Source organism: Haliaeetus leucocephalus, unplaced genomic scaffold (genome assembly GCF_000737465.1).
Source record: "Haliaeetus leucocephalus isolate CR32 unplaced genomic scaffold, Haliaeetus_leucocephalus-4.0 Scaffold262, whole genome shotgun sequence".
Lineage (NCBI taxonomy): Eukaryota > Metazoa > Chordata > Aves > Accipitriformes > Accipitridae > Haliaeetus > Haliaeetus leucocephalus.
The window spans coordinates 11,005,788-11,076,297 of record NW_010972698.1 but is presented as its reverse complement, the minus strand read 5'-3'; the positions used below and the strand labels follow the sequence as shown (position 1 = coordinate 11,076,297).

The 70,510-nt window shown below is 48.0% G+C and overlaps 2 protein-coding genes across 2 annotated transcripts; one reads left to right on the top strand and one right to left on the bottom strand.

The window, feature by feature from the left end:
* The first annotated feature begins 3,316 nt into the window (after nt 1–3,316).
* On the top strand, nt 3,317–9,423 carry LOC104832735 (cis-aconitate decarboxylase-like). Its single transcript, XM_010569082.1, has 6 exons — nt 3,317–3,392; nt 3,977–4,031; nt 6,808–6,995; nt 7,175–7,267; nt 7,562–7,767; nt 8,505–9,423. The coding sequence occupies exons 1-6, from the start codon at nt 3,372–3,374 to the stop codon at nt 9,421–9,423; spliced, it is 1,482 nt and encodes a 493-aa protein (XP_010567384.1). The 5' UTR covers nt 3,317–3,371.
* Nucleotides 9,424–17,825: 8,402 nt separating this feature from the next.
* Nucleotides 17,826–46,266, bottom strand: LOC104832734 (exocyst complex component 1-like). Its single transcript, XM_010569081.1, has 17 exons — nt 46,143–46,266; nt 44,647–44,774; nt 40,388–40,547; nt 39,401–39,594; nt 34,757–34,984; nt 33,390–33,522; nt 32,115–32,224; nt 30,808–30,957; nt 30,419–30,512; nt 24,459–24,577; nt 24,118–24,228; nt 23,700–23,770; nt 22,841–23,081; nt 21,829–22,012; nt 20,393–20,592; nt 18,088–18,282; nt 17,826–17,981 (listed from the first exon to the last, which is right to left on the bottom strand). Exons 1-17 carry the CDS (start codon nt 46,264–46,266, stop codon nt 17,826–17,828), a joined length of 2,598 nt encoding a protein of 865 aa, XP_010567383.1.
* Nucleotides 46,267–70,510: the final 24,244 nt, after the last annotated feature.

The window sequence follows — 70,510 nt, the reverse complement described above, 5'->3', positions numbered from 1 at the left end:
TACATGTTTTGCAAACATCAATGGCCTCTGGACTCTTCTATTCCACTAAAACCCCCGTGTTTTCTTTCTCTCCATTTATTCTGAAGGATGTAGTTTTCACAAAAATGAAGATTGAAGGATAGATTGACTCCTAACAACTCTGAACTGATTCAGCAACTTAAACTCTCATGAAATGTGGAAAGGGTAAGAACTTTCAAGTGAACCTTGGGGGACAATTAATTCATTAATGATTTGGTTGTGCAAAAGGTCAGACTTTTTGGGTTGGAAAGACAGATGCACAAAATCACAGTTCTGCGGGAGGAACACTCTTTTAACGTTAAGCATCTGTATAAACTACTAACTTGAAGGAGGCCCTGAGAAACGATGCACCCTTAGGAAGAGCTGAGCAGCTTCCTCTGGAGTCCATGATGTTGTCTTTTTTTTTTTTTTTTTTAAATGACATTCAGATATAAATAAGTGGTTTGCTTTAAATGGTTATACTTGGAGGCAGGCCACAATATTAAGTTCCTCCAGATGTTTCACTCTGAAATAGCTCAGACAGTGGCTTTCTAGGCATGCTGCAACAAGCCCCTGTTTTGAGTTGGTTTCTGGAGGAGGACGAGATGGGTTTTCTAGAGGAAGATGGGCTGGCCAGGTGACTGCTTGGCTCACAGAAGTGGTTTTCAATTTGCCAAGGCTCACTTTGTTGGTGGTTACTGCATAACTAGCTGTGCAAGCAGTTTTAGAGCCTGCGATATACACCTTGGTTTTGTGAAGGATGTAGAGACAAAACTAATAGGGCTGGTTCCCTCTGCTTGCAGTGAAATCCATCATAGGACCTCTGAGAAGGAGGGAAGAGATATACCAGAATATGCCATATCAGGCTACAGAGGTGTACAGGGAAAGGATGTGAGAGGATTTAGATCAAGATATGGAAAAGGAGGAGGATGAAGGAGCTTCCCTTGGGAGGAGAGGGTTTTGGGGTTGGAAACAGCTGCAGACGTGCTCCGCTCACACCTACCCACAATATTCCCCCATGCACTGCAAACACAGACTTGTGGTCCCTGTCCGAAGACCATTTCAGCATTTGTGCATTGCCTCCCGTCCTCTATTTCATGCAACATAAGGACACATCAAATAATTAATCTCCTCCTGTTCTTCTCAAGAGTAGCAGCACTAGTAACGCTGTGGGCTGCACCAAGATGTGGAGTAACGAGGGTCTGCATGGAAACACTTGGAGGTGTTTTCTGTTCAAAGTATGCCCAAGCCTTGTTTGCCTCTAGGATAAAACCACTCATTGCTGCTGCCACTCTCCGTTTCGTACAGCTGCTGCCTCTGGCACTTTGTAAGGACCTGTTCCTCTGCATGCACTACAGAAAACTGATAACGTGACACCTCTGCTCCCCACTCCGTGCAACGCAGCAAGGAGGGATCTCCCACCACACCTTTCCTTTGCGCTGAAGTCTGCAAGCTGGGCGTCCTCAGCTGGGACTGATGCAACGTAGCTTTTTGGGTAGAGGTTATGCAGGCAGCACAGGGCAGTGCGGAGGCAGAGGAGCAAAGGGAAAGTCCCTTTCTACCGTGTGGGGTTAGCAGCTCTCTGTCCACATGGGGTACAAGCCAGCACAGCCACTGTCCAGGAAACCGCGAGGATGGAGATGTCCCCACAGTGGGGAGGTACCTGGAGACCTGGGGCACTGCCAGGCTTTTCAGAGAGCTGGCTCTACTGAACGGATGGGGCAGCCCGGGGGGAGCCTTCCCTTGCACAAATCCCTCGTGCAGCGAAGGCAGAGCCAGAGCCATCCCCTCACCCACCCCACCTCCTCTGTCTTCTTTGCTTTTCCTGTCCCCCCCCCGACATTCTTCAGTCTGGGGTTTGCAGAAATGGCTTGGGATGTCCTCCCCCCCGTCGTGGCTCTTCTCCCCTCAGCATGACCTCTGAGCCATGCCCACGTGGCCAGTGTGCCAGCCGGGCTGCAGCCTCTGAAAACCTTTTCCTTTACTTGCCACCTCACTCACGGTAAATTCCCTTCACCCTCTCCAGAAAAGATAATTTCCCCCTGCACCCCCTTTCCATCTTGCTGTTATACCCGGGCTTTGCAGACATCACTGTGTGCATCCACTTTGCACTGACGTCTGCTGCCTGGGCTTCCTCACCTTGACTAATATTAATGGGAATATGCTGGTGTATGGACTTTGCCTCCACAGGAGGTTGGAGCAAGGTTTAGCATGCTATGGGACACATATAAAGATACCCAAAAAGTTAAATTTTCAGACACTTATTCCCCAGTGGCATTTTGCGATTAGTTTTCCATCCCACCTTATTAATGATAACAAATGTTTATATAGCTCTGAGAAAACACTTCGTCTCTCAAGATAAACATGTTAAGAAAATGAAATGCAATTCTTTTTGGATAAGCACGCAGCAAGGTTAACAGTGCACGACAAGACTACGCAGCTGGATTAAATATCACAACCCTGACTCTCCTCTGGTGAAAAACAGCACGAAGTTGCCTGAGATGCATTGCTACATTCACAGTGATCATGGGTCTGCCTAGTATTTAGTAGAAAATTCAGGCTGGTTTTAAATGCAAGGTGTATCACACCAGGCTGTTATTCTGTACCAAATAATATGCAGCATGTTAAATGTCCCCAGTTTTCACTAATGGACAAAGCAAAGAGCCATGGCATTCCCCCAAAGTCCAAACATTCATTTGGGAACGAAGGGTCCTGATGTCTCCTGGAAGCTACAGCGTTCATGTCTGCACTAACATTTCAATGAACCGGCAGCACATGGCAGGCAACATCGCAGAGCTGAGTATTTAGAAGAAGGAGAGCTATGAAAAGATTCAGCCAAATGACAAAACACTGAATGTATTCAAGAAAAGCATCAAAGAAAAACACCAATGCCACGCTTCTCCCTCTGCAGCTTGGATTACCTGGTTTGGTGACACTTCAGCTCAATGGGAGGATGCTCTTGTCCCTCTCATTTCCTGGTAAGTACCAGTTTTATAGTCCTCCTCTGTAGGAGGAGCCTGGGGCCAGTTGCTTCACACATTGGCACCTATGGCATTTTGGAGACAGGAATTTCCTTGAACTTTGTCAGTTATTGTCTTAAATCTTTTTTTTTATTTCCTGAAACCAGGGGGGGGGGTCCCCTTCTGTTCAGCAGAAAAAAGCCACCCCTCCTCATCTATTCCCCCCACCCTCTCAGTCCCCAGAGGCTGATGTCATCACACTTGAAATTCAGTTGCAAAAAAACAAAAAGCAAATTGCCTTTCAGAAGCATATATAAACCCTGACACCAAAGCACCTTTCAGACAGACACCTCTCCCATCCCTCGAATAGAGCAGTGCAGAGCTGGGGATTAAGCAGTGGTAACAGCCACCAGCATGCTCTACTTAACCTTACAGGTAACTACTATTTCATGTACAAAACCTATCCATCTCCGATCTTTCCTTTTTCACTTTAAGGAGGTAATGTCGTTTTCCGGGCGGTTCCTCAACTGGTCAAAATTGTCGTGACATTAAGTGGGAACCTGCCCCAATACTAACAAAAGCAGATGGTTTTCACAGACACTTTTTTTCATAGTTACTAACCTGTTCCTTCCATGCCTGTTCCTTTTACGTGTCCCAAATGTGTTTTGTATGGTGCCATGGCGGGAGGGTTGTTGTTGTTGGGATGTACTGTGTGGTTTTTCTCCTCGTGTCCACGCTGAGCTGGTTCTGCTCACAGCCGTAAGAGGATTTCATGGTAGGTCTGAAAATGCTGTGCTGCCCCTTCTCCTGTACTGCTTTATTTCCCTGGCTATTCTTGGCACCCCTGCTGGACTGAGCTTTGGAAAATATTTTTTTTCTCCTTTAAATATGTAGTTCGTTTTATCCGCTCGTTTGATCTGTGAGTGTCTTACAATGCCATGTTAGAGGCACAACCGGTAAAACGGCTGTGAAAAAGTTCAAGCAGCTTAGGTGACAAATGCTCTTTGTCTTTACTCTAGAAATCCCAGAAGTTCTTGGCAAGCTCCCGGCAAGTTCACAAAACTGCTGCTCACGGTTTGTATCTCTCCGCAGAATAGCATTCCCTATCCTTTTTTAAAGAGCATCCCAAAATAATCATGTCATGACTTTTTTAAAAAAAAAAGTGCTGGGCTAAGCGTACTGAGATAAACCGCTCAAATTCTTGGAAGACAAACCATGCTTGGGGGGTCTTGTGGTGGTTATTGCCCTCGGTTGCTAAAGAACAAGGAGAAAAGTATCAAGTGGCAGAAATGTTGTTTGCTAGTCCAGCGCTAAACCTGAAACTTTAACTGATTTAGAACCAGACTTTCCAAATTCTTACTCTTTGACCATAAATGTAAGATACTTAAATTGTAGCTGTCATCGGATTGCTCTGATCCTTAACTCCTCCATTTGTCATTAGTTCTTTATTACATCTGATCTTGCTATTAGCATTGCTTGCAGTGATTCACGGACCGTTCTCTGTGTCTCATAGCCAGTGTGCTGTCTTCTCCAGCACTGCAAGTCTACAGCTTCTCTGCTCAGAAAAATTAAGCAGAACTTTGTGGTGTAGCCACTTGGTCTATTATAAGTTTGTCTATTAACTTATTTTAAAATGTGTTTTTAGTACAATAAATGCAACGAAAGTTACTTAATGAACACTTGAGAACACAAGAAATAATAATAATCCATGCAGATCTATTTGGTCTTGGACAGAATTTTTTTTTTTTTTTTGTTAAGTTCTGCAGCACAGCTGCCATACCAGGACAAAACCACTGGAGTCATGAAATGCTTTTAACTGAAGGGTTAAAAAATATCACTGTCTACTGAAGGGACAAAGAGCATTTGATGACAGGAAGGAAGCAATCATGATTTTATGGGTGCAGTGTGATTCGAGCAGATTTTCCTCCAGCCTCTCCAATCTAGTTTGACTTCACTGTTTCCTTCTCCTTGAGGGTGTTGGTGCTTTCGTTTGTGCTATACTGAAGATGCTCTCAGAGTACACAGAGAGGACGCGGATTTTTGTCAGCAGAAGGTTTCCAAACTGCTGAGTGTTACAGATTCCTATATCAATATATTTCATAGAGCCGCTGCAAGGAGTGAATTTTATTTCAGTGAGTCACAGCAATGATGACATTCTCAGCTGTGTTTACAAGTGGTTTTTAGACTCCCAGGCTCTAGGTGAGTCCAAATACATTTGCAAGCAAACTGTGAGTCAGTAGGCATGACATTTAAGAATGAATACAAGCTAGTGAAATTAGGGAATAGTAATTTTTTTTTAATTGGGATATTTTCTGTTTAAAAAATAAAGTGTCATATGTACCTGCTGATTTTGATGAGGTTTCCTGTAAGATGTTGAAGCAAAGTATTTTTATTTTCTTGCTTCACTCATCTTGACTTTTTCATGTGATTAGTTTCATTTGGACATTAATGCCATCTTTTATCTGTGTGCATATGTGTGTGTATCCCCCACATACATATATATGTGTGTATATAAATATGGATTTGCAATCATGCAAATGTTAGCTATATTGAATTTTATAGTTTTCCTACTCTCACGTGCACTCTCAAAATTATATTTTAAATTATAATGGGTCATAATAATTATAATTCTATGAATTATAAATTCATCAAAACAAAGCAATTTGTCACTGACGTCCAATTCCACAAAATTTTAACACCTCAAAGATTTGGAAATGGTGACTTCCAAGTCCAAAAGTGCCAGTACCTTGTGCTGTCTGCCCAGCTCTACCTTACAGGTCATAAATATGGGCACCGATTTTGCCTTGGGAAGTTCGATGTGTTGCTTCTTGTCTACCAGCAAAGGTGTTTTCAGACACAGGAAAAACTTTCCTTCAAACACGAAGCTCAGGAGGTCTTCTGGTTTAATCCCCTTCTGAAGCACAGGCTGAATCCTCTGATATGCTGAGCTCAACTATGAAAGAACACACAAAGGACTTTTTTTTCAGCACTAGTATCTTTTTGAGTGCATAGGGCTTAAGAGCTTTGCTGGCTAAGTCAAGACACCTCGGTGCCTTGTAGGACCAAACTTCTGGATAAATCCAGGCTTTGGGTCTAGTCCCGCTTGCCAAAAAATAATGGAAACTATAGGAAGTTTGGGGTTTATGTGATCCACTCCCAACACAGCACTGCTGGGAATGTAGCGGGGCGCCTGCTCTGCCTTTTCTCCAGATAAAGGGACATAATTTGTATTGACTCCCCAAAAGATGGTTGCTTGAAACCCAGGGTAGGGGGATGTGGCTGAGCCCTGAAACTGCTTCACTTGAACCTTCCTGAAGCCACGCTGGGAGGTGCACAGAGCAGCGCTTATGGAACGTGAAGGCAGTAGCAGACAGGACGTGCTGTGGACCCTTGAAAACCCATGGAGAGGGACAGGATTCACACCAGCCTGCTTGCCTTGGGCTCCTTGTGCCGGCGGTGGGGGAGAAGTGGCACCTCCCCTTGGAGAAGATGCCAGTCCCAGGTCCAGGAGCATCTCTCCACTGTCTATAGAGGGAGCCTGGAGCCATGGTGCTCCTCTCTGAGACTCCGCCAAGTGCCTGAAGCCACAGGAGGTGTCTCTGGGCCCAAATGGCATTCTCGAGGTGAGGCTTACAGCCTGGGACAGCACAGGGAAGCCATGAGTCACCTCCCAGATCTGTAGGGCTGTATGCAGCCTTATGACCCAAGGGACGTGTTGGGCAGATCCTGCACTCTCCAGCTGCCTTTGCCCTTCAATAAATTCAGTGAGACCAGAGAGTGAAGACCTGTGAGCTGTCAGCACATGGCCCACATGTGTCTTTACCCCCTCCCTTCTCTCTTGGTGCTGCAGTGGTGGCCAGGAGTGCTCCAGAGGAGACTGTGACCAGCAGCTTTGCCTCCTTCATCCATGCAGTACGACCTGAGCACTTGTCCAAGACTGTCCGTCAGAGAAGCAAGAGGATGATCCTTGACAGCATTGGGGTTGGCCTTGTGGGCAGCACGACACACGTGTTCGATATCGCTCTGCGGTACTGCCGGGTAGGAGAAGCCCCATATTACCTTGTAGTTATGTGGTCCCCACCTTGACACTACCACCACAACCAAAGCCTTATTTCAAGCTGACGTAGGACTCCTGCCTTGCAGTAGAAGGGTGTTCTGGCATCACACAATCACTGCTTCACTCGAGGTCCTCACCTGAATGTCCTTCCCTTTCACAGGAGCTGTACTCTTCAGTCGCTGTGAGCTCTGTCTATGGCAAGCCAGGCGTAAAGCTCTCCCCCACGCTGGCTGCGTTCACCAATGGAGTTGCGGTAAGGCAGGCTCCTCCAGGAGAAGCTCTGCTTTGTGGTGCCTTCAAAGACACTAGCTAGTATTACAGAAAGCAAACTGGTGACTGGGAGGGGTAATGGGGGACAAGAAGTCATGGGCTCCTCTCCAGTCTTGCACACTGCTTTTAGAGGGACCAAACAGCCACCGTGGGGACCACCAGGTGACTGGGTGAATGTTGTTACAGACGTAGGCTCAGCAATATCAGCAAGGACCCCTAGCTCCCTCAGCTTCCAGCCCCCCACACCAGCATGTCCTTATCTCCATTTCTCTGGCAGACTCATTCCATGGACTTTGACGACACCTGGCACCCTGCTACTCACCCATCGGGGGCTGTTCTGCCAGCTCTTCTAGCAGCTTCCCAGATGCTACCTCCAAGCACCAAACCCAATGGCATGGATTTCCTGCTGGCATTTAATGTGGGCCTGGAAGTGCAAGGAAGGCTCATGCATTTCTCCACTGAGGCTCACGACATTCCAAAAAGGTAAATCTCCTTTTCTTCCCCGAGTAGGAAGAGGGTTGGTGAGTCTGTTGACAGGCCTGCTCAGGGTTTCAAAATGTTTGTTTAAGTCTGGCTGAACTCAGGATCAGGGTAAACCCCTACTGAGAGCAAAATGCCAGTTCTGCCAGAGCTGATGAGGCACCACATATTCATTTGGTGACCTCCAGTGATCTTGCCTCAAAAATAACCACCAAGAGGACTACCACTGAGTCTGCAGTGTCATCATCTAAACTAACCAGGGCAAGAGCACAGGACAGGCAGTGGCCCACAGCCATGCAGACAGCTTAATTGTGGGCACAGTCCTTGGCACAATTTCTGCCTGTGCCAACTGCCATTCACCAGGCAGTGCCCTGGTGTGGTCCAAGGAATAGCATCGACCAGGAACTGTTACTCTTGGGCACGTTGCACGAGACCACCTTATTTGTCTGGGCAGGGGGAAGTTTGGCTGTATGGACACAAGCCATGCCACCTCCTATTTGCTTTCTGGAGATGCTGAGCTCACCCTCTTGTCTCCAATGAGGTTTCAAGTAGATGCGTAGTTTCCGGATGGCTAAATTTTGAGTTAGGTGAATCCCACCTGCACCAGAGCCGTGAAGGATTTCCACTGGCTGACTTGGCAGTTCATTTCCAGTTGCATAGGCAGGCCTGGTAGGTGAGGTGCTTGGGTTCTCCCTGCGCCAAGCAGGCAGGGATGCTCACATCTGCAATTTCCCCTTTAGGTTCCACCCTCCCTCGGTGGTTGGTACCATGGGCAGTGCTGCAGCCACCGCAAAACTGCTGTCTCTCAGCACGGCCCAGTGCGGGCACGCTCTGGGCATTGCCGCATCGCTTGCAGGGGCACCCATGGCAAACGCTGCCACCCAAGCCAAACCATTGCATATCGGAAACGCTACCCGCCTGGGCTTTGAAGCAGCACTGCTGGCCGCCCGAGGAATGGAGGCTAACCCCTTAATTCTGGATGATATCCCTGGTTGCTCTGGATTCAGTGCTTTCTACAGTGTCTATCAACCCAAACCACTGTCCACACCAAGTGACCATCATGAATTCCTCTTGGAGAAGCAGGATATTGCTTTCAAGCGATTCCCAGCCCACCTGGGGATGCACTGGGTGGTGGATGCTGCCTTGTCTGTCCGGAACCTCTTCATCAACTACGCAGGGTCCTTCTCTCCCTCTTTGATCCGCACCATTGTGCTGAAGATCCCAGTGTCGAAGTACATCAATCGGCCTTTCCCCAGCTCTGAACACCAGGCTAGACACTCCTTCCAATTCAATGCCTGTACTGCCCTGTTGGATGGTGAAGTGGGCCTCAGCTCCTTCACGGAGAGCAGCATCCACCGGCAGGAGGTGAGGGAGCTACTGGACAAAGTGGTGGTGGAGCACCCCGAAGATAATGTGGCCAACTTTGACAAGATGTACGGAGAGGTGGCACTGCTCCTGCACAGCGGGGATGTCCTGACGGGCAAATGTGACACTTTCTATGGGCACTGGAGGAAGCCTCTGAGCAAAGAATCGCTCCTGAAGAAGTTTCGATCCAATGCCTCTCATGTGCTTCCAGAAGAAAAAATAGAAGCCATCATCACTATGGTGGACAACCTGGAGAATCTGTCAGATAGTTCCCAGCTGGCCTGCAGCCTCTGAGGGAACAGCAAGTGGGTTTTTGATAAGGGACGTGCCCTGGTGAAACTCTGATTCCTTTCTTCATTGGTGCTTTACTATTGATTTCCAATAACAGGAAAGTTCCCACCCCTTGAAGTCAAAACAGGTGCTTTAATACCAAAGGAGCCCATGAGGCAGGAGGTGTGTCTGTGTCAGTAATTAGTACACAGATTAAATTTCAACTCATGATTGGTGCTGTCTGAGTAGCTGAAAGGCCACCACAAATACAAAAAAAATCCCATGGGAATCTATGAGAATCCTGGGGTATCATTTGGAAGCTGGTTCCCCAGAAGGAACTGTGTCTAGATATTTTTTAAAGCTGCATTCAAAGTTTTTCTGTGCAGAATGCCTAACTGCTGAGTCTGGGAAGAAGAGGAAGTTCAACTGCAAAATGTGTGCTTTTCTTAGTGCTCTTCTGGGCACTTTTTGGGTCATGGTTAGTTAGTCATGCTGGCCAGATGAAAAATCTATCAGTTACTGTAAACAGCACTGCCTGCAAAACTCTCAGAGAGGGATTTTTTTTTCTTTTCCAGTAAAAGCCTCCCATTTCTCCAGCACTTGGGAAGAGTTTGTCACTTCTCTGTGTGCAAGGGATGGTTCAAGTGCCCTTAAAACCTCTGTGTCTTTTCTGAATGAAAGGCAATTGGTAGGTGAGGAACCCTACATCAGTCCCATACCCACCTCCTACACCTCCTGTGAGGTGATCCCTGCCAATCCTAGGGCTGTACCACATCATCCCTCCTGGCTTTGTGCAGGTCACCCAGGCATCATTCAGAGCTGGCTCACCAGAGACGGGCTTTATAGTCCGTGCAGAGATGGGGACCTCTGGATGGTGACTTGGGCACATACACACTGTGACTCACATTGGGAAATTCCTGTTTCTCTCCCCTGAGAGGAGGGAAAGCTTACTGAGACTCAGTTCTTAACTCATCTTTCCAGCCAGGATGAAATCTGTACTTGTGCTCCTGAGTAGCCATTCACTGAAAGGCTTTCTTACCTGCATCCTTTCTGAACAGTGAGATGGAGAGCTATGCGATATTCCTCTGTACCTTAAACAAATACTGTGATTGTTGATCCAAACGACTTGTTTCCAATATGATCATGATATAGATACAGAATCCGTTGCAGAAGTGAGGGTTGCCTTCTGCAAGGGTGATAGAGATGGGACTAGACAGGCAAGAAGGAATGTGGGCCAGTTCCTTTTTAGCTTGCTGGTAGTGGTCTGTGCAGAGAACTTCCCAGCCACAGCAAAACTGTTTGCCCACCTGTTAATCTACTCTCTCATACTGTCTAGCATATTCACACTGAATCTTTCTGAATAAAGAACTGAAGTAAATTCATTTTCTGCATAAAGATTTAATGCTACATTTTGTAGACCATCCGGTTTTCAGTTTTAATCTGAGCACATGCAATACAGAGGCTTTTCCAATAGATGGGGAACCCAGCAGAGGCTAGGACAGGGCCAGCTAGAAGGCTGGCCCATGGCCAGTGATTTCTCCAGGGTCATACATTTACATTGAACCTCGCAGGCTGTTTTTCCCGGTGAGAACAATAGCTATTAGCCAGCAAGGTCTGGGTGTGGTTAAACGCAATCTCTCAAAGAAGAGAAGTTACCCAGTGTTTCTCCATTAAGCTACAGATGTCAAATACTTGCTAAGTTTCCATGACAAACCTCTAGTTTCCCTTGGTTTGAATCAGGTATGAGATCACCAAAAAAGTCATTCTGTGTTTCAGAGCCCAAAGAGCTGGAAACCCACAGAGCCAGTGCCTTCCAAGTCAGCCGTTAGCTTCACATTCGTCAAGAGAATAAAAATGTGTGACAGAACCAAGACGGGCTGCAGTGGAAGGAACAATGCACCTCAGTGGATTATCAGTGGTTTCAGTGTCCTAACATTTTTCCAATGTTCTCATTTCCACGCCTTCTGCACCATGCTGCAGAAGCGATGCCGTGTAGCAGTGAAGCTGAGCAGGAGACGAGGGAACTTGCACCGTTTACCTGTTGGTGCTGGAGCAGAAAAAAGAGCTTTTCAGTTGGGTTTTAGGCTACATTTTGTCCCTGAGATCCAGAAACCCTTCTAAACCTCATTCATGTCTTGGCTGTCCCATCAGATACAATCCTGACACCTTTCAGCAGACGATGTGTAAAATTAGGAAGGGAAGGCACAGGAAGGCTGGTAGGGTCCAACTTTCCTTTTATTGGGCCCCTTATCAGTTGAAGCACTAAGTTGCTTTTCCAGAGCATCCAGGAGCTAAAGGCATACCTGAGATTTTTTTCATTCATGATATTTCCTCTAAAAGCCTGGGACCCTGAAAATGCCTCCAGTATCCCAGCCCAGGAAAGTGTGTCACTCATTATTTCCAGTTTCAAACAGCAAATGTTTCATATCCTTAACAAATTAGGAGGCCAAACCCCTGGCAAGGGAAGCGAGGCCTTAAAAGAGCCAAGGAAAAAAACGGCCTGTGAAAATTATAGACCAGCTTGTGTGACACTGAGGGCATTCAGCGATTAATACGGTGCCACCAAAGTCCCTAACCTCTCCTCTCAGGCTGAATAAGAAAAGACCCACTGTCCTTCTTTCTACTGCCGTTCCAAGATAAACGACACTTAAAATGAAGAAAAGGTAACATTTCTCCACAAACATATTTACGGTAGCAAGCTCCGTGAATGAAGGGACACTTGCAGTGCGGAGCCAGGCAGGATCCGTGTTAGCGATCGATCGATAACTACAATCCCACGGCAGAAATCAACGGGGCGCAAGCACTTGGCCGGAGAGAAGCCCTGACCAGTAGAGAACGGGGCAAAGCTGAGGCAGGATGCCGCTGTCAGCCCTCTCCCGTGGGTGTCGGTCCCCTCCCGTGGGCATCGATCCCCTCCCGTGGGCATCGGCCCTTTCCCGTGGGCAGGACCCACCCGTGGGGTCCCAGGGGCAGGGCCGGACACCCCCGCGGGCCATCAGCACCCTGGACAGCTGCCGCCGGTCGGGGCGGCGGGGGGCTCCGCTCCCCGGGGCGGGCCCCCCCCCCTCGGGGGTCCCTCCCTGGGGGCCCCCTCCCGGGTAAAGGGGATGAACTGGCCGTGGCTTTCTCCCACGGCAGCTCTTGTCTTTAGCTCCCGCCAACAGGTTGACCGGAGCCCAACGCGGCTTTCGTCCCTGCGGCCAGGGGATGACATTTTTTAGGGCTTCGCATTTTTTTCGCACCGTGGAGAGGTTTGGATTTCCCACGAAATTCCAGCAGGAAAAAAAAATTTAGTACAGTTCAGGGATTATTTCAATTTTAGAGAGGATTTTGACTGTAGAGGTCAGAAGAGTCCTCTCTGCCTTCCAGCACTGTTTCCGTGATGATAACATTGCTACCGCAGTGTGGCCAGCTGGGGAACTGCTCTCCTTGAAAAACCCTAAGTCCTTCTTTATTGTTTTATGCTTTTTAAATAATTGAGGAATTGCTTTTTAAATAATTAAAGAAAGAAGAAAACTTAGGACAGTCCCACAAGTAACTGAGTGCCATCGGTCCGGGTTGGAGTGGACTCTGCTGCAGTAGACCCCTGCCCCAGCTCTGCTGACACATTTTCCTCCTCACAGGGATGATCCCTGCCTCCCTCCATGCCATGCAGGCAGCTTCATGCCAAAGCTCCTGGAGCAATTCTGGATGCCTCTTCTGAACAGAGGAAGGCAAGAGTGTTGGCCTTCCTCTCCCTGGTCCAGAGTCTCTCCCAAGCTCTGGACGTGTTGCCATGGGGGGGTGTCAAGTTTTGCAAGGAGGCTGCTGTTCCAAAAATGAACAGCTGAGAGAAACAGTCGACAGGGAAGTGTCATGCATGGGGATGGAAAGGAGGAGCAAATCCCTCCCAGCTGCAGTACAAGGTTGCATCCTTCCCTTGGCAGCTGGGATGTGCAGGCCAGACACAGGGAGCTGGTGCAAAGCCCTGTTGCTGCCTTACTGGGAATCTCTTCTGGTGCCTATATAATGTAGATGTAAAGCACGGACAATAAGATACGGACTGGGAACTTGCCACCAACATGAGTGCACTGTAGGACTGAGCCCAAGGGGCAAATGGCTGAGGGCTCTGGGACTGTGACATGGTGGCTTGGCAGGGGGAAATCAGTTTTAGGAAAATTAAGAGTTCTGTAAATATTTCAGTGATCTACTTGCCACGTCTCTGCTTTACTTCAGCCCCATCTGCAGCAGAGCAGGATCCCTGATGATCCTGATCTGATGACTCCGATGACCCTCTGATAATCCCTGAACCCCTGATCATCAACACACATTTAAAGCAGGCTCAGGCTGCTTAACTCAGTGGCAGCAGATCTTCCTGCTGTTCCCCAGATCCTGGGAGCACCTTTGCACCAAGCTGTGAAAAGGAAATGGATTTGGCCCTGGTGGCCTGGATGATATTTTTGAGAGGCTGTGAAGTTTTCATTTCATTTTGGGTTTGGTTGGTTTTACCTTCAGAAAACCTGGCTGAGGAAACTAGGAGGGCTGTGACAAGCCCCCCAGTGACAAATGGAGTCAAGTTTCCTTCAAATCAGTAGCAGCTCTCTACTTAGATACATTTACTTCTCGCTCTTAAAAAGCCCCAAATCCTGCTTCAAATTACAACTCACTTTTCTGAGACCCTCAACAGTTTCTCCACCAACACCTCTGTGCAAGGGAAGCTCGACACTCCTGCTGCCTCTCTGAAAAAAAAACCAAACAGGTGGAAAATAAACCCTCTCAACACTAATGCAGCACAAAGTGGCACAAATCAGGAAAACAGCCCACAATGCCAACCCCTTTTTGCCTTGTCATGTGCCTTCAAACTGCTAGACATCATGAGCAGGCAGAGGGTAAGGCTGATGCCAGAGGTTCAAGGAGGTGCAGCATGAGGGTATGGGGACTCAAGAGCCTGGGTTTACAGTGGTTATTGGTGTTTTATCTTATGTTGGGTTCATATCCTCTGGCATTGCCCTTCCGCAGCAGAGTGCATGGGAAATGGCTGGCAAGGAGAGATCTCAAAGCCCTGGTGACACAGGAGCAAGCTCAGCATAAAACCAGGCACCGTTTCACCGGGGCATCTGCTCACCACAGTCAGAGGAGCTTGCTTGGAGCAGGACCCTGTTGTCCCCAAGCTGGGACTGCAGCATGGCCTGGATTGTGCCCAGTGATTGCACCAGTTATGGGGGGAAGCTTTTAACAGAGGCAGTGGAAAGTCACTGCTCCTCCTCGCTGCAGATGGCGTTTGGTGTTTCACAACCTCACTTCTGAGCAACCTGCGCTCAGGCCCTCTGCAAAGTCCTTGCACCCAGAAAGTCTTCCCGGGTGCTCCCAAGTTGCAGGGTCCTCATGTCACAGCCTGCAGCTCCCACCTCTTGCCTGGCAAACCTTGCCAATACAGCCCTCCCCTCCCATACGAGCCCCCCAGCAAACAACTGCAAGGAAATCAGACTGCAAAAATAGGCTGAGTGCCTGCGACAGAGGACAAACAGCTGGGCAAGATGGTGCCAGACAATTCCTTTATGACTGTCCTCTTCCTGCTGCCCAGAGCTGAGCTGTGCAAGCGGCAACATCACAGGAGAACGGGAGGTAAAAAACCAACGAGATTAGAAACAGGAGCTCTGAGCACTGCTCCCTGCAGAGGTGTACCTTGACCCAAAGGACCTGAAAGTCCAACTACATAGAGTTGTTTGAAAAATCCCAGGAGAAGAGTCTGGATATTTTAGCCACATATCTTTCCCTTTGCAAGGGAAAGATGTGTTAAAGTGCTATATCAAAGCACACAGCTGAGCTTGGTGCTCAGACTGGGGTGACTTATTGTTAAGAAGGAGCAAGGATATGCCTGGAGAAGAGGAGCTGTGGCAAGCAGCTGCAGCAGCCTCCCCACCTCCCTGGCAGCAGGCAATGTGCCTGTTCACCTCTTTGCCTCCAAGATTATTTTCTACCATGCAGCGTGCTGAGGTCTTATTGCCCCACAAGGCACTTGCTGTCCCTGCGAGCACTGCAAGCTCCCACTCGTAAAAGATGTATGAGCTGTAGGTGCCGTGCTAACAGCCAATATGTAGCAAGGAGCAATAGAAAAGGAGGCTCAGGGTGATGTGCACAGCTTTGGGCACTTTTTCGGACTCCCCTTCCTGAAACCAAACATGTCCAAAGGGGTTCTCTGTGGCCTGAGGCAGAGTTAGAGATTTTCTTTTTCTTCCTCTGCTAAACCCAAATCTGTCAAAAATAAAATGGAGTTTTGAAAGGTCTGAAGCTCTCAGGGCAGTTGGCTCCAAAGGTCCAGGCTGTGGAAAAGCTGCCAGGCAAGTGGTTCAAGGCACAGGACATTCTGTGTTAGAATTACTCTGCCTAGACCTTCTCCACCCAAACTGCCCATGCATCACTGTGTACAGCAACATGTGAAATAAAACCAGAATTTCTGATATGTGGAAATAGTTGAAAATGGTTTTTTTGCCTCAGGTCAAGGGAAAGGACATCTGTAGCTTGCTGCAGGAGGGAGCAGTCAAAGTGCCTGTATCCTTTTTGTACAGCCTTTTTGGACTTTTCTCCCCTAATTGCCCAAGCTGGCCCACAGAATTTCCCCCACAGCCAATGGGTTATCATCTACTGTCAATTAGCAATGGTGAGGCTGAGTAGGTTGGACAAGCTAATCCCAGGACATGCACCACCACCCTCGTGCCTTCCTTATCTTGAAGGTCACTGTGGATTTACTCACACTGAAGAAAGCAGAGCTGAGGTGGAAATCCCATGGCCAGAGCTCAGCAAAAGGCTGTTCCTCCCCAGCACGGTGGTGTCCCTTAAAGAGTCCTCCAGTGGAGGGATGGCCACCAGGCTCAACACAAAACAACAGAAAGGAAGAGGATGCCAATGCTCTGAATGGGGAAAGAGGCTCATAAATCTGCCCTGAAGGTAATTATGGAAAACAAACCACATTTATTTTCGAAACACGGGTGACAGCCCACTCCTGTCCTTGTGCCTGCTGGCCCAGAGTGGGGCGAGCAGGACAGAAAGCCACTCTGCTCGCGCTGTAGCCTCACTTGAAGGAGGCTGTCGACACCTCTTCCCTCTGTCAGCCCCCGATTTTCACAAGACATGCAGGAGCTGACTGTCTCGGTGATTTCTGCTGTCCTGTCCACTGCAGGTCAAGAGGTTCAATAGCTACACAGTGGGGCTGGCAGTCAGAGGGACAAGCAGCAGGTGGACCTCCCAAACCTCATTTTCTTGGGAAAAATCCTAATATCTTTTCTTTACTAAAACTCCCAAAATTGTTCCCACAGGTGCTAGTAACAAGATCATTGACATTGATGCCTGACAGGGCTTTGAAGGCACTAATTGACCTTAATAGCCCTGACCAGCCTCACCTGAGGGCTTCCACCCCCACGCATAGGCCCTGGAGCATATTTAAGCTCTTCTCAGGGCCTTTGCTCCATACCTGAGTTTTGGTGTAGGAGTGCTGTTCTTCAGTTTAGCTTCAGATGTGCCTTTACCTGGTCAATGGCCCTGATGGTCTGGACTTTGGCTTATAGACTGATATCCTGGTCCTTGACTCTGTGCAATCCCTATGGACCTGATATTTTGTACTGAACCAAAGGATTCAGGATCTTCAGGTTTTTTAGAGAGAAGGTTATAATGGACAGCATTTTAGCCCCATGATGATCATCACAAGATACAGAGGCCATATTTTCAACAACAAAAATATATTGGTGAGTTGTGATGTTGCTATAAGATGCTTCATAAGAAAATGGGGTAAGAACAGGCAACTCCCTGAGAGACCAGTTTGGATCTCAGAACTGTAGCATTTGCTCCAGTCCAGTTTACATTCAGTTTACATTCCAGTTTAAGTCCTTTCTTAGCTAAAAGCAATAAAACTTTTTATATTAATAATGCTGAACTTTCATCTGTCTCTACTGAAGAGCTGGTAGCGCAATGGTGCATGTTCTGATATCTGGCTATAGTAATACTACATGCATCCAGGTGTCTCAGTGTGTTGTAACCCTCTTGTTTTGGCACAGGTTCACTGTGAAATCTAACAGTAGCTAAAAAGGAGAGAGTTCCTGGAGAGAAGATGCCTTTTGCTGTTCAGCTGCACTGGGAAGTGGCCTGCTGAAGAGGTACAGCACTGGCACTCACTTTGGCAGAAATCTGAGGTTTGGGATTTTTTTTTTAACTAGTTGCATAATGGTTTCTTGGAGCAGGGAAGCTGCGGTTTGGGTCTGAGAACTCTACTTCCCCAAGGGAGATCTAGCCAAAGACCAACAAGTCAGAGGCACTTTGGCATTAAGTTCAGGATGGGACCCCCATATGCCAAACTTCAGCTTGGGAAGTGTTTTGAGTTTAGCTCCTTAAAGGTGTAGCTGCAGACAAGGATTCCTGAGCTGTTCCCAACAGACATCCAGAGAGGGTTGCCTCTACATGTTGGACAGAGTGATGGAGTTGAAGTAGCTCAGCAAGTCCTCCATGGTGAAGTCCATGGCAATCCCTGACCCTGCATAACAGCGCTGGATCAGATCCTCAAACTCTTGGTACTGACGTAGGAACTCCTGCTCCATAGCATGCCACACCACCTAGGGAAAAACAGACCCTTAATCAGCCCATGACAGCTATACATGCTTTGTAGTCCTGAATCCCCCAAAACATCACAGTGTTACACCCAGATCACACTCCAATTACCGGCAAAAGATTTTCCTCTGGGGAGAGATACTTGTGGATTTTCCTGTAGAGGGTCTCAAGGGCTCTTTTAACTTCCTTGCCAGGGTATTTTTCAATGACCTTCCTCAGCTCTTGCTTGCTATAAGCCAGCTGGAAGCTGACCTCTTCTTCTTTCACCCCTTGGGCCACACGGGCTTTCACTCCTTCAAAGAAGTGCTGGAAAGGCAAGGAGACATTCACTGATGAGCTGCCCTAAGGTGGACTCCTGCATCAGGGCTGAAACCTGACCGCTTTCCTCAGTTCCCTTCCATGTCTAAGTGGAAATGAAGTATTGGAGATTGTTTATCCTCCAGGAAAGCAGAGCATAGAGAATTTCATCAGTTCCCTTCCTGCTCGGCAAGCAGCATCTCTAAGGGTTGCAGTACATGGAGCAATGGGACTGCTGGAAAAATCACTCGTGTTCCTTGGTGCCTCATACAGCTTTGCTTGCTGCAGAGGGTTTGGAGCCAGGGGTGGGGTTGGGGGATCCCAGCATCTGCAGAAGTGTAAAGCAAAACTTAAGTTTTCCCAGTTCTTCCAGGATATTGTATGAAAGCAGGGAAGGCTGCTCTGTAGTTTCAAAAGGAACACATGTCCCACCCCAAGCATGGCTGTAGCCTGAGGGCCCAGGGCTATGCCAGCCTCAAGGGATGCAGACCTCAGCTAGCTTTCAGAAAAGTACTAGGAGCAGCGTAGCTCCGCAAAAAGCTCAATGCTGAGAATTTTTTTTTTCTGAATGTGCTTTTCAGACACAGAATCTCTCGGGCTGGAAGGGACCTCAGGAGGTCTCTAGTTCAACCTCTTGCTCAAAGCAGGTTCAACACTGAATTCAAAAGAGAGTACTTGGGGCATTGCTCAAGGTAGGTCTTGGAAACCTTCAAGGACAGAGACTGAGCAACCTCTCTGGACAGATTGTTTCAAAGCTTTATTATCCTTATAGTAATTTTTTCCTTCAATCCAGCTGGAACCTTCCTTTTTACTTTTTCTGACTTGTCTCTCATCATCCTGCTGTGCACCTCAATAATCTTCTACTGAAGTACCCCTGAAATTTTCTTCTCCAGGCTGACTAAGTCCAGCTCCTTCAGCCTCTCCTCACCATGTTGGTGGCCCTCCACTGGCCTTGCTCCAGTTTAGCAACACCAAGACACTGGTCACAGGTGGATATGACATACATCTCTATCTCTGCCACAGCTGGACATGATATTCCACATCTGGTCTAATGAAGGCTGAAAAAGGGGAATAATCACTTTCTTCAACCTACTGTCTAGCCTCCTGTTCATACAGACCAATAATCGGTTTGTTGTCTTGGGTATTTCCACTGCAATTTTGCTGTGGAGAAATACCCTAAATCCTAAGCATTTTCAGATGGAAACAGGTTCTTAAATGTACAAGCTGTTTTCAAAAACAGAAATGGGCTCCTACATTACTTAGGCCCCTTTACAACTTCTCTAGATGTTAGTGAATTGTGCTCAAACCTGAAGAGCTGTGTGCTCTGCTAGAGAAAGCCACGTCAGGACTCCAGAAGTCCCTGAGGAGAATGCAATCCAAGTAACCTCATATGCTACTTGCTTTGCTTCATTGTGAGCAATGAAATGATACTTTTCCTCACAGAGGAAGGATTTGAAGCCATTAACGTAGCAGGGCTGCAGGTAGCATGAGACACCAAACTGATCTTCCAGTCAAACCTACATGATGTTTGACAGCAAAGACTGGAAACAAACTGTAAGTAACAGGCCCTATAAATAATTCAAGCCGATCTCAGTCTGTGAGACGTTTTAGGCCAGTGAGAAGAGAGAAGGAGCAGGGCGAGGAGGGCTCTCAGGAGTAGCCATCCTCTCTGGGAGGAAGGGGGATGTCTGTTGGAGTTAGCAAAGCCAGATGCTCTTAGCTCGGTTAACAAAGCAGCTGCTTGGGAAGCATGAAACTCTGCTAGACTTATTAGCCCAGGCAGCCCTGCAAAAAGAAAATAGCATCTGCCAGACGCAGGCATGCAACCCGGAGTGGGGGTCTGAGCAGGTCCTTACGCCGCTGCACAGAGGCTGAGTTGCAGAGCTGGTACCAGCACCTGATGGTGCTGAGCCCTGTTCATGCTGGGGCTGTGCTGCACTGTGAAACCCAGCAATAACTTGTCAGAGAAGGTGTGGGAGCATTGGGGGGGTGACAACAAATTAATATAATCCCAGGCTGGATTTGGGGAGGGGTGATTTGAACTCTAGTTAATTCATAATTTTGGGAAGTGCAGTTGCCCTTTGAGACCCAGGTAAGGGTCAGTTTATCCTGTACTCACATGGAGCTTCTCCAGTGGCTGGCCGAGGTACTTGATGACATATTTCTCCATGTGCTCACCATACCTTTGCTTGGCTTCTCTCTTTTTGCCCTCCAGGCAGTGGATCTTCTTTTGGCACAGGAAGCAGTGGATGTGGTGGAAATTTTCCATCATGACCATATCTGTGTTCACCTTCAGGTTTGCTGAGGACAGGCTATTGACTTAAAAGGAAGGAACAAATCGGGTATGGAGAGAAGACCCTGCAGGCTGGGTCAGGAGGGACATGAGATGCAGATGCTGTCAGGCTTTGGTCACTCAGTGGAGAGTTTAACCAAGAGCTCAGGTGAGCATCATCACAGATTGTTCAGCTCTTCAACCACCTTGCCTTGCAGAGCTTCAGGGTCATGACATTTAAAAACTGTTTACCCAAAAGGGTGCAGAGACATCCAAGTCCAGCCCTGTCCAAATCTGTTCCTAACCTGGGCTCTAGAGCAGCACATCAGCATGGCACGCGCTCAACCTGCCGAGCGGAGGCATGGCTCACCGTCCTGCCAGCCACTTGCCAGCTGGTCTGGAAAGGGCGAGAGCTTGAGTATCTCATTGTGCATGCAGAACAGAGGGGGCCCTTCTCACTCATGGCAGTAAGCATGTCATTAGGCTGTCTCATTTGAACTGTCTGACTTCTTCCAATACCAGATGGAGTAACTATTTGTAACACAAATACTGATCCTTGTTCATTAGCTTGATTCCCTATCTCACCTGCTTTACTATAAACATTTCTGGAGCCTGGAAGGGGCTGTGGTTTTGGATTTATGAGCTGCTATTCAGTGGGTCACCCCAGGCTCATCCACAGGTGGGAGCTGCTGCTCTACACCACCTCGTGATCTGTGGTTCGGAGGCTCTAAGCTGTTACTTCTGCAGCCCCTCTGCTCCCCTCCAGGCTGGGAAGCAGGGTATCTCCACTGACAAACAGCTGTGGGCACCAGCTGGGACAACACAGGGATCTACTGAAAGCTGCCTGCCTTGTTCTCCTGAGCCCTCTGTCCCTACCAATGTGCCTCAGTGTTTTGGGGGAAGTTGCTCTTTGGCTGCTGCTGCTCCCAAGACCTCTGAGCTTGCAAGAAGAGCAGTCTGATCTGTAGTGAGGAGCTACTCCCTCCATAGTGGGAAAGCAGAGGTTGACATTGGATTCAAAGCTAAGCACATGTGTCTCAGCCCTGTCAAAACTGGGACCATCCTGGTGTGGCAGACACCATGCATCTGGCATGCCACGCTCTCTGTATTTGTCTGATGCTCCCAGGCTCTTGCTTAGCAAAGGCAGTTTCAGCTCCAGGCATGCCCAGGAGGCAGGTAGTCTCCACATACCCTGCTCTGGTGGCTCAGCTGATTGCTAGGAACTCCTGAAGCTGCAGATATACATTTGCCTGACGCATCCAGCTCCCAGCGCTTGTACTCACTGCTGCTGAAGACACTGCCGGCCAGCCTGAGATGTGCTTTGTCCAGCTCCCCTCTCCGCTGAGCTGTCCTGAACACCTCCTCTGAGAAATTCACAAACTCCTCAAAGCGGCTCACGGAAGGCAGGATCCCACCTTTCATCTTGCTGGGCAGCTTTGCTTCCTCAATCTCTTTGCACAAGGTCCCCTGGCAAGAACACACAAGACATGGCATTCTCTGATCTGACGTGGCCCCAGCCTCATTTTATGGCACACTAAGGCACAGGCCAGAAAACAAGCGAAGTAATCGGTTGTGTGTACCACTTTCTCCATTTACAATATCTTCTATGGGAAGGTATGTGAGCATCCTTGTTTGAGGCTGGATGTGAAGCTGTGCTAGCTGGAGTTGGTCTCCCAGGCTATGTGGTTCTTTGCTCAGACACAGCGCTGCAATCTCCCCACAGACACACAGCTCCTAGGGCAGAGGTGTTCACCACTGCCACTTCTTGCACTTCTCAGGCTGGTTTATGAGCAGACTTGCTGCTCCAGGTCTTAGCACAAACACAGCTGATGTCACCATGTCCCTCGAGCTCAGTGGACTCAGGGTCAGGTTCCTTGGCCAATTCTGATGGGCTCTCAACCTGCCACCCCCTGCCACTCTCCTCCCAGCTGCTTGGTCCTGGAGTATGTCCTGCTGTGCCAGGAGGGGAACAGGAGAGCTTGGCTCCAGCCATCTGACACACTGCCATCACTCCCACAGCCTCCCAGTACTCTATATGGGAGAAACCCCTTTGGTTTGACCATCCTGGTAAGAGGAGGCACAGATGGCACTTACGTTTATTGCGTCCCACCTCCCTCACACAGACACAATTGTTGGTGCAATGAGGGTCTAGTCCTCCCAAAACCAAAAAGCCAGATTCCTGCCTGATATAAACCAGTACTGCCCTCAATGAAGATCCTGTTAGAAGTTTGTAAGATTCTGGAGGAGGTCAAACATCACTCGGGTCTACTTGGGTTTACTCCTGCTGACACTCACAATGCATTTGTTGAAGCTGCTCTTGGCCAGGAGCAGCATGTTGCCCAGGACAGTATTGAGGAAGGACGAGGGGAGAGATGAGGAAGAGTCCCACATCTCAAAGATGGAGTCATTCAAGGTAACCAGGACCTGCAAGCAGCCGAATGGGTGGACCTTATTGCAGATGTCTAGAAATCCTCTCAGCTCTGGTTCCAGGCAACTGAAGATCTCACACAGCAGCTGGGTCGTAGGTTCTTCTAATCTTCAATAAACAAACAAACAAAAAACCAAAAAACAAAGGTAAGCAATTAAATGGGGAGGGCCACTGGCCCTGTGGCCAGCTGCAGAGGCAAGGGCAAAGCTAAAGAAAGAATCAAAGCCTTCTGTATCGCAGTGGAGCCTGTTTATGCTTGGGTCATCCTTTAACTCTTTACCATCTCTGCTTGTGGGAGGATGTTGAAATGTCCTGTTTTGCCAGCCAAATGAAAAATTTCAGTGGTTTTATGCTGACATTTTTTATAAGATTTCTCTTCTGCAGTATATTTTCACTTTATGACGTTGCTAATAAGGAAATAAAACTGATCAAAACATAGGGGTTTCCATGAACCACAAACCTTGCTTTCTCACCCACCCTGAAGCAGAGCCACTGCACTGGGGAGAGGCAGAACCAGTAGGCCCTGCTCAGCCTCTCTGCATCCTCAGCTATGATGTCTCCTGAGTTTTTGCTACCCAGGGTGCAAACCTGAGACCACTTTGTAGACTTCAGGATGGTCAAGAGTGAAAAAAAAAATCCCTCCTTCATTTCCTCAGGCAGTCCCTGTAGGACACTCCAGACCATGTCCCTGTCAGAGCAGCCAGCTCTGTGTCATCACCTACGTACTGGCTCCGAGGCTTGGTGCAAAGAGGGTCCTCTGGAGATGGCATGCTCTCTCCTCCCTTAGTGGCAGAAGCCTGAAAGAAAGAATGGAATGGAAATTATGATTTGTCTGCCCTCCCTCAGAGAGGAAAACTCGAGATCTGTGTTTCATTTCAGCTGCCTCATATTGGAGTCCTGTGTTTAATGCTTAAAGATCTTGTGATTTTGATGGAGCTATCAATTAAGTTCAGTTTTATTCTCCTCTGTAATCAGGATGTCTCAAGCTTCCCCACTACTGAAGGTTGCTAGAGAACAAGAGCTGAGGAGAGCTCAGGTATCTGACAGAGGTAAGCAGCCACCCCACTGTGCCTGCTGAGGATTGTGTCCAGCTGGAGGGAGGACTGGCTAGTGGGACTGGAGAGGACAGAGTCCTGGCACTTACCTCCAGCACCTGCAGGTCTGCAGCACTGTGGTTTAACTGGAAGAATTTCTCAATGAACTGCTGCTCTGTGGTGCAAAGAGGTTGCAGCTCTCTCAGCACCTGCTCCAACATCTGCTTAGAAACCATTGGGCATGTTAGAAAACCCTTCTAGCACACACTGAGGACACCGGAGTAGGTGTCCATGTCCACCTGAAGTGACATCTCAGTCAGGTCAGTGGTACAGAACACATCTCCTTCTGCTCCAGGTACACAGCACCAGAGAAAGGACCACGGGATGGGTTGCAGCACTGGCACAGCCCCTGTGGGACACATGAACCCTTTAGAAAACCTCAGCTCCTTGCCTTGATGACGTTGCCTTTGTCCGGTGTGTCCTCCTGGCCTTCTCTGCTCCCAGGAAGGCTCCATCGAGACTGCTGCCTGCTCCCCATCGCCATCGGCTTCTCTAAGCTTTCCTGAAGACCTGCATGGTAGGTTGGTAGGTGGTTAGACATCTCCATCCCTCTTGGCCTCTCCAGCTCCTCTGATGATTTTAACAGATTTAAATGTCTCTTATTATGTCCGATCTGATGCATGAATTGGCCTTTTTCTTCTTGGATTCAGATATATGGGGGATGCAGGCTTTGCTCTCATGTTTTTATCTGCCTTCTCATCTGTTTCTCTCTTTTTCATTGCTCTTCTTTTATTTCACTGTCTTTGATGCTTACCCCTTTGCTATTTAGTGCTTAGTACTAGCTCTTGAGGACTGGGGAGTGAAAAATCCTGGGTGATAAGAGCATAAATCAGCAGAAATGCCTGTAAGAGTTTCAGGAAAAATGTTTGTTGCTTAGTTTTGATGGTAAATTGCCATAAAACAATATTGAGGCAGGAGGGAGGGTTGGCTTTTTTCAAAAATTAGCCTTTTAAAGTGATAAACGTTCACCTGGAAGCTAATACACTTTTCAAACATTACCAGTTTTTACCACAGTGTTTTTACCAGGTGCTTAGCGTAAGTGGAAAAGTTGAAAAATTTCTTTGAAATGTGCATTAAAAAAATACTATTATACTGACTGAAAGAAATTGGTGGGGAAACATCCATATTATTTTCTAATTAATTCTAAAAATTGGTATCATTCCACTAACCCAGAGGTCCTGGGTGAATCAGGCCAGCTCTCCATTTCTCATAACATGCGAAATATCCTTATTCAAGCCACTACCCGCAGGGCTTTTACCTTTGGAAAGGATTTGTCAGATGCCCTACATGCCGAGCAGGGATGAGAGATGACAGACAGCCCTGCTCATGACCTCCGCCTTGCTAAAACCATGGAGAAAATTAATGAGCTGCTTCATAATCTTTTTCCAACCCTTATGCAATGGGTGATGATAATTTCACTTGCTGGGAAGTGGCAAAACCAGGCAAAAATATCTCCCCACAGCAAACAGGAAAGAATTTTATGAGCCTGTAAATTTTAGTGTGGAAAAGGGAATGGGAAAATTGGGGGGAAAGGCTTAATTATTGGTTCACAATTAATTACAAACATCTTGGGGTTTGGCTTCTAAACTCTCCCACAATACTGAAACAAAGCAATAAATCATCAGGTGGTATATTTAGAAGAGATCGACATAATCCTTTATGAGGGCAGGGAATCAACCCTAAAAATTCACTTCTGTGATAATCAGTAGAAAGAAAGAGGCACAGCGAGCTAGAGCGAGCCTGGGATATTTTAAAGCAGGGATGAGGGACATTATCAGGCAAGTGTCCTTGCAGCCTGGGCTTTCATCCATGCAGCGGCTCACCCCAACGAGCAGCTGAGCAGGTGAAATGTCAGGAAAGACCTTGGATGAGGTTCCCGCAGAACTTCATCAAAGCCAAGCCGTCCCTGCAAAACAGCCTGAGACCAACCAATTTTGCAGAAAATATTACAGGAGGAGTCTCTGAAGGTCCCCAGGAGCTGGGAGAGACTGTGCTCGCTGTCAGTGCCCATTGCTGCCAAGGTCCTTCAGCAGAAGGATGTGTGCGTGCACTGCCAGGGTGCTGCTGACCCTGCAGTGTGTCCTTGAGCCGAGAAGAGGTCAACTTCAGCTCCAGAGGGAGGTGATGCAGGAGGAGATGTGATGCCCTCCCTCCTGCTTTGTCCCCAGGCTCTCCAGAGGTGAGCAGGCAAATCTCAGCTGGCAGGACCGCAAGCCCCAGGGAAGATGCCTTTCTGCAGCGTGGCTGGCAGAAGCTCTGTGGATGCAACTTTCTAAAAATTTCCCCTATCATTAATCGTGCTCTGTAGTGACGTGGTGGCTGTAGTTTCAATGTGCTGCTCACAGTAATGATGGGCTGAGCATCCCCAGCCAAGCCTGAAGCTACCTGCCTGGCCCAGATCTCTTCTTATCCCAGGGAGCAAAGCACGGTGCCAGCACCGGCAAAACTAGTCTCATCCTGGCCATGGCAGCAACCAGGAACTGGCAGACACCTTTGGGTGATTTATAACAGTGCAGTAACAGGCTTGTAGCCATCAAGGTATCCTCCTATCACTGCAATGGGTTTCACAGACACTGGATTTTTCTCCTGGGATTTTAATTACCCCCATTTTATGGGACTCACATAGGCATTAAAGATAGACAAAGTACTGAAAGGAAATCGCTGGTTTAACATTCACCAAAAGGGGATCAGGCAGACTAGCTGCAACACATGCCCTACACTATTTTTCTATTTAACAAGTCCGTTTCCATAAAGGGCCTCTTTAATAGCTGTCTCTGCCCCTGCAATGTCCCCTATGTTAATGGCTTTCTGAGCAGACCCAGCTGTGCTGTGGGAGAAGACAAACTCAAATTTGGGTGTTTTTATTTTCTGTCTCCCAGGAGAATTGAAGTCCCTTGCTCAGAGCCCATCAATCACTTTGCAAATAGGAACAAGGGCCTCTTTATCCTATATACAATCTTTGTTATTTCCTTCTGTTTAAATAAAAGCAATCACCCTCCTTCAGGAAAAGGTGCTTGATCACATTATCTTATAAACCACAGATCAGAGTTTGCTTCCCTGCTGCTAATTCCCCAGGCTTGCTTTTTGCCAGTGCGTTCATTACTTCTTATCAGAAATTCCTATTTCTGAGCAAAAAAGAGCGCTTTTCCCCAGGAAAAGCTGTGTCCAGGCATGGAGAAGAGGGGTGTGCGAGAGGAACATTATCTTTTTTTAACTATTAGTTTTACCTGATGCGGCAGGGGAGGCAAACCATATGCCCCTCTCAGCTGTGCTGAGCGCAGGGGCTGCAAGATGAGCTGGTCCCCATGTGGGTGAGACAAAATTGCTGGAGGCTAGAAGCAAATTGGTCCTGACTGGAATATCTCTTTACAACGACTGCTTTACTGGTGCACGCACCCTTTCTTCCAAGCAGGGCAGGCAGTGCTGGACATCCAGAAGGACAAGATGCAGTGCTGGCTGCGTGGCAGCGTGGGGACAGCAAAAGCAAGCGAGCCGTGAAAAGTCACGTGAACCAGTCGTGTTCTGTCCCGATATGTTCTTGCCAGCTCCGACAGCCGCCCTGGGGAGAGCTTTCCCCAGCCACTGCATCTCTGACGAGCTGGAAAGGAAGCGCAGGAACGGTGCTCTGTTCTGCTCAGGTCCCTCCGCCTGGGCCAATGCATCCTCACGAGGTGTCATCACGAGCCCATTGCTGTCTGCTTGCACACAGGTGTCCAGATCGCAATAGTGGGCACTGCCAAAACGTTCGAAGGGTGGGTATCCCAGATCCGACGAGTGATGCACCGAGCGCTCCGGCACTGCTGGGTCCCTGGCACCTCCGAGGAGGGAGGAGGACATTCAGGGTGACAACGTGTGTCGTAACAGCCCCATGGGAGAAGCATCTTCCTTTGCAGTTCTTACGAAATGCTATCCTTTTTTTCAGAAAGTCCATATCTCAGTATTATCCTGGGATTATTATTACCGCCTCATTTTATTTTCCTGTTATCTGCTTGCTATAGGCTTTCCTGAGTCCTCCAGCATCAGTGACATCTTGTAGCAACAAGTACAGGAGGCTAACGGCATTACACAAATAATTTCCTATCGCCACTTTTCAGCATGTCCCTTTGATTTAATTGCCTGTTACCTTGTTTTTAAATTACAAGGAGAGTAGTAATGTCCTGTTGACTTTCCCTACACAACTTACCTTTTGACCCTTTTTCTCATGTCACTACTTTTCTGCTAGAACTAGCGGAGAGATTTTGATACAGATTTTTTCCCTCTCTTGGCTCCCTGGTTTGGCAAATCATTCTGGCATGGAAAAATAAGTTTGTGGTGACTATAAAAATATTTCCTGGAGGTGTTCGCTTTCTCTATTTCTAGCAAAATTACAAAAAGGAACATTTTAATTAAGGGTTAGTATCTGAACTTCTACTGCCTCTTTCTTCCTTCAAAGGGGATAAATTTTTGAAAATGACAAGTAGCGGGGAGAAAAAGCCCAAGTGTTTTTCCGTTTGCCCTCTCCTTCTTTCCAGTGGCAAAAGACTATTTAGGTGAAATTTTCCTTCTTCCTTTTCAGGGCTTGTGTGTTCCATTGCAGGTACATGTGCACCATTAGCATTTCCCATCCTGGTTTGGTCCCATGGTCTTGGGGTCCCCTGTTTTCCTAGCATGTGTGGCTGAGTGTCTTTCCCCGGGGAACTGGTACTGGGCAGGGAGGAGCTGGAAGGATGTTGACATACGGCTGCAATGCACACCCAAAACCAGGACCTGAGGATTGCTCCTGTGTGCCTCTCTTCAGACACAGCCTCCCACATCTGGGCATTGCAGTCTGCTGCTGTCGGCCCACCCTTGACTGGGACTGACTGGGGCAGTACTGGGAGCGCAGCAAGGGGGTGAGCAGACGCAGCACACGGGTCCGCTCGTGCTTCTCGGTGCTGTGCCCCTTCGCCTCCGCAAGCTGGGAGTCGCTGCAGCTGCTGTGATGCAGAACAAAGCGGTGCTGAGTGCTCCAGCCCAGAGGTCTGCCAGGCCAGCAGGCAGCACAAAACCTGGGATACGGAGAAAGCTCCTTCTGCCCCCCCCGCATGGGAAATGCTGCCGGCAGAAGCACTGTCCTGTCCCGGCTCAGCAAGTTGCTGCTAGCACAGGCTCTCTCTGGCCCTGCTTGAGACTCACCAGGTTCTTCACAGATCCACAGAGCAGGGAGGAGATTACAGCAAAACACCCAGATATTTGCCCTGCCCTTTATGGCCAACTCTGAAACTGAGGGAAAGGTCCCTGGGGGGCTACAGAAGTGGAAATCACATGCAATGGTCTGATCCTGCAGTCTGGTGAGCTTCAGGGTAGCTCTGTTGACACGCCCATGACCCAGGCTCCCTAACCATCCCTTGTACCCCACAAGAATGGCATTGACTTCCCCCCAGAAGAAAAAGGATGGGAAAAATATCAGGGCAGTTAGGTCAGCTGGATGGGAGCTGTTGGTATGATCATTGCTGTTGGGCCAGCACAGCAAGTGCAGAAAGGATCCCTTTGCTGGGATCCTTCAGCCACCAGCCCCATTTCCTTCCCTAGGCTTCATCCTCTGGCTCTGGGGTCTGGACACAAGTGATGAAGTAGGTGCAGAGCTGGAAGAAGCCGGGCTAGCACTCTGATAGACTAAACACACCATGTGAAGTGGTTTTTGACATTCAAGCTGGGCCAAGCTGGCATGGAACTTTCCATTACAGTGCTTTGTTTTGCTGAAGGAAAATGTGACTTCTGCGCAATCAAAAACTTCCAGAGGAGACACATCAGTTTCTCTTTTTATCTTCAGAAACACCTGACTGGAATATTTTGAGTCAGATGCAGTGATTTCTGTTGAAATGATCACCTTGGGACAACACAGCTCCACAGTCAGCTCACTATGAAATCATTCTGCTCTCACAAATACTGCTATGAATACACTCGTGTCTTCAGGGACAGGCTTGGTGCCATCTCTTTACATGGAAAAGAGTGTCTGAGGAGTCTGCGACCAGCTCTGCTTGCATGAAATATGGACCAGGCATTAGCCAGACAGTCCCACGTCCCCCTCTCTTACCGCTCCTCAGGACACGATCTCAGCCACCCACACATTATTTCTGAGTCCTGCAAAGGGAAGGTGCACAAAAGCTACAGCCCTGAGAAGCAGCTAAACAAAGCTGGATAACACACGGAGCCAAGGCTTACAAACACTGCAGAGTCGTGCCAACTGCACGCCCAGTCAGTGGAGGAGAAAGTAAATTCATGGCACAAAACCTGGGGAAGACACCTGCGATAGAAGATGATTGCCGTGTTCCCTACTTGCAAATGAATCACTGCTCAGCAACGCAAAGGTCATATTTGCAAAACACTCACTTCCTTTTCTTCTTCCTAACAAAGAGGTTTTGGCTTGTTCAAAAAAGGCTTTGATTTCCCGGTCATAAAGTCTGCTGAGGTTCTGGGCATAGACCTGGAAAGTAGAGAAATGGCCAGATGAAAGCAAAGACCAAATTTTAGTATTTCAGACCTTTTCCTTCAACACAATGTCTGCCACCGAGTCCCAGACTGCTTTCTGTCAAGCACAGAGGTCCAACACCATGTGGCCAAGATGGCCATATACTTTCCTAGAAGGTCCAAATGCTGGAAGCTTGTGGGTGGTATGGATTTGGTGAAACCAAGCTCTCCTCATGAATTGAGGAGATTCAGATTGACTAATCTATTCCTGGTGGATTGTTTGCAATATTTGTTCAGGACTTCAGCCATACCTTGGGGAGATCACAGAACAGAACTGGGTTGGCGTTCCTCAGCCAGGCCATGAGCGGGGTGTAGGGCACCAGTTCCTCATGGTGGAGTCCATGGCTCGGTGCAGATAAGTTGTCAACGGCCTGACCAAGAGCAGGGACCTGAGCATTACCCTAAAGCAACAGAAATGGCAGAAAGTGTCAAATCAAACACAGCCTTGAAAAGCTCTGTAAAATAATTGCTTCATAATCGCCCTTGAATTTCCAGTTCTGAACACGTTTCAGAAGCAAATTTAAAGGGTGAAGCAGAGCATGCATGATCACTTTGAAATCTAGTTTTAATCCCATGTCCTGGGAACAACTCTGAGCCCAGAGGAATGAGCCAGCCCATCAGTAATATGTGGGATAGTCCAGCTAAGCACAGTGGTGTGGAGAAGACACAGGAGGAAAGCTCATTGTTCAGGAGCATGCTGGAAATTGTCCCTCCAAGCACTGGGAGGCAGGTATGTCTCAGGGGAGGTGGGATGCAACGGAGAGGAAGGATGCTGCACAGTTGATGCAGCACATCTGCCAGGGTCTGACAGCGCTGGGGCATCACACCCACCACTCAGAGTCATTTAGGTGGGATGGGAGCTCGGCAGGTTCAGAGTGGGTCCAGGTGGAGCAGCTTGCTCAGGGGTGTGTCCAGTCAAGGCCTGAAAATCTCCAAGGATGGAGATTCCACAGTTCCCTCCCAGTTCCCTGCCAGTCACATCACTTCCCAGAGTCAATGCTTCAAAGTAAATGCTAAAGATTTATGGAAATAACGCTAAGGATTTGGGAGTCACTCCTTTTCTCTTCATGAAATGAAATCTAGAAGAGTAACATTTTCTTTTGAGATTTCTGCCCACCGACGCACTGTCCACCGTACCTTGTAAACTGCAAGAGGAACACTTGAAAACATTAATCAAAGGATCAAGGGATTGGCTTTTATCCTGGGATTTTATGTCACAAACAGATGAACAACCACCACCACGCCCAAAGTAAAACAAGAAAATCTAAAGCAAAAATCTTCAGGCCTAGGCACTTTGTAACATGACCAGAGGATTAATGACTGTCACCGGAGGAAACCTGATAGACAAAGAATTGTGCTGGATTTCTTCTGTGTGCCTGCAAAACTAACCAGGGGGCTGGGGGGCAATGGCAGGGTGAAGGTATGTGAAAAGACCTTTCTGGGGAGACGCTTTTGGAGAATCCTTTTATGGTGACATCCCCTATACTGCTGGTACTATTTTACCAGAATATGCAAATCTCCCAGGATTTTGAGGTGCCACATGAAGAGCGAAGCCCACCTGCAGCTCAAAGATGCTTGTAATGTGACTGATGAAAGAGTTTTCAAAGTTCTGCTTCAGTGTTTCAAACATGATCAGCTGCTCAGCCACAGACTGCAGTTTCCGATAACCTTGAGATAAAAAAAAGAAGGTATCATGGTATTGAGCAGCACGAGCTGTCATGGCTGTAGACCAGCATTGCTCAGCACACTGGCAAATAAGACAGGTCTTCAAGGAGTAAGATCTGGGATAAATACTAACACCTGAAAGCCAACAAAGGGAGAAAGATTTGCTGTGGTACCAAGCAAATACAGTCAGGGAGGGAGTTTAAAGTAAAAAATAAAAAACCCAAACATTTCAAAGCATCCATCAGTCTGACCATGGCCGAGGACAAATGCCCAGTCTCTTCACAAGGAAAGCATGGGGTTTCATGCCAGGATCAAGTCCCTGTAGACCGGCAGGTCTCCAGCAACACCCACAGTGGACACTGCTACAACAAATTATTGTTTTTCCATGGTCAAGTACAGATAACTGGGTTGCCCCAAGAGACCACAATTTCTAAATGTGTCTTTCCACCAGTTCCTTTTTGAACTATAAGAGGTGTTGTACCCAGATGGTAGACAGTGGTGCCTTACATCCAGGTATTTAGAGGAATTGTATAGATGCTTGCCATAAGTTTGCCTCAACTGTAATGTGAACTGGACCAGCTGGTGCCTGGGTCCAGAGGGGGGTGCCTCCAGACCTGCCTGTGGTGCGTTGATGCCCCAGCTTGGCCCTTTGCAGCGTGAATTGGATTTCTCTAGGAATGGAGCCAATCCTCCCCCCACCAGCTACTTCTCTCCATGGATGTTCAGAGGTAATGTCACACTGGCTTTCCCAGCTCTGCTTGACTGTGCTTCTAGGTGAAGCTGCCGAAGACTTTGAAAGATTCAGCAATATCTCCAGAAGAAAGCCGACCCTGCAAGCCTGTTTCCCCAGCTTGCAACTCTGGGTGCACTGCAGGGAAATAGTATTTGTAGCTCTGCACCTTATACCCCAGGTCCCCCCAGGTCAATGCTGCTGCTTAGCTTCCCAAATACATGCCTGCCTTCTATTTCTTTTCTGCTTTGCCCAGGCAGCATGCAGGGCTGCCCAGCAAGCGTGTGAGCTAATTCCTGGGAACGTCCCCTCCAGTTTCAGCGGTCCAGGGACACCTGCAGAGGCTGGACAGCACGAAATGGCGCTGGGTGTGCAGCACAGGTTGTGGATGAGCTGGTGGCTCTCCTGTCTGCAGAAATAAATCTGCTCTCTACTCACCAGGCTGTATCTGGATGTTCATGCAGCCAGATAAAGCCTCTGCTGCAGCAATGCAGGCTTTCACTCTGCTGGGGCTGGAAAGATCTGCCTGGCTCAGGGCATTGCAGTGTTCCCTGCTGAGGTTGAGGTGGGTCTAAAAACAAAGCCAGAAGAGAACGCGTAAAAGCACAGCCACCTTTTCATCCCTTCTTATCCCACCCAGAAGTCTGCTGGCTTGAAATAGTTGAGTGCTACCTTCAGCTGCCAGGCTGCATGCGTCCATCAAGAAGACCATGCCGCTCTATCCCCACCAAAAACAAACGTCTGCACAGTAGCAACTGCAGCAGTCGCCAAGGGTGCCCTGGCAAACCTCTGCATGAGTTTCCAAAGGGCCGGCACGTCTGGGATCACTACTGGCAGCAAAATGGTGGGGAGGAGAAAGAAAAAGCTAGGGAAACTGCAGCTTGAGTTACTCAGAAATGAAAAGGTCAATGGCGTAGAGGTCACCATCAGCCGTGGAAGTGAGGATCAGCTGTGCTATTGCAGCACTGTTCTTGCATCTGTGGTATGTTATGTTTGTAAATAATTTGCTTTCCCATATTCCCAGAGGTCATCAAGAGTCTTTCCACTGGCGGTGCTGTCCCCTGCGCCAGGGTCTCTGTCACTATGAGGAACTGCAGAGAAAAGCTCCTTACTCCACAATGGACACTGAGACAGGCCGATGGGCACAAAGTCCACAGCTGATGGCAGACATTGACTTAACAGTTAAGTTACCTTCAAGGGTGTGGGGGGAAAGAAAGCAAAGGAGAGCAAAAGAGTGGAGAAACTCCCATCAGTGGGAAGAGAAGCAATAGGGTCCCTGGACAAACAGCCTCTCCAGGGCTCCTCTCCAGGGCAACAGAGAGTCCCCAGATTGCTTTTCCCATGACAGATGTATAGTTTGCCTCAGGTCCCACTCAAAGTCCCCAGTGGTTTCTCTGCATGGGAGGTTATCAGTGCTGATGGGAACTCAGCTTTGACCAGGGGTGGGTGTTGCATGCTCTGGCTCTAACTGCTCGTTAAGTACCGTGCTTGCGTATTCCTGCATAATGATTATTGGCTATTGAAATGGCTATTGTCTACTAATAAGAGCTGTTTTTCCCTAGTACAAAGATAGAAACTGAAAGTTACCAAGTGAAGGGAGGAAGAAAGCAACTACCCTCAGTGACAATTGCTTCCCACAAGAAACCCCCCAAACCAGACAACAAAGAAGTCCCTCATTTCTAGGCCAGAGAAGCTCTGTAGCCTTTGCAGACAGATAATAGTTTTCAGAGTGTTTGAGGCTCACTGAAAGTTTTTTCTAATACATTCAACAGGCTGAAGGTTTATGTCTTTGCAAATCCACGTACCGTGAGGAAGAGGATCTCATCCACCAGCTTCGCCTTGTTGGAAACGATGCGATGTAGCAAGGAGTTTTCCCTGTGGATGTGGTCCATCTGCTGCTTCACGCTTCCCAGTAACTCATCATAGATCTGCAAGGTCTCTTCCACTCTGGCCACCTCTGCCAGGGCCTCGTCAATGGAGCTCATCAACTGTGTCACCTGCTTCTCAGAAGAGATAATGGCTCTAAGGTTGGCCTGTGAAGTGGAGAAACAGAGGGCTTCAGCACTGTAGCAGGGACTGGTCACCACCATCTCAGAGTCAAATATCCTGACCTTCACCCTCCCAAGGCAAAGCAGAGACTCTGTCCTTACAATGTGCAAGATCCTGTTATAATTGTCTCTGTCCTGCATCACTACCTGCACAAGGTCAATGTCTTATCTTTGCACTTGGCTTAACTCTACATCAGCAACCATCTGCAAAAGTGCCAGGGCAGAACAAAACCCTTCCCTGAGCAAGGCGTACGCTCAGAGGACTTTCCTCTGCCACAGCAAAGAGGTTACTGCGGAGTCGCCAGGCAAATCCAGCCATAAGCAGAATACAATCTTTGTAGGTTCAGAGAGGGCACCAAGCCCTGCTGGTTTCTGCGCCCCACTTTTCCCTCTGTGCACGAGGGAATTCCCAAGCAGACACCGCATGGAGTCTCCAACTCTCGATCCCCACAACTGGTGAAGCCCCCTGAGGACCTGGGTGTCCATCCCACAATATTTGTAAGGAAACATGCCAGCTTTGAGGCACTGGCCATTCTGTCTGGCTCTAACGCATTTATGCAGACCGTGGCCATGCCAAGTGCCTGTCACAGCATGTTTAGCACAGCTCTGGGCATCGCCACTGCTGCCAGGGTGTTACCCAGCTGAGCTGCTCTGGCAGTGGAATTAATAAACAATTAAATCATGCATGAGATATACACGTCTATATGTCTCTAATATGGAAACTGAAGGCACAATTTGCCCAGGGAGGTCTCAGGCGTTTGTTTTGACTGGTGGTAGAGATATAACGGCATGTTAATCACTGCTGACAAGCTCTGCTAGAGATTAACTGCTTCCAAATGTTAATTGTATCATTTTCTGGGCCTGTGTACCATGCGGGATATCAAAGAAAACAATCAATAGACATGGGCCTGGGAGGCGTCAGGCTTCCAGACTGCTATCTTTCTCTCCATTAATAAAGCTTTTAAAGAAGTTTGTCTTTTCTGATATTTCAATTATCTGTTGTCTTTTTCATTAAATGAGGAAGAACAACAGAAATATCTGCATCCCCCAGAACGCCCCACGCTCAGCTCACCAGTGGGAAATGATAGGAGGAAGAGAAGCAAATTCTTGTCAACCCACATCAGGTTATTGTGGCTTGGACCTACCCTGTGCTCTGATTTAGGACCGTGTCTGGAAGCACAGTAGATGCTGGGCATCTACAGTCCTTCTGTTAAGGACTTTCTCTTCTTCAAGCTCCACCTGCATTGCTATCAGGATAAAGATGAACTGGCAGCTCCAGCTCTCGAGGTGCTACATGCCGGACAAGATGCACGGAGGTGCTCCTGAAATGTGTGAGAGCCACTCTGCAGTGCAAACCCGGACCGGGCGGCTTTGGTCTCTCTGGCAAAGCATGGATTACACTCTCCTGTGACAAATGTGGTGCTGTTTTAGGAAAGTGTGGGAGAAAGGACTGTGGGGAATGGCTTCGGATGTAGGCAGATGCACAAAGGATCTAGGAAGGTCAGAGGAATTCTGTAGAAATGAAAAGCCTGATACCACAGCAAACACAGCAAAGCATCTCTATCAAAGGGTCAAGATGAAACTACTCCACTGCAAAGCAATGCCGCTTTCCCATGGGGAGCCCAGTGGTGGCAGGGCAGGCAGAGTTTCACTTGCCAGTGGGCTCAGCAGTCGGATTTGAAGCGGGGCTTGCTAACGCACGCAGATACTCATCTCTGAAAGCACCAACGATGCTAAGCGAATTCTCCTTTTGCCTGGAGCCCAACCAGGCAATGCGGGCCGGCGTGAGGGACCTGGGAGGGAGCAAACGGCCCCGCTCCCGGACTGCCGCTTTCCAGCTGCACGCCAGGGACCCTGGCCCGTGGCCACAGGTTCTGCCTGGAGCTTCACATTTTATTAAATGTTCCTAAATTACAGCCATAAACCTCCCGCAAGCCTGTCACTGCTGCGCCTTCAGATTGTCTTATTAGGGCTTAACAGACCCACGGGGATTTGCCTGGAGCAAAGCATCACCGGTGACACTGGCGGGGCAACTGCTGGCAGAAAGGGCTCTCCGGAGAATAGCCGCTCGGGTAACGTAATAACTCTTTTGCTGGAGGTGGCACAAAGCTGCCGGGAGCTGCCTGCGTCTCGGCAGGTGCTGGGATCCTGCAGGACGTAGGAATACCAATGTAAAAATCAAAGCTCGCTGCCTCCCGGGTGCCCTGGCTGTGCTTTCCTTCCCTCCGAAGCAGCTAAGCGCTTTCTTGCTGTTGGTGCAGTGTTTCACGATCCCCAGAAGAGACGGGTTAGCAGAGGGTGATTAGTATTGTAAGAGGAGGACAAGGTGTTATTACTGGGATGTGGGGAAAAACATTTAAATATATGCATGTGCTAGTCTAACTTGCTGGTATTAATAACACTTAATATCATAGATTAAACCTTAGAAATAGAAACATCTCATTAATTAATTTGTATTAGCAGTAAGTGACATTTATAAATTAAAGGGCATTAAAATAATGTATTCGGCAGCACCTTTCATCTCAAAGAACTTAATAGAGATTTATTAGTTACTCTCATAGGGTATTTTACAGCTGGGAAACAGAGTCGCAAAGTGCCTGTACGACTTGCCAAGAGGAAGCGGGAGCAGACCTCAGGAGTTTCGTCTTCCAGATTAACTACTAAGTTTCCTAGTGTAGTAAGTCACATACAAATACAAATCGGGAATACAGCAAATACTGGCGCTAAAGGAGGTTGGATTTAGGGTTTGTGGTTTCTCGTATGTTTTAGGATATTTCCTTTGGCTTACTTTTTTCCCTTTATTCTTCAGTTACCTACCCATAAAATCCTAGTACCAGATATATTAGCATAAGATAAATGCTCGAAGCAGCTATCTCATTATTTTGCTCCAGCACTCAAAGAAACAAGTTATCCTCTGCAGAAATGCAATAAAATACAGCAACTCTAATAAAGCAAATAAAGCTCACTAGTCTGAAAATAATGTGTGCCTTCTGCATTGGCCCTTTCTACTATAGTTTATCTTTTACTTTTTATCTCCTTCCAGCTCTGTTTCATTTTTTTCCTCTTTTCTTTCTCCCTAGCTGCTGCTTTTCCTTCTGTAGGGATCATTGTTGGCCTTTTCCTTTTCTTCCAGGCATCCTTGTCTGACAGACTACCCTTTCTGCTCTTCATCACCCCCCCACTTTTTACATGCACTTCCATCCCTACTCAGCAGCCTTTATCCTTCCTACCCAGCTTTTTTCTGTTCTCCCCTTCCTGAGGTAACTAATCCAGTCGTGCTCAAGTTAAAAAAAAAAGAAACAAACACCTGAAATAACAGGAATTTTTTATGTATCTGCGATAGCCCTCACAGCAACGCGGCAGGACACAGCCCCACTGCTTCTGCACGTCCTGCTTGTGGATGGCCATGCTGGACCAGGCACACCGTCAGCTGCAGACCTGGCTGTGGATTTGGCAGGAGCCTGGGGAGCTCTCAGTGCCCGGAGGTGTCTGGCAGGCCAACCAGACCCATGGGACACCCGGCCCCGTGCAGACAGGGAGGGGAAGACACACAGCGTGGGCATCGTCACTGCGTTTTCCCCTTGGGAAGGTTCCTGTAAGTCATTTCCAGGTGAGGTTACGGGTGTGGGATTGCTCAAGGTCGCTGCTGACCACTGACCTGGCTGGAGGCACAGCTTGTAGACCTAGCACTAAGGGCCAGAGGCAACACCCCAAGACAAATTTCTTCTGCACTGGTGACTGCAGAAGTGATGGTCCTAATTCACACTGCCTGGGACACAGAGACCATCTATCTGTGCAATGAGAAGGAGATCCTAGAGCTCCCCAGTCTCAGCCACCTCCCTCAGCCAGACACAGAGCCCCCCCACTTCACTTTGCCCCACAGTTAGACCCTTACCCATCCCTGCGCTGCCCCCAGAAATTACAATCCCCCACAGCTACAAATCCACAAGAAGCTGGGCTCCGTATCCCTCCCTGCAGCTGAGTCTGTGCCACTATTTTGTTTTACTCCTCTGCAAAAGGACAGCGGGCTTCATCTGCCCCGAGCTGGTCCGTCACCGTGTTCATTGGAGAGACACCACCCAAGCCAATGTCTAAGGGCGGTTAAGCTCAGCAGAGACAGACATTTGGCTGCTGGGCTGCAGTTACCTGCTTAGCCCCTGCAAAGGGCAGGAGGCCCCGGTACAGTACCCAGTGGGACAAACACCGACCCTCAGAAGGGGAGCAGCAGTGTTCTCCCAACTTGCCCACGAGATGCCTTTTGAGCTGAAGTAGCACAACACGGAGATGAGTTTCTCTCAAATCAAGTGCTCACAGCAAAGGAATGAGCTGACGATACCCAGAGGTGCCCCTACATGCCAGGCACCTTCTTTTCGGTTGAGTCACAGCCCTTGGCCCCCTTACCTCATCCAGCACATGGAGATCGTTGCTTAGCTGCTCCGCAAAAGCCACAGAGTTGTTCACAAGGGGCTTGTACTCCTCCATCAGCTTCAACACATCGGCGGCTTCCTTTGGTGTCATCTCCTGGTACGCACTGAGCTCCTCCTGGCTCTCAGCCTCTGCAGCATCCTTCCTGTCTTCATGGGGCCTTTGTCTCCCTGCATGGGCAGGAGGAGTTGTGGAGATGGCCAAAGCCTTCTAGCTATGGCATTTTATTAGCCCTGCCAATATTAGCCCCAGGGGTCCCATTGAGTCCAAGCGATGTGAGTCCAGTAGTCTCAAGTCTGCTGGTCAGTTAGAATAAGATCGTGGCATGGAGCAAAGAAAGATGTGCGTGGGATAATGGGTCAGCTTTGTAAGAGGGACAAAACAGACATTTGAAATTTAATTTGAGCTGCGGATGTGTTTTTCCTTGCTCCCCTCTCTAGGAGTGTGTGCCAGCACATGTTCATATGTTTGTTATACAAAGCTGAGAAAAACTTCAGAGATGAACAGGCTTCTTGTAATCAAATACTCTGATAGTCATGTGGTGTAGAGTAAAATATATTTTTATATCCATATATATATGTATTTCTTGATATACTGCTGGGGAATGTTACCAGGCAGGCAGCCAGTCTCCCCCTGGCCTGACATTATCAACACTTTACTGTTCACCTGCCCCAACCCAGAGTGCAGATAGCATGTCTGGAGATAAGACAAACTGTCCATCTGTTTTTCTTCCCAGCCTAGGACTGTGTCTCCATGGCAAGGCTCAGTGGATAGATCAGATGGCTGTGCCTCCAGATACACAAAACATGGAACCTCCTGCTTCCCTCTCACTGGTACCCACCTCAGCCTCTCCCATCATCTGCATTCACTGTTTGAAATTTATTCACCTCCTGATCCTAAAGCGATGATAGTGATGATGCAAAAACCCCAAACCACTCTGAGTGTGACAAGGAAACTAATTACCTTCCGCCGCACAGGAGGGGACGTTCACAAATGTGATAGAGCTGGTGAGGAATCGGTGGTTCAGCTTCCACAAGCATCTGATAAAGGTGTTCTTCTCCTCAAAGCTGCTAGCGGTCCACTTGTAAACCTTATCGAACTGCAGATCAAAATCCAGGCTTGCCTAGATGTCAACAGTTAATTACAACATCAATTAGATGCCACTCGCCACACCGCACACACTCAGCACAGGTCTGCAGCACATTTTAATGGCAGGCACTGATGTTGTGAAAACACCCGTGTGCACCTGGAGGAAAAACACCTCCTGGTTGAAGGAGGGAGGGGGATACACCTCCACGCTGCAGTTTTAAGCTTTGGTGTGTTCATTGGCCCCAGGAAGCCACGTTGTGAATGGAGGCTAGCACAGGGCTTAGATGTTAGAGGAGGGAGAGCTCTGTCTGCACGGGCTGCTCAGTCCCTTCAACTGGGGGGGTCATCCTGACAGCTCCCTGAGACCACCTAGCAAAAATCCTGGCTGGACATGCTGGGAAGGTGACCCCAGGGAGACCAGTGCTACCGGCCACATCACGCCGATGACTAGACTGGTTTTGGCGGAGCTGCACAGGTATAGTCAGACTCAGAGCTGATGAAGGGCTAAAAAGGGCTATTGCCCCCAACATCCCCACAACACCCGATGTGATGGACACCGACTGTACCATGCCCAGCGTAAGTGTTGTCAGAAGTTTGTTTTGAAGTCTTTCAATCAATGAATTCCCTGACAAGCTCTGTATATCCAAGCTGGCAGCAGGCAATTCCTCTAGTTAACAGCAAATCCTTCTTTGTGTTTCTTTCCTGCAGTTATAGACATCTCTCCCTGGTCTTCTGCTGCTATCCCAGAGCAACTGGGTAGGATTTGAGAAGTATGTTCATGGCACTTGGCAAACAATCATAGGCATGATAAAAGCACTGAAACTAAAAGGATGCACAGCAATTCTGATCCTAGAAGTGGATGCCAGGACACCCGTAGTGGGTCAGACCAAGCAATCAACCAGTCCCAGTGTCCTGATCCAGCACGCTGATTTCTTTTCAGATCATATAAGTCCCCCACCTTTTACTGCAGGTTTTGGGGGATGAATGCTGATGAATTTTGACAGTGGCCAGTGGCAGATGCTTGGGAGAAAAAGCATTCGAAGGGCAAGTCCAGAGTTATATTGCCTTCAGGATTCCCTGCCAGCCTCCAGCAGCCCGTGATCTAGCAGCTCGCTGAGCCAGAGGTTGTATCCACAGCACTGTGTTTAACAGCCCTTGAAGGACCTACTGTTCCTGATTTCCTCTAATGGTTTTTTGAACTTATTCATAGTGTTGGCATCTACAGCATCCTGTGGCAATAAGCTCTGCAGCATAATGATGTGCTGAATGAGAAAGCTCGAATCAACTGGAGTTAAGCATTCGGGGTAAGCCCGGCATCCCCCCTGCCTCCCACTGCAGATATTCCCCTCTGCAATCCTCATCCAACCTGAAATCTCAAACCTCTCTTCACTCAAGAACTGGGAACACCCAGAAACAAGCTCAGTCCTGAAGTCCCGCCGGCAGCACTGTGGTATCACACATGCTTCACCCAGCATCTCCCAGCAGCCCCATTTCCTGGCAGGGGAAGGTCACCTGAGATAAAAGGAGCATGGACTGGGAAAATAGCACCCTTGGCATTTCTCCACGTTGTTTTCATCCATAGAAGTGTCAATATCTCTACGTCTCTCTATGCCCAAATGATGTAGTCTCACAGAGGGAGAACTCCAGCCACAGGAGACAGTTTTTGCCACTAAGCGGTGTATAGGTGGAGAGAATAAGGGAGGTTGCTGAACTAGGAACATCCCACAGAAAGAAACTCCTTCCTGCACCATCTCCTTAGCTCTGCAGCACAGCCTGATCTCATCTTCTGGAGAACTTAGAAGCCACACTTAACAATTATTGATACTAATCATCATAACAGACATAGAGTGTACGGGGATTGACACAGTCCTACGACGCTTTAAGGGTTGCTTTCTAAACACCTTGAAGCAATACATCACACCCCCGCATCGCTTTGCAGGCTCAGTAGCAGCCCCTGCAACAGCGCAGAGCAGCGATGTCTGGGGGAGGAATTTACAGTGCGCGTGGTTTATAGCATGCCTTATGAGGAGCTATTAAAGCAGGGAGGCATCCGTTAATCGCTTCATAAATATTAATACTGTTTTGGTCAAGGGAGCTGTAGCTTTAAGCACTGCAGGACTTGCAGTGTCAGTACTTTGCTGGTGCCAGGGAACAGAGAGCTTCCCAGCGCACCAGAGCAGACCTGACGACCAAGCCCTTGCTGTGTGTACTGAATATTGACTCACTAGCTGGGGTTTGGCCGTAGGCAATACTATCTGCTAAGCGACAGAGGAGAGCTCTTGTTTGGATTTCCATGGACTTGCCAGGCCATGCAACAGGGAGGGACTGGGTTGAGCACTGGGCTGCACTGGGGAGCTTGCCTTGTGCTGGGGTCTCCATGGTGGGACCCTGAGAGATGTCAACACTCCTGGCTGCAGCCTACTGCTTCAGCCTCTCCTCTGTCTGGGCACTTTCTGCAGCAGCTTCAGCTGGAGAGTAGATTCCATTTTAGGAATGATATGGACAATTCTGGCTGCCCACATTCAAGAAAGACAAATTCAGTCTGGAAGAGGGCTCCAGGCCTGATGAATGGAAGAGAGAAGTCAATACAGAAGAGGAGACTAAGAGGTCAGTCTGCTTAGCCTGCCAGAAGGAAGGTTAATAGGGGAGGTGACTGCAACCTCAAAATACATCTGCAAAGGAGAAGAGCTGTCTAACCTAAAGGACAGCCATGGCACATGCGCAAGCAGGGATGGTGTGGGCAGGAATACAGGCTGGGAGTCATAAGAAGGCTTTAGCCATCGGGACAACCAAGTTCTCTGTTTGCCTCCCAGTAGGAGGGGTCTCAAAAATACACCAATACTCTAAGATAAAGTATGATCACTTTATCTCATTGGGATGGCAAGTGAGGGGGAAAGGACTGAAAATCCTGGAGGTATCTTCTAATCCTAACTCCTCAGGAGCCAAAGCAGTTTAGAAGACTTGGTGGAGCCAGGCTCATCTGCTATAAGAAAGCTCAGGCAGGATGAAAGCATGTATTTCCTTGTGTGCAGGAAAATGTAAGAATGAGATATCAGTTCAGTTCTACCCATAGGATCAAGATGCCCTGCAAACCTGCAGTTGTGATTTTCCTTTCAGACATGTTGTGCAGATGTACTTTATTTGTCCTGGATGTAGAACTGGAAAGCTGTTCTTTTTCTCATTTATTTCTATGCTTATGAAAACCCAGGCACCTTGCCAAAGCCCCTGGAACATTCACATTAATAAAAAAACTAATTATAACAACTTTAATGACACTCTGCCAGCCCCAGCAGCGGAAAGGGAATATCTTGTCCATGTTTTCTTTCCCAAAAACCTTAATGTCACCCTAAAAGCGCAGACTCACGCTGACTCCAGCTCTCTATAATCCTTCTTTCAGTAAATGCCTCCATTTAATCTTTAAATACCCTATGCAAATGTCTGTCAAGAAGCTTTGTCAACATGGATCGACAGATGGGCCTGACAGTGTGTTCTGCAAATGCTGGAGACCTGACAAGAGCAGCACTTTGCAGCCCATCTCTCCAGCCTCAGAGGGCTGCTGCAAAGAGCTTCAGGAGGACCTCTGCCTGAGGAATAAGGGAAGTTTGCCCACTGGTTTTGATGGAAGCTATGTCCATGCAGCGGTCACCCACTCACTGCTCACCCTGGTCAGGTACTTGGCCAACCTGACATTTCCTAACTTAGAGAAAGATGACTTAGGAGGGAGGAAATCACTCCAGCCTCAGCATCCTGGGCACAGGCATCTCCCTGGAAGAGATGAGGGAAACGACAAGTCCAAAAGCACTGATGTACGGTGGAGGAACCATCCAGGGAGGGACGTCGGTTCACCACACTCTAGCAAACAGCTCTGAGGGAAGGCAGAGGGCTTATAAATTTTTTTAATGGGGTCGTTTCCTCAAAATTAGCATAATTCAGGGCTAGCTCAGTCCTATATTAGAAATCTCATACACACACACACAGATCCCACTGCTCTTCCCACCATCTAAACGTTTGGGCTGAGCTCCAGAGGACCCAAATACCCCATGGATCCTGGTCTGTGTCTCTCTAGCTTCATATTCATGTCTCTCCCCCATGATCAGTTCTGCCCTTTGCCACAGAAGGAAAATCAAACCTACCTGGTTGAGACTCTTGCCATCTACCAGCTTCAGCTCTGCTAAAGGCCACCTGTAGGCTATCTTGTACTGCTCTGCTCGGTCCACCTTGACCTTCACCAGAAACGGCTGCATTGGCCTAAAGGTGTCCACTGAGGATGAGAGACAGGGGAAAAAAGACCAAAACAACCCACAATATTACTGTTAGCCTGGTACACGACAATTCAGTGTGAGTGGACAGGTACAGATGGAAACACAGACACTGATTTTGCATTGTGGCTGTATGGAGAGATGCTACAGGGTTTCTACTGGCTTTTCCCTTCATTAAGTATTTACATATGGGAAGTGCTCTCCGGGGTCTAATCCAGAGTACTCTGAAGTCTATGGAGGAATTCCCAATAATTTCAATGAGTTTTAAACCAGGCCATTGTGCTCTAGACAAGGCACAAGTAATATTTCAGCAAGATCCAAATGTGACAGGAACAGGGTGCCCTAGTGCAGTGAGATTTATGATCGTTACATCCCATATTGCTGGCCGTACAACAGGGTCCAAAAGCACTGCATTGTTTGACTGATACCCACACCAACATATCCTATCAAAAATCAATTCCAGTGCCAATTAGCCTAGAGTCACCTCTTGGTTCATCTGGAAGGCGGTCACTGTACATGATTCTGGCTATTATAATTTAGAACTCCCATGTGAGCTAGATATCTCCAGAAAGCTGACATGGACAGTTCCAGGGGTAACTCATGTATTTTAGATGCTACATATAGGGTGGCTACATCATCCCTTTGAGATATTCCTCCTGCCCTCCACTGACTACAGAGGGAGTTGAAGCATATCATTTAGGTCAAACACTATAGCTAAGGCTGTCAGAAATTAATCCTCTAGTACGTGACTATGCTGTCCTGAAGCTCATGGGCAGGAAAGTCTCTCCCCTGTAAGTGTGTCAAAAAAATCTATGCTAACAACTTCTCAGGAGTGATGGAGCAACTAGAAAAGCATAGACCAAAGGAGATGGAAAATTTCCCAAAGCACTTGCACCTTTGGATCTTAATCAAATAACTACATACTCCTGAAATGTCTGGGTACTGTTAAAACTTTCACCAAAACTATGGAGAGAGAGAATGACGCTGTAATGCTGTGTCATGTTAGAATGGTTTGTTGCTGATCTCTAATGACAGATTTGATGCAAATGGTAAAAAACACCCTTACATTGGTCTGAGCAATCCTGCAAACCCCAGGTCTCTCTAACCAGCTAAAGATCATCCAACATTCAAGAGGGAAATTATGCTTTTGTTGCCAGTTCTTCACATACTGTACTGACATGGCACAGCTCCTACCTTTGAATTAAGATTTCTTTCATTTGATCTTAAAATACAGCATTCCAAATAGCGGTCCTATCTCTTCTCCCAAATTAGGAAAAGAGCCATCAGAGACCAAACTCTCTCACTAGAGCTGCAAGAAACCTTCCTGGGTTTGCATCTCAACCAGTGTCCCAGCCCCCCGGGGTTCTTACCCACGACACAGAGAATGGACATCTTCTTCTTCTTCCCTGTCTTCCAGACACGAATGGTTTCCAGCAGCCTCTTTTTCTGCGGGTTGAACACATCTTTTTCCAGTGAGGTCCAAAGAGAAGCCATGGTGATACCCGAACACAACAGCAAGTGGTAGCTGCCTGTGCCTCCCGGGGATGCTCACAGTCTGTGAAACACAGTTAGGCTGGAGAGATGATCTGCACATAAGATCCTGGCACACCCGTAAAATACATTACCCCCACACTGATTTAATCTCTGTTGTCTTGCAGACAGTGTAAGTGTTAAGTAATTGTTGTAGACTTGAGGCCAGAAAAGCCTTTTATAATCAGCTGGTCTGAATTCCCACCCAGTCCCAGCAGGACATGCCAGTGCATCCAGCCCAATAAGGCCACAATAAAACTTCCCTAATTTCTTCCAAAAACCCATCCTTTTTGGTTCCAGCTCAGCATAGTGTCTAGAGCAACAGGACCATGTCCATGGGCAGGTGAAACCAGTTCACAGCTACAAGCAACCCATTGCCTGATTATTTTTGTTGGTTCACATCGTTTCAGCCCTGCTGAAGAAATCACCCTCCTGGGTCACACAATGCAATGTGCAAACTGAGCCGGGGTGCCTTGCAATCAGCATGGGATGGACGGACTTAACTGTGCAAACAGTGCTGCAAAAAAGAAGCCCAATTCTGCTTTGGCAGCTCAGCTGTGGGCCATCCTGCCCCTCGGAGATCTCTGGGGCTTTAGCTTAGCAGAAATGCACAGCAACCCTCTGAGGACAGACCAACTTGCCGGTCCAGCTGCCTCGTCAACCTTGTGCCATGCTGAGCAGCCCAAGCATGCAGAGACACAACTCTCAGAGTGATGCTGGAGCCTTGCAGGAGTGGGAGCAGAGCCCTGGCTGGGGGGGGGCAGAGGGAAGCTCACAGGGTTGCAGTGTGGGCATGGGGGGGAAGGCAGGCGGCTTGCTAAGCTATCTGCCTTGCAGGAGATGTTGAGCTGTCTCTCCATGCCACGACGGTGTGCGGCTGGAGTTGCACAGCCTCCGCGACCTCCCTGGCCACATCCTGCCACCACAGCCTGCACCCACCTTGCTGTGCCCTTGTGCTCCCCAAATCTCGCCTCCCATGGGTCCCGCTCTGGTCTCCTGCAGCCACGCAAACCAGGGCAGATGCTTCCCCAGAACGGCCAGCTTGCCTTCCTAAGCCCCCCGCCTCGGTCCCTGGGGCTTGGACTCACGAGCAGCAGAGAGAAAGTGTCCTACGCAGAGCGTGAAAGCACTCGCAGGTTTCACACGCTTGCTGACTCGTTAGCAAATCAATATTAAGAGCCAGCAGGTCCTAAACTCCCAAGGAGACCCCTGCTCTCCTGCTCTTTCGAGCTTCCCTGGCTCCAAGCTAATCAGCTAATTAACCTGAAGGGAGAAGGGGGATACACAGAGGGAATGGGAAGCCCAGGCACGGTCTCAGTTACTGGGGTTGAGCCCCTCCTGCAGACTGCCACGTTTGTATTCCCTGGCTATGTGCTGCGAGCAAGCACTTCATGGAGATGTGCATGCACTCACATAAGCTCTCCAGCCAGCTGAACAAATGCAGATTTTTTTTTGTTTCATAGTCTAAGAGGAAACAAACCCCAACTACTTCTTCTCCTCCTCATTTTGCTTACATAGCTGAACGTGCTTCACGGCCCGAGAACGGCTGTAAGGTGCATGACTAGAAGTCATCTAAGGAAACAGCAGTGTTCAGCTTTAAACCATTGCAGCGTCTCACGACATTTTGCAAAAGCAACATGGCCACCACTTTACAGATGAGGAAAGTGCAGTAAGAAAGCAACCTAGTCAAGAGAATCTCTCCTGGCTGCCTCCTGAAAAGCAATGCTCAAAGCACCACGATGTCTCGGACACCCGTGTCGCAGGAGAGCCCTGTCTCTGAGTCCAGCCCGCAGAGAGCAAGGGAGATGGTCGACTGCAACCTCGTGAAAGCTCAGGCAAGCTCAGCTTAGTGCTAGGCTGGAACAAGACGGCTTGATTCAGTTTGAAGTATTGAAACACACTGATTCGGGTCAACCGAATGCAAGAAGGAAAGGGTTTGTTTAAATAGGCTTAGCAGAAGCAGTGTTTTTCACAAGAAAAGCGTTGCTTGTTCACAAACTGCTTTTTTTTCCATCGACAATATTCTTAATGTAAAATTCTCACACAACTTCCTAGTCAGACCTAAGACTCACATATTTCCACTGTAAGTCAAACCCAGCACTATCAGGGAGGAGATGACAGTTCATGTCCTGTGTGTCATGTATAAACCCTCAGAAACAACCAGCCGTTATATTACAGCCTTTGATCTAGGTGGTGAGGAAATAAGCAAAGTGGCTACAACTAAAAAGTTGCATTTAATGCAAATATTTTAGGAAGAATTAGGGATAAATAAAAACATAGACTGTAGGAAAATAATAATATTTACAACACACACTTTGAATGTTTTCTAAGAGAAGTTCATTGTTACTGAAATTTACTGGTTGCTCTGCAATGAGCTGAAATGAAATCTACAAGAGCTCCCTCCTCATAGTGATGGGGCTTTCAGCTCAGCCACATAGTTAACAAGCTTGAAGTCACTTCCACAATTATTTAAGCTTTTTCTACCATGGCTGTGACCAAAAAAAAAAAAAAAAGAAATTTGCTGCTAAAATGATTCTGTCACCATAGCATCTGTTTGAATGCAGTCCGTCACCGGGTTATCTTGGTTTCTCCATCCCTGTCAGCTTTTCAGCCTCTCTAATGGCATTCACCTCCGGAGGCAGGCAGGATGGCAGCCCGGAGGCCTGACCATCTACACCGCTATTGCTTTCGAACTCACTAATTCGTTTATAATAGCACTTGAGCAACAGCTACAGGAAAATGATTGAAAGCCAAAGTAATAGAGGGCTCGCTGCTCCCTGATAAGTTAATGCAGAAAGCACAATACTTTCCATGAATGTAATTGAAAAGCTGTCTGTAGCGGAGCCAGTTAACCCCCCCATTTTCTAGAGACAACCTGTAAGACTTAAAGATGTCAGTGAAACCTTCCTGAAATTTTCACAGAGGTGCACATCACCCCTCCAGAGAGCTGACAGCAAGGAAGAGAGCGTTAGTGAAAGGAAGAGCGTTCCAAGACTTTACCAGCCACGTCTTGCTGAGGATGAATTGTGGGATTTCAGTCGCAAGAAGCCTTAGGACAGGAAACAGTTTGCTGGTAAAACGAAAGCTTTAAGAGAAAAACAGGAAGCCTGAAGGACCTGAGCGAAGCCGCCGGCTTGAGGTCGGGGCAGGAAATCCCCCATGCGAGTGCTGCAGGGACCAGGTGCGGCCGAGGGGAAGCGGAGCGTCGGAGCGGCTGGGGATGAAGTGGGGTTTCGACTTAAAGCAAAGCAAGGTAAAATTGCCCTCCATTTCCTCTTTGTTCATTGAAGAGAGCCCAAGTGCTGAACAGAGAACAACTGGGGTTTGACCTCAAGTCAGATGCCGTCTCCCGAGTCCTCCTCCTTTAACAAAGGGTCTCAGAAACCCACAAGAGATTTAGGAGTCAGACAGGATGCTAACGGCACAGTACATGCCCTCGTTAAGCAAGATGCATAATCAGGATGCATAATTTAGCTTTAAACATAAAGGAAGCCTCATGCTGTTGCCTTGTAACACCTTGGGATACACTTTAGTATTAACCAAAAGCCAGGTCCTGTCGAATCCAAAGGACCATAGTCATTTGGGGACAGGTGTTGGTGCAAGTGCTATTCCACAAATAACTGAGGTCTGTGCTGGAGCCAGAAGCAATAACCCAGAGAGGAGCCAGAGTCAGGAGCTAGGACCGAGGATTTGGAGAGTGGCACGGAGAAGCAGTCTCAAGGTCTAGCAGTGGGGCAGCAGGGCAGTAGCTGTGAATGATATCTTAAGAATCACCCTCATGGTCCAGGTGGAAGAGTTGGTTCTTCCTTCCATCCTTTGTGGTCCTCAGCTGGGGAGAAAGCCTGATATACTCTTTTGGTGGCAATGTTTTAGGGGAAATGAGAGCTCTATGTTTGCCTAATCTCTGGAAGTTTCATGGCCATAACCCGAGGAGGGAATGCTCTGGTCCCAGCTCACGTGGGCTTCAGCCTTGGCTTCAGGTACTGTGCTAGTGCAGAAATCTCAGTCTTAAATATATCTGGGGCTTGAACCATTGACACCTTTGACGGGTAACAAAGGTAATCTGGCTTTCAGCCAGTGCCAGGAACTGCCTGGGAACCATGTGCCTGGAGCTGAACTGCGCAGGGTGACCTTAGCTAGGAAGAAGGCAGACAGACCCATCTCTGGTGCAGCCTGCATATTGCCTTCATTTTTAGCTTCAGAATCAGGTTTTGCAGCCCTAAATGTGCCCTGTTCCCATTAAGCAATGCAATAATTCACTGAGAAGCCCTATCCCAAACCTCCGCACCAGCTTACGTGTTTTGATGTCATTGACATATACCCATGCCGTACCTCGCTGCCTCAGCATGAATCTAAACTGGCAGAACAAGGGCTTAAAAGGCAACAGGCACTGGGAAGTGGCAATGGTTTAATTGAACTGTTAATTTACCAGGTGTTGATGGTTACAGGGGACACTGCGAGTCACAGCCCACAGTAAACTATGGTCATTTCTCCTTCTCCAGCATGTTACAGTGGGGCTGTGACCGAGCACTGGTTAGGTCAGTGAGGTTGCGTAGGCTCCAAGTTAATGCCCTGGTGTCATGTCTGGATGCCAAACATCACCGAGTAAAGCTGTATCAACTTGTCTGCTGTGTTGGCGCCTTGGAAAAACAACTTATTTAATTTGTGAGCTTCAAGGACATTATTTGCACTCTGGAGGGTAAATTACATGGGGCAAGCATTATGGAAGAGAGAAAAATATGATCGCAGCGCACAGCAGGACTGCATTAACACAGTATCATTTACTGCGAGACAGTAAAGATGCTATGCCAGGGCTTCCATTCATGACTCCATATTATTTCCATAAACTCGATCTTCTTAACCTCTTCTGGCTCACGGAGCGGATTTTCTTCTCTTCCAGCCAGCTGCGCACACCTTCATTATCATTCACGGGCATTACAGGAGTGCAAGGGGGGGGAATGCGTCCCTTGCACGGACACGGTTAAGGAGAATAATTCATCCAGATGCCAGCCTGGCACATGAGCCCCGATTCCGCTGGGAGCAGGGAAGGTTTTTTAAGACCATCCTGCCTGACTAAAAGAAAAATTCAGGACTAAAACAGAAAAGAAGGAGTTACTATAGGATTTCTGGCTTTGCTCAGGCAGTGCCGGGAGCTCGCAGAAAGCTGCTCTGTAGCGCTGCAGTCTCAGGCACCAGCGCCCAGACAGATCATTCCCCTGGATTATTTCCCTTGAGTCTCATGGCTGCTGTAGACACTGAGGAATCAAAGCTTTTGTCTGAAGCAGAGGGTACATCTAGGCTTCTGAAGGCTTGGGAAGAAAAACAAACAAACAAACCTTGAAAAAGCCAGCCCTTGCCGGCATACGTTTCCCTGCCCACATCTGCAAACAGGATGAAGCAGCTGTAAGAGTGATGCAAACGACCAATTAATCTCAATTGCTGCAAACTCATAATCCTAATGAATTACTTTTAAAAATGCAGAGGTGTTTTTAACAGTTTTCATGCAAAGAGAAATTAGGAAATTGCATTTACAAATGAGCTAATAAAGAAAAGGGAAATACAAGTGTGGAAATACAGTGTGTCTTGCATTAATTTTTCCACCCAATTCCAAATGCAGTAATAACTTGATTATTTTAACATTCAGGCTGAAGGAATCAAAACCATACACAATTTGGAGTATCTGATTGCCATTCCTTGACTGAGATTAGCAATCTGCAGTAGTTTGCTTTTCTCTTCCTTCCCAAAACAGGGAACAGAAAGCTGTTTTTGCCGCAGGGCACAGCAGAGAATTTAAGCTATTTAATTTTCTACTGCGGGGACTTGTAGTCACCATTTGATGTTGAATCTTATTTTTGGTGCTTAAACAGCCTGCGTTCCCAGAATACCCAACCATTTCAATGTTTCATGGGCAGCTCCTGCCATTGCCGCTAAAAAAGAGGTTGCAACCAGGACTTCTCAGGAAGGATGTGCTCTGGACCATTAGATGGCCAGATATGCATGGACAGTGCTGCTCCAAAAAAGAACAGAGGGTCCCAATCCTTCTCCTTGCTCCGTCTGTGGATTTTCTTCATCCTCTTTGCTGCACATGAAGAAAAATTCCCCTTTGCCTTGCATCAGCAGCAGCGTGGGATATACCCGGTTGGCACCCATCTGCTGACCCGTACCAGGAGGGGCAGCTGGACCCCAGTTACACCACAGAAGAATGGGAAGTGGCTTAGTACGGGCAAACTGGGAATTTTCTCAGTAAGTCAAGACTGAGATAACTGTGACAGATCAGGGCGAGGCAAATGCAGGAAAGAAGGAGTTGCCTTGTCCTCGTTCTTATCGTGACTGCCCATGCTTGGTGTCTGGAGGCAGTTGTGACTTGTGTTGAAGGGCGAGCAGCAATGCTGGTGCACGCTGGACACTGCTTTCTGCCCTCTCCTTTTCCCAGAAAACCATTCCAGCAGTCGAGCTCCTCCTCTGTGCTCAACATGGTTGTCCTGCTCCTGCCTTGGCCCAGCCTCAGGGTCTGCCTGATCCTGCCAGCGGTTGAAGGCTGGATCCTTCCCTCTGTAAACACGACTTTCCGTGCAGCTGAGAACAGGTAATCCAGGTTGCAGTTTCTCATTCCTCTGATGCCAGGCTGTGTGCAAGCCAAGGAGGGAGGGAAGGGAAAAAAATGCCATGCCTCGGGGCATCCTAAAGGCTGTTGCAAATTATGTGAGCCATAGAAATCCCACAGTGAGCTCTGCACACACCAAAGGGGAAACCTTTAACCTCCCTCTCCTTCCCCAGGTCTCCCCCTGACCTTGCCCCCAGCTTTCCTACATCAACTTATAGCTGATACTTTTTCTGCCTTCTTAAACAGAGACATTGGGCAGGAGGGGAGTGAGTGTCAGTGGGGGCTACACTGACCCCACCTGAGGTCACCCCATTTTCCTTGTCAGGTGAAAACCTCAGCTGCTCTCCCCTTTCACGCTGCCCAGCAGCTTTGCAATGATGACGTGCTGCAAAGCAGATGGAACCCAGGGGTTACCTAACGTTGTCAAAAGCTTTGCAAAAGTCAAGTGACTAGACTTCAGTATGCATTTTCCTTTTCAGTTCATTCTCTGACCTCTTCAAGGAGATTAGGATGGACTGGATTGGCATGGTTTACTTCTGGTTAAAGTCTCCTGGCTTCCTCTTGTCAAGCATTTCTCTTTGTCTTGTCCCATCAGCCGGTGCATGGAAAGTCCCTCCCTGGGACCAAAATGATCCCAGTTGCAGCAGAGTATCTGCCTCACACCTTCTTCTTATCGAGTCAGACAGCAGTGGGCTGAGCAACCCTCCGAAAGCACCTTTGATGCTAAGAAAGGTGGCCCCACGCTGCCAGGTGCTCGGATGTGGCTTTCATCAAGAGCAGCAACCGCTTCCTGAAAACAAACAAGACGGGCACGAGGCCAAGGTCATCTCCCTCCTACCTGTGTCTCACATCTTCTGATCTGCTTGTGTTGCCACTTCTTAAACTCAATGAGAGATGAGGAAATATGGTGCAGTGATCTGGTCCAAAACTGAGTATCTCCTCCTTCTCAGTTCTCTTCATATTATGGGCACCAGTCATGGAGACATCGTCATTTGTCCAAAGTTACTGCGACAGCTTTGCAAACCAGTTGTGTCCAGTCCGCCACAGAGTGATCCCATTTTTAGGTTGGTACCAATGGTGTAAAACTGGAATAAGCCTTGCAGCATATACCTGGTGGTCAATCACTAACAGGGTGAGTTACCCAAGTAACAGCTCTGCTGAAGCTCACCTTTTTGCTGAGGGATATGGCCTGTTGCCTTGAGATGTTGCCAGCACTTGACTTGAACTCCTGAGGGGACCTTCCAGAGTCCTTACATAGCTTCTCACCTAGTCTCATGTCCCCATCAGCTCTTCTGCTTCGGTTTTCTGAAGTTCTTCAGCAACAGGACTTCTCTCTCTCATGCACTTTGCCAGTGTTGCACCAGTGTTGCTCAGCAGTTTGGGAACCCAGTAGGAATATCAAGAATTTCACCCACCTCAGGGGCAAATCCCAGCTGGTTTGGCCCATATTCCTCCTTCCCAGGGAAAACAGTTGGAAGCACGGTGTGCTGCAACATGATCTTTAATGTTGCAATGAAGGATGAGAGCTGACTTATGGTATAGAGGAAAGATGAGAGCTGAACAAACAATTTACTTGATGACTTCCCCTTTTTTCCTTTTCTCTGCCCAGGACCAAACCATAAGCATTTCAAGAGATTCACATCCTTAATTTCTTCGATAAGTCTTTTGCAGTTGCAGATGATCAGCAGGGTAACGCTGCTCCTTGCTCCGATCAGTGCTTGAGGGCATTGCGAATGTGCCCCAGGCCATGTCTGGCTGAGGCTCTGCACGGTACCAGATGTCAATGGTAAAGCACGGAACAAAGATATTCTCAAAGCCTCTGTCAAAATGCCTACATGGGGTAGGAGGAATTAAAATTGCAGAGGCAGCTGCAGAGCTGGACTTTCTTAGCTTTGCAGTGCTCTGCTTTGTAAACTCGGTAGCTGTCTTGCTTCTCTGTAAATTTGGAAGTGAGAGGGAGAAGATGGGAGGAACAAATAAGCTACAGGGTCCCCAGCAAGAGTACGAGGCTTCAGCATCCCCGGCTCCCATCACTTAGCCAGGAGGGACCTGCCCTGCTACGCAGAAGGGTGAACTTTGAATCTTAACATGCCCCAGACCTCCCAAGTGAATTTGGACAAGATTTTTCATTGCTTCCTTGGGCCATGAAGCTGTGAGCTGCTGGGGATGGTGCGTGCGTGTGTGTGTGCGTGCAGTTTTTAGGTATATGGACAAGACCTAGCACGTGGTCATCTCCACAGCCTGCGATGGGCTGTTCGTCACCTGCCTGCTGGCCTTCACCCCGACCTGCCAGACTGCAGTGACTTTGGTGACTAAATCGTACAGGCAGGCATGCCCGTGTCTATCCATCTTCTTAGTAAGATGATGCTATTTAAACATAAAATAGTATGATTAATAAAACATAATGCCTTGTTTTTCCCCACTGTTTTCACCTTCTGTGCTCTCTTCTCACATTTTTGCTGGGCTGGTGGTTTTCTAACATGCCCTAGATAACTCATTGAGTTTCATCTTCACTGCTCTTTCCACCCGCCTGCTCTTCTTTCATTTTTTATGAAGACTCTTTCTTGCTCTGCTAACATGCTCTTAATCTCACTGTAAATCAAGGTGGCTCTTTCTCTTTAGCTCTCTATTTGCTTTCCTGAACATGAAGATAAATCTAGGCACCATGCTGGAGCTAGATCAACGAGAAAGCGGATTTCTTCCCTCTTCCCTCCCCATTCACAGTTGTGCACAGCTGGCAATAAGCTGTGTTTGGGATCTAGGAATGTTGCCTCTCCATTTTCTGGGGTGGAGCTGGTAAAACAATCGAAAGACTGAGAAATGACCTCTCCCAGGCTCTTTTGGGTGAAACTACACTGCGGAAAGCTCTGAGATAGAACATTACTCCACAAGCCCAAACTGGGGTCAGTGCAAAGGCTCCCATTAACTTCCTCTGATGTTCTCAGATTTAGGAACTCTGTAACTTTTCCACACCTTTCTGCTGATCTCTCCAGACACTGGATTAGGAGCAGGATTGTAAAGAGGCCCACACTCATGGTGCCTTCCTCGCAGACTGCAACACACCATGGAGTAATAGCCTGCAGCTTGCTAGAAATAGAAAATCAGGTCATGAACTAGCTTCCCTCTCAGTCCAGCATCGGAAGAGATGAGGAATGAGGCGTGGATGTGTCTCCCTCTTATTCTATCTCTGCTCCCTGAGATTGATGGCTGCAGGTAGCAGTGTCTGAGCGGGATATGGGTGTTCAGACCCAGAAAAGCAGGTCTTTGCACAGCCAGCTGCTCTGCCCAGGGCTGGCCCTGCAAACATGCCATGTGCCTGGTGCAGCGTTACCCTGTCATCTTTCCCACAGAGGAATTAGATGTGGGGTTAAAGAAAAAAAAAACAAAACACCAAACCAGCATTTTTATCTGGGTTCAGAGCAGTTTCATATGTCTGGAAAGGATATAGCGGCATAATCAAGATTTATGAAAGAAAGAAAATATTTTAGGAGAGGCCATTTGTTCTATTCTATATCCCATAAAATCTCCAGAAGTTATTTGTCGGTCGATGTGGCAGCGACACTCAGCATTGCAGCTTGGGAACAAAAGGCCACTCTGCAAACGAAGAGGCAAAGCATTAAAAGACACAAAGCAACATCTTTTTAGGCCACATATAATGGCGCTGGGGAACTCGCTGCCTCAGGATTTGAGTTAGACAAATGGCTCCACAGTTTACGAAAACCGATCCGAGTGTAGCTAAAGATAACTTGGGAGGGCTGGAATTGGTGGCTGTGATCCAGGCATGGGCAGCCTCTTCGCCGGAAGATCACATCAGTGTACATACTGGTCTAGCGCAGGAAAATAGAGTACCATGTTGGTAGTACAGCACCCAGCATTTGCTGCCGATGGAGAAAGTAAATCAGGCCAAGAAAGGCACTGGTTTATTATTGGGAGGAGCAGGGATGTACTTTGCCCGTGTCCTTTAATGGCAAATTCCTGTAGGATGATTTTTGATCCCTCCAGGTTTCTTGCTTTGTAGCCAGAAAGGAAACATGCATGGGTATGCTGCCTTATTTCCCTTGCAAGCCCTCGCCATCTTCCCTTGTCTCCTGATTTATCTCCAGCACAGCAAGCACTGTATCACTGCTATAGATTGTCACTGGCAGCAGGACAAATACGCCTGTCTTTAATTTATGGACCCACTTTTTCTTTTTTTTTTTCCCTTGAGTAAACCCAAACAATATATCGAGTGAGTCCAAGCGAGGAATGGAGATTACAGGGCAGCCATGTGTTCAACTCCCTTTGCATTCAGCAAAATGAGAACCTGTCACACAACTGACGTTGGGAGGTTTCTTCCCCACCTCAGTGACCTATAGCAGTACCAAGTAGCATACTACCCAAACAGGGAGGCATTTACCCATCTCTGCACCATCTTAGAAGACAGACTCATAGGTCCCCAATGTCTCCCATGACCTGCAAGACCTACATGGATGTCCTCAGGGGAACTGGGGGGAGTCTGCCTTGTGTCTATCTTCCTCCCAGCCTGCAGCACTTCTCTTCCCTGAGGCAGCACTGGGCACCCTTCATAGAATCATAGAATCATAGAATCATTTAGGTTGGAAAAGACCTTTAAGATCATCGATGGCAGATGATGCCCTGAATGAGTGGCTGGGTGCACAGCTGGCCAGAGCGCAGGGTTGCACGCAGAGTGGGATGCCAACATCCTAATTGTGCAACATCTCTTTGGAAGATAAACTGCACATTGGCACTAATTTCCCAACTGCAAAACCTGCAGCAACAGAGAGCGAAACATATATACTAGTCCTTTGACAGGAATGCCCTTTCAAAATGCTGTTACAAACAAGCTGACTTGAAGTCAAACTTTCTGTTCTTCCAGCTTCTGCCTTGGGGATACTTTCATCAGTGTTCTGCGAGCACACGTCATCTTACCCACATAGCAGCAGCTGTCTTCTGCAGGAGAAACCAGACAGTTCTTAACCTGTCATTAACGTAACACGAATGGAGCCAAACACAAATGAGAGCCAGTGCAAGCAATGTGGAGGTGTAACTGCTCCTCGACAGCTCCTCACCCCACCTCTTCTGGAAGCCGATGCCCCTTGCAGCTAAGACACAGGCTGCCTGGGTGCTAGGAACCTGTACCAACCCAGAGTATTATATTCAGCCCTGAAACAGATTGGGAGAGCAGTGAGGACACACATATCAAGCTACTGCCCAAACGGCAGCAGATACATCACACCACAGGAGTATAAACTGAAGGCAGAACGGCTCAGGGATGTCGGTCCCACCATCCCAGCCCAGGGGACCCTCTTTCCCTCAAAAGGCAGAGACCTCAGCTCTGAAGGAGTCTCAAAACATCCAGCCCAGTAGCCTGTCTCCAGCACTGGTCAGGGCTACTTGCCCAAAAAAAGACAAAACAACAACAGGGCAAGTATGTAGTGATTTCCCTGTCCACCCAAAGAAAATCCCTGGTGGGCTCCAGTTTAAGGATTTCCTAAGCAGGCAACAGCCTCTTGTGTCCCAGCTGCAATGGATCCTTCTTCCACAAACTCCCCGTGTCGCTCTCTGAGACTAAATGTATTTTTGGCCTCCACCCTACCCTCTAGCAAGGGTCCCTCAGTTTGAAGACACACTCTCAGTATTTAACTTGTTCTGCCCTTGGAGCTGCCACCTGCCAGGTTTCCTCTAGAGACAGCGCTTTTATCCTTGCCCTTGCTCTGAAGTGCCAGATGTGGTGGGGACCACACACCCAGGCTTCTCCAGGGCTTTTGGAGACAGCGGTTTGCTGTCCCCTTCCCGGTAGTTATCGCCGGAATAAACATCGAGTCTGTTGACCACTGGCAGTTTTGAATCAGATGCTTGTAGAGTATTTGAGGCAGATCCTGCACTCAGCTGCCCATGGACCCAGGAGCTACGCCACGCTGAGGGCTGCCTGCTCCAGCCTGATGCTGTTAATGACAACAACAGCACAGGGGCAAGTCATGGGATTGCAGGGACTGCTCTGGACCTGCAGGATGTACACGTCCTAACACATGTCCTTCACTGCCGGCTGCTTTTTGCAAAAGCCCCTTCATATTCCTGCTGCATTTTAGAGGTGGCTCTTTCTCTTCTTTGCATGGCAAGGTGAGAGCATGGATGTGCAGGGGCTGATGCAAATACTCCAGCCGTGACCCAGGGTGCTTCCCCGTTAAGCAATCACTCCCCTTGCACAGCACAGCGGCTGCACTAAAAGGTAACATCTACCTTAAAAGTACTTAATGGGAAAATGAGTTTCATTGCTTACCATTTACATGAAATATTCAACATTTCATCCATAGAGTTTTTCTTCTGCTCATTAAGCCGGTGTTAAGCTTTGACAGAAGCTGGTTTGCCATTTGCTGACAGTAGGTCCGTGCAATGCCAAAGGACAATAAACTGTGTCGCTCTGCAGCGGGATGGCCCCTCCATCCTTGCTTTCTAAATCTAGTTGCTGCCATCGGCATTGCTGTGGTTGGATGCGACACCAAGCCTTTACTGGCGGCAAGGGGTGAGCTTTATGAGAGAAGAGGTAATGAGGGGTAAAGGGTGAGGGGAGGAGGAGAAACCTGTGGCTCAGGTGGTGGCCCCAGGCCATTTTCTGAGGTGGCTGGGAGTTTTCCAAGAAAATGGAAATACTGGGTCACAGACACCAAAACTTTTTTGTTGGAGCAGCAGTTTTGAGGGACATCTCCCTGGTGAAGGTGTCTCGGGCTCAAAGTGGAAGAACTGCTCAAAAGCAGCACCTACCACACTTACTCAGCTGGTCCCTTGGCAGTTTGGATGTGACAAGGACTCACATACCTGTAGAAGACCCAGGCCTGGTTCACATCACAGATGGAACCATGCAGGCTGGGGAGGTCTCATATTTTGTGCATGGAAAAACTCCAAAACATCTTGGCTTCTGCTCAGGGCAGAACTGCAACGTTTCCAAATCCTCAGGTACGTCCTTTGCAGGACGTTTCCCTCCTGTCATTGCCACTCCTTGTGTGACTGTGGGGAAATCGCTCACCTCTGTGTGACCTGGGTTCCCATGTGTAGTATGAGGACAGTGATCCTGGCTGTCCATTTAGGTTGTAGTCACTCTGTAGCAGAGATGAATATTTGTGAGGGAGGTGAGCACCGCTTTGAGACGGGCGAGAGGAGACAAGAGTTCACAGAACAGGGACAAAGCAAGGGTATGTCAAGAGTTAGACCACTAGGAAAATGATGATGGAGGGTAAAGCCATATGTTACAGCCAGATGTGTTGCAGGGTAATTACAGTGAGTTTCTTTAAATTCCTGCCTCCAATTTTATGTCCATGCAGCACTTTTCATACTTCCTTAGCCATGGTTTTGTGGCCTTAACAGCTGTTGTGCTTTTGGCCTGCTGCCTGATGCATTCCTCTGGAGGGGGATGCGGTCAAGCGTGTTTCTCGTCAAACTCCCTTAAATATTGCAAGTGTCAACTTGCTTCTGCCTGAATGACACTTTTGATGCTCAGAAAGAGGGAAGTAATAAGAAAAAGATAAAATATTATTTCTGGCCAGAGCTGTGGAGTGGGCATGTTGAGGTGATGAAATGAAGGGAGAGGTGCTGGTGGCTTTGGTGTCCATCTCCTGAGTCGTCCCTCACCTGTCCTGCAGACTGCCTGTGGGATCTTTGAGAAGTTGCTTGGTCTGTAAATGGTGACCCTCACTTTCTTGTTTGCAAGGGCAAAAGAGGTCACTGACCTGTGTTTGGAACACTCTTTGGCATTTTATTGATGGAGCATGTTAAACATCATCATTATTTGTAGTGGATTTTTCCAGCACTGCTAGTGTGCAGGTTGCCTAGCATTGCCATGGCATAATTTCTGGCAATAATTTAAGCTAAAAACAAGGCAGGGCTGACAGCTGAGCATTTCAAGCAGGTAATGTGAGGGCAAAGTCTGAATCACCTATTCGAGTGGTAACATGACCATTGCTGTCACTGTGCTCTCTATGGAAACACAATGGCAAGCAGTCAGGAGATGCCAGGGAACAAATGCTTTCATATTTTCAGTGGATCACTTTGGGATTTTTTTCAGTTCTAGTTAAATCCACTTGTAAAACAGCTCTTAAGTGGCATTTTGCTAAGGGGAGTAAGCTAAGGTTTGGATGGGAAAAGGGTGAATTAAAACAGAGGTCAGTCTTGGGTGAGGTGAGGGTCTATGTTCTTTATCAACTCCTATACGCAGGCTTACAGAAAGGATCTGGGCTATGGAAAACAAGGCACCTAGATTCATCCATTGAAGCATGATTTGAGGTTTCAGGGTGGAAACCACCTGTGGGACAGAGCTGTGACCCTCTCATCCCCCTTTGCTCTCTGCTTGTGCTCAGGGTGGGAGGGCAGGAGAGCAACCACAGCTCCTCCATGGTTCAGCTCCACAAAGGAGGGAAGCTGATGGTTTGGCCCCATCCTGGCTCCCTTTGGAGCTTTGTCAGTGGTGAACTGCTCATCTGGAGGATTCACAGGGGACAGCAGGTCTCACTCTTACGGCAGAGTCTGCATGCATGGGCTGGTCGATGAAACATCTGCCGTCAGTGTGGACGCAGGAGTGTCCTGAAGGTGAATCCTGCTGTCTTGGACACCCATCTCAATTAGAAAGACACCAGTCACTTAAACAGAGCTGCCACTAGATTAAAAAAGGCAATAATCCCCAGCTCACTCCTTGGGATGTTTCAGTAGACAGTCACTCCAGAGATGATAAACACTCCCAAAGCAGACGGTGAATGAAATGTCCCCATCACACCCAGACCCATCCCCTGCCCACCCCCAGCTCCCAAAACCCACGAGCTGCCTAAAGGCAAAACACTGCAAAATGAGAAGCTGATCCCAGGCAACCCAGTTCCCCTCTAGCCTGGCTCTAAAGCCTGGAGAGCGCAGGACAGGGCTCAACCGCTTCCGAGGCCACTTTAGGGAGTACCTAGCCAAGCTCTGTCCATCATTATTTATTTCCTCATAACCACAAACCCTAGTGCAACTGTGCTATGATGGGCTGTGTTGTCAAAGTTGCGGTAAGTTTATCCTTTTTGTTGACCTTTAGGGCATTATATAAATAGGCTACAGCTGTGGTAGCCTGTGCTATGCTGTGCTGCAAGCAGCACCGTATCTCTAATGCTGAAAATTAACACAACAGCCTATAGGAGGAAGCATTGTCCAGGGGTTGAAGCACAGGAGTGGAAGGGCTGGGAGATCTGGGGTTTTCTTCTGCCTTTGGCTGTATGGTACTGGGAGAACAATTTTAAAAGGGTGATAAAGAACAAAATAAAGAAAAAAACACCAACCAGAGCCCCACCTAATGTACCCTGAACTGCAATTCAGTGTTTAGTGCTTAACAAGTGACCTCCGATATAGGAACCCCTTCAAAGTCAAAATCAAAACCAACAACAAAACATGTTTGTAAAAGCTCTTCCTTTTAATGCTTCTGCTGAAGAGCCTGCACGGTGTAAACAGGTTGGGCGCTCGTGGTCCCAGCTGGCTCCGGCGCTCACAGAGCACCAGTCTGAAAGCCTCTCTCAAGCCATTTATGGTCTTTTTGGATGTGTGTGTCCCCACCTGGATTTTATAGCGGTTGGAACTTTTATGGTACATGCAGAGATGAGATAAAGGTTTGATCCAACATGAGTTATAAACTGGGAAGAGGGTTATCACTCCCTTTCCCTGTGCTTTCATAGTTTCAGCACAGCGAGATGGTGATAAATATAATGAATACTCATAAATATCTATTAATTCAGCACATTTAACTAGCTAGTAAGATTTCTTTTTTTCTGATAGATTGTACAGGTAATCAGATTAATTAGATTAAATGATATCTAGGAAGGGAGAGAGAGACAGAGATTCGCCACATAGGCTAAACTGAGAATACAAGAATTGAGTTTTACTGTCAGCTGGGAACCATACAGGAGCTGGTCCATTTTAATTCAGCTGGTTTTGCTCCCTGCCACTGTATATAGACTGGTATGACGGCTCCAGCAGCCTCAGCCTGCAGGAGCTGAAACCAGTCCTCCGTTATCCCCTTCCTGTGCATCCTCCTGGAAAGCCAGTGGTCACTAAAGCAGTGATAAGTAAATCTTGGGCCAGCTTAAGCAAAGCTTGTGCATGTGTTCTTGAAATGCACACCTCACATAAACCTTGCTTAAAACAAACCACTGTGGGAAACCCAGGGCTACGACTTTTCAAAGCCTTCATCAGCTGCAAATAACACCAAAAGCTCAGCTGACAGTTGGACACGAACACGTTAATGGTGTAACGAAATGGTTAGGTCGGGAGAAGTGGAAGGTCACTGAGCTGTACTGCATGGTCAAGAGAGCCTTCCCAAGCAAACCCAGCATCACGTCCAGTAAAAAAGCTTCAGGAAAAAGAGCAGAATACCCACTTTTTGTGCCACTCTGACTACCCTAAAAATCAAACTACTTCTGTGAATACAAGATAAACCCTTCTGTAATAATACTGGTGAAAAGGTACCTTTCATATTTACATATTACAGCCTTTCATATTTAAGGTTGTGTGGTCTAACGGGTCACACAAGCTACGAGCATCCTGTTCTGTTGTGTGCTCTGTTCCCATTACAAGTCCTGTCACTGTTGCATGCCTTGGTTTCCCAATTTATAAAATGGGGGTTATTCTTCTAGTCTGCCTGATAAAACACTGTGAGACTACCACCACAAAGAGCTGAGACTCACCATACTCACACATGTAAACACACCTCTGCCAGAGTACAGCCACCTCTGTACCAGAGAATACATACCCATGGTGTGCAGAGACTGAGAATAACAGATTTTTTTAAATTAGAGGGGACTAGCATTAACTCCTACAAATAACCAGAGTCTAAAATGCCCAGCATACAGGGATCTGGGTTCTCACCAGGTGTGGTGATCTTCATCCTAGTGGCTGGGCCATCATGGGAAATGCTGATTTCTGGAAACTTTGGGGAACGAGGCTTCTATTCTGGGACCTAAGAGCCAGGCTGAAAATCTGACTCCATTTGTTGCTGCTGAGCAATGGGAAATGCAGCCCCATGTGAATGCAGTCTCTCTGGCTGCTTGGGAAATTGGTACCTTTCACAAGTTTACTGCAATGGGGCAGAAAAAAGAAATTACTCTGGAAAAAAATTATTTGGACTTCTGCTTCACTCCTGCTTTGGGGATGAAGTGGCTTCATCTCCATTCCTGACATGTGAATCCATTTACCAACTCTCCTCTGTGACTACTGCTTTAGGATTTGTCCGTAGCAAATGCCTTTGGTTGCCAGTGCCCACTGCCACTGCTGATGTCTGATTCCAGCTGCAAGGTAGCCCCCCTGGGAACTCCTCCTGCCTGTTCCCCATCACTCCATGGGCTGTAGGAAAACCCTCCTACACTGGGAGACCAGAGCAAACAACAGAGCCAGGTATCACTGGAGGCATGAAGCGAGCACAACCCACCCTGGGGGAGATGCTGCAGATCCTCCAGACAAGACTTATCCAGAGACAAGCCCAAGCTCATGTCTGTTGGAGGAAGAAAACCACAGGGTCTTCACATCCATCATGACCAAGAAGACTGCCCAAATCCATGCTCCCTCCACTGCAGTTGTCCAAGTCTCCTCCTGGGCCAGGAGAAAACTGGAGGGAGTGAAGTTGCAAGGCATCCCCCCAAGAAAATGATTCCTTTCCCCAATTTCTAAGCTTCCTGACAGGAGATGGGGGGAGCTGGGCAAGTTTGGATCAGACATCTGAGGGCCAGGCTGAACTTGGAAGAAGCTGGAGGAAAATCAACCAGAGACAGATTTTCTGCTTAAAAGCAACTCCTGGAGAGACTCTAATCAGTTCCCATCCCTCACAATTGATCAGCAGTAGATAAACATGCTTGGAAATGTCAAGCGCATGTAAAATGCCATTTTGTCACTCAGGGCAGGGTCTGAATACATGGGCTTCTTCTGGCACTGGGTTTTGAGGTACTCCAGTTGAGCACCACATGGTGTTTGCTGTCACCTACATATCATTCCTCTGTCCTGGCAACTTTTACAGGCTAGAAGTTCAGAAATCTCTCCTGCTTCTCCTTGCAGTTTCCATAGCTCTGTTCCCATGCCATGCCGCAGTCCCTTGAAGAGTCCTTGGGAGTCCTGCGTGGCAGCCTCCAAGTCCCCAGCAGAGCTCTGGTCTTCAAAACCAGCCTCACGGGAAGAGCTTTCCTGAACTGGAGTCAGATGTGAGCAGCTGGTCTGGAGAAGTTGGTGCCGTGCTGCAAAAACCCTTTTAAGCACGAGGAAATCGCTCTTCTGAGTCTGTGTCTCTCTGCTGAGCATTTGCACTACCAGTGTACTCAAAGTCATGAGGCACACAAGGCACGTCGCCAGAAAAATAGGCCAAGTTTCCTCAGCATAGTGCTTGAATAAGACCATGCTTTCCAGAATTGATCCTTGGCTCCCACAGTTGGCAAAATCATATTGATGCTCTTGTGCCTCGGTCTCTCCATCTGCAAAATGGGGGCAGTAAATCCCCTCCGCATTGCCAAGAGGGCTGGAATTGAGCCCTCTGATGCTTCTAACACCCCTCGAGCTCTTGCCTGTGCTAGCCCATGGCTGGTAGGTTGCTCTGGGTCTCAGTCCTGACTTGTCTTTGACCTGCTAGGACAGTGATAAATGAGGCACGTGTGTTTCAGGTTACTTGTGAAGGCGCAGAAGGGACAAGACCTGTCTGAGCTAAAGTAGGATGGTGGCATGAGAAGAAGTGGAAAGAACAAGCCATGCAGCCATTTAGGCTGGAGATGAGAAGGCTCACAGCAGGATCTCTTTTAGTAGGAGTTGTGGTGGTAAAAATCCTGGCCGTTTTCTAGGTGAAGTTTGATACATTCAGGAGATTGTTTGTATGATGAGGCTGGTGTGATAGCACAGGTTGGGACTAGGTGACCTTGGACGACTCTTCGAACCTACATTCCTGGCAGATCTACAACACTGCGTTGCTGTTAGCATGTGAGAGATGGTGTTTCTAGCAGAAACAGACCAAAGCTATGGAGTTCAATGCTACAGCCCAGTTTCCAAGGGGCTGTAGCACGTAGACAAAGAGTTTTTCAGGCACTCCCATGGATATCTCAGAAACAGCTTGGTCCTCCCTTCTCCTGAGTCACAAGTGTTTGAGCCATTTTCTTTGCACCTCAGGTTGAAAGCAAGCTCTCTGGTCTTCTGAAAATGCTCCTTGTGTCCTTTTGTGATTTTCAGGGTGTCCTCATATCATGTTGAGCATATAGGATTTTTTCTTCATCTGCAGCATTAATACAGTACTACAAACTTGCCTAAGCTGGGATACATGGAAATCTCTGAGGTCAAAAGCCCTCCCATTTGCAGGAGAGTACGGGGAGGGCAGACACAAGAGCTTGCTTTCAGGTACCCTGGATTTATTGCTGTGACTTGCTGTTCAGCGCACAGGGCCAGCAGGCTTCTTCGATGGTCCAGAGAGATTCATTCACAACAGCTCACTCCCTTCAAGGGCAACATTGGGGTGTTTCCAGATCCAAGGTTTCAGAGAGCAGATGGGCTGGCATTTCTGTTTTACCCCATGTTCTCCCACCCTGATTCAGACCCAACCCCAAGCTGGGATGCAATGAGCAGTCTGCCAGTCAGGTTTGCAGAAATGCTGGCTTTAAAACAGGCATGTGCTGAAGCAGATCTTCCTATCCCCCTCTGCTTCCACCAGCACTGTCCTCAGGCTGGCTGCTCTGCTGAGCCAGATGGCATCTTCACCCTGGGGCACCACGTTGGCAGAGCTGTTGTGTTTTAACCCCAGCCAGCAACTAAGAACCACGCAGCCACTCGCTTGCACCTCCACCCCCCAGTGGGATGGGGAGGAAAATCAGGAAAAGAAGTAAAACTCGTGGGTTGGGATAAGAGCAGTTTAATAGAACAGAAAGGAAGAAACTAATAATAATAATAATAATAATAGTAATTACAAGGAAGATAACAAAAAGAGAGAGAAATAAAACCCAAGAAAAGATAAGTAATGCACAATGCAATTGCTCACCACCCGCTGACCAGTCCCCAAGCAGCGATCCGCCCCTCCCAGCCAACTCCCCCCCAGTTTATATACTGAGCATGACGTCCTATGGTATGGCATATCCCTTTGGCTAGTTCGGGTCAGCTGTCCTGGCCATGCTCCCTCCCAGCTTCTTGTGCACCTGCTTGCTTGCAGAGTGTGGGAAACTGAAAAATCCTTAACTTAGGATAAGCACTACTTAGCAACAGCTAAAACATCAGTGTGTTATCAACATTAGTCTCATACTAAATCCAAAATACAGCACTGTACCAGCTACTATGAAGAAAATTAACAATATCCCAGCTGAAATCAGGACAAGAGCCCAAGGAACAGACTGTCTGCAACAAGGCTGACATAGGTTCCTCTTGCAACCCGCCTGCCATCTACCTCGGTTTAGACTTTAGGTTGTTGTCTTCTTCTTCTCGCATCTCTGTTGTATGATGCAAGCTTGGGTCTTACTGGATAGCACCTAACTATATCCTCTGTGTATGAAAATCTAAGTGTACATGGAAAGTTTTATAGCCCAGGTTGTTTCCAGCTCATTGTCTAAATGATCCGCATCCTAGAAACACAGCGGGCAGGATGTTTGCTTTTGCAGAGAGTACCCCAGTGCCTATAGGAGAGTGACATTGTGATAAGGCAAAGGCCATGGTAGCTGCTTCAGCAAAAGGTCGAACTGGCTGGGTTACTGGCTTGTACCGAGGGCAGAATTTGGTCTGGAGAATTCACTCAGGGTGAAAAAGTTCTCCAGAGTGATTGCAGGGAGTGCAAGGCAGAGAAACATTGGGAGCGCTTAGTGTACCGATGTCCCGGTTGCTCAGAGGTGCTCTGCTGCTTTTCAGAAGATGCTTCTGCTACGGCCAGGCCGTTCCTAACCCCCCTTCCCTCCGAGTACTGGTGAAATATGGTGAAACATTTCCAAACCTGCTCCAGCATCTTTCCCCATTGGGCTTTGCTCTGAGAGTGCTTGCCTGAAATGCAGTGGCGTTTGCGGTCGTACGTCATTATTTTAATTTACCAGCTTGAAAGAGGTCATGAAGAAAAGGCTGGATGAGACATCTCTGCTTTAGGGATGAGTAGTTTCAAAGTGGCCATCCAGTTCCTGACTCCAGATGGTGAAATGTGATCAGTGGATACGCATGTTCTCGTTACTGTGAGTAAATATTGCACAGGATGGAAATGGATCTCCGATACAGTATTTCCATCATTTCTGAAGTCAGCAATGATGATGCCAGTTTCATCACTGCCCAAGAGGATCCTAGAAAATCCTCCTGTGGTGATGTCACCGAGCCAAAACCTTGATCCTCAGCAATTCTGACATTTTGGGAGGAGTTTGCAGCCTAGTCCTCATCCTGCTACTGATTTCTAACTGCACTTTGCTGCAGAGACATCTAAGCTTTCATAATGAAAAGCCAATTAAAGCGCACCATTAAGCACAGCCTTTTTCCTTCCTTGTCCAAACGTATCTGTCACAGAAAGGACACAACAACTGTAGTGCAAGTTGGCAGATGCTGCTAAAAATGGGAAAGATAAGATGTATAAGTAAATTATTGAAATGCCAGCCTGAAGTCTCAAGTGGGACCACGACAGCCGGGGTCAGATGTATGTGGCCGCTTACCCCTCCGCTCCCAGAGCTGCAAAGCCACCTGAGCTCCTCACCAAGCAGAAGCAGATTAACCACTTTTTATAGAAGCTGGCAATGGCTGAAGTTTCCAGGCTACTCATTCAGACGCAGCAGTTCCTCAGCAGGGAGAGCAGAGGGGCAGCCGGCAAAGCCATGAAAGGGTCGTCACTTCTATTTAACTTCACGTGTACATGTGGTCTGTGCCTACCGGCAGACCTGGATGGCTCCTGGAGAAGGGAGGTGAAGGAAGAGAGCCAAAGGTATGTCTCAGTGATGCCGGTGGGGATTTGCTGTTGATTTATAGGCATCTGGGAGCCTGTATGGGATCAGCAACTCAGGGGTGAAAGCCCCTTTGACCCTCCGCTATTCCCACTGACACTCAAAATCCCAGGGTGGGATTTTAATTGGCACATAGAGAGGGAATGGCAAGAGGAAAGCTGAAAGAAACGCAGCACAGAGGAAGAAGAGAGAAGAAATGCAGACGGCGAAGAGAGGGAGACAGAGCTGGAAGTACAGGGGAGGAACAGAGATGCTGTAAAGAGTAGTTTTCCCACTGACTGATGGTGATACAGCCATAAGATCCTGAACGTATTAAAAATAATGCAGTGCCCCATGAGAGTCTTGCACTCAGGGCTTCTGCTGCCTTTTTAGGACTAGCTCCACTTTGTTTAAGGATGAAAGATTCCTGCATTTAGCCCTCATTCGTTAATCATAACAGTGGCACAGTGGAATTTGAACCTCTGTGTGCTGGACCCTTCTGACGTACATGAAATACGGGATTTTTCCTCTAATAAATATTCCTCCCTCAACACACATTTCTCCTTGTTATCTCTAGATAAGAAACTGATCAAGCAGATGTAGCAGCATCAGTTCTCTGTGACAACATCCTTGCAACGTGATGTATCACAAGATCATCATCAGAGCAGGGCGCATAACTGATTTATTTATTTATTTTCTTTTTTAGTTGAGAAAAAAATCAGGCAATGGAAAAATTTGTGTCTTATTTTCAGTTTATAGTCCTTTCAGCCCTTAAAAATACATATTTAAAGACCTTTCAGAGAGTTTTGGAGCAGGACAATGGGGCTTTTAGCAAAGCTTATGGTGAATGGAGAGCGGGCAGGACCCCCCAGTCTGTGGATGAGGAGGTCGAGGCACCATGAGGTGAAATGAATTGTGTCCAAGCTCAGAAAACATGAAGAGCTGGAAATAGCAGCCAGGAAGCTATGCCAGCGCCTTCCTTGCAATCACCAGACCACATTCTGTGTAATAACAGAGTGGACACAAACAAACACACATTAAGCCCATTCTTTCCTTCTCTTGGGACGTGGATGAATCATATTCTGCTGTTGCGGTTGATAAAAGTCTTCAGAAGTCAGAGAGGGACCCAAATTCTCATTTCATTCTTTTTTGGAAGAACTCGTAAAGGCTGGTTTATAAAACCTCTTGGCAACTTCTTCTGAGTTTCCAGACCCCCTCATCGCTTCTACGGTGCCAAACATCTTCCCCTTCTCTGGAGATCACACTTCAAGTTGCCTCAAGACATGTCAGCGGTGGCCTGGATACTCTCCATTTCAGCTCATGAAAATTTTTGCACCAATTTGAGTCTCGGTAGTGTGGAGGACAAAGCACTAAAGCAGCACAGTGCATTTTCACTTAGACGGGAAGGTCTGCTGAAGGCAGCAGCGTTACGTCGCACAAGACAAGCGCAGGGTTTGGCGTGAGGATTGCAGAGGGCTGAACTGTTGCTCAGATGACAGTGGACAGGAATTTGGAGGCAGAATGAACCTAATCCATCTGATCACCAACAGGAGAGGGAAGTGCCATCTAACATTCATTGCTCCAGTCAAAAGGGAGGCTGGAGGAAAGCGACTGAACTTGTTCTTCCTGGAGGTAGTGGCACAGGCACAGGGTAAATACACACCTTGACATATTTGCTACAAGCCTGGAGCCCTGCATTGAG

Excerpts from the sequence above, each read along its gene's own strand:
- LOC104832735 (XM_010569082.1), top strand. The coding sequence starts at position 3,372 with ATGCTCTACTTAACCTTACAG. Across the intron at positions 3,393-3,976 it reads TGCTCTACTTAACCTTACAG|AAATCCCAGAAGTTCTTGGC; the intron begins GTAACTACTATT and ends TCTTTACTCTAG. Across the intron at positions 4,032-6,807 it reads TCACAAAACTGCTGCTCACG|TGGTGGCCAGGAGTGCTCCA; the intron begins GTTTGTATCTCT and ends TTGGTGCTGCAG.
- LOC104832734 (XM_010569081.1), bottom strand. The coding sequence starts at position 46,266 with ATGGCTTCTCTTTGGACCTCACTGGAAAAAGATGTGTTCAACCCGCAG. Across the intron at positions 24,229-24,458 it reads ACAAAGGCAACGTCATCAAG|ATGTTGGAGCAGGTGCTGAG; the intron begins GCAAGGAGCTGA and ends GTTTCTAAGCAG. Across the intron at positions 17,982-18,087 it reads CAGAGGAAAATCTTTTGCCG|GTGGTGTGGCATGCTATGGA; the intron begins GTAATTGGAGTG and ends GTTTTTCCCTAG.